The sequence below is a fragment of the Emys orbicularis genome, chromosome 13 (genome assembly GCF_028017835.1).
Source record: "Emys orbicularis isolate rEmyOrb1 chromosome 13, rEmyOrb1.hap1, whole genome shotgun sequence".
NCBI lineage: Eukaryota > Metazoa > Chordata > Testudines > Emydidae > Emys > Emys orbicularis.
In genome coordinates this window covers 7748257-7819407 of record NC_088695.1, presented here as the reverse complement: position 1 = coordinate 7819407, position 71151 = coordinate 7748257, and the positions used below count along the sequence as shown (strand labels likewise).

General features: G+C 51.0%; 1 protein-coding gene across 1 annotated transcript; it reads right to left on the bottom strand.

Moving 5' to 3' along the window:
* Positions 1-11293: 11293 nt before the first annotated feature.
* On the bottom strand, positions 11294-53095 carry LOC135887362 (zinc finger protein 436-like). Its single transcript, XM_065415134.1, has 13 exons — positions 53062-53095; positions 52459-52572; positions 52114-52124; positions 43302-43428; positions 39615-39728; positions 39270-39280; positions 37288-38576; positions 29750-29837; positions 29154-29280; positions 27057-27170; positions 26643-26722; positions 11741-11867; positions 11294-11352 (listed from the first exon to the last, which is right to left on the bottom strand). The coding sequence occupies exons 1-13, from the start codon at positions 53093-53095 to the stop codon at positions 11294-11296; spliced, it is 2295 nt and encodes a 764-aa protein (XP_065271206.1).
* Positions 53096-71151: the final 18056 nt, after the last annotated feature.

Below are 71151 nucleotides of genomic sequence, written 5' to 3'. Positions count from 1 at the left end.
CATGGAAACCCTAACATCACCTGCCAGGAGATTCCACTGCTGTAGTCTGGAGCCCAACAGCTCTGCCTTACTCTTGGGTAGTTCCAAATCCCTGACAAGGTCATTCAGTTCACCTTGTGTTATGAGGTGTGGTTCAGAGGAGGAGGATGGGAGAAAATGTGGGTCCTGTGACATTGATGGTTCAGGACCAGAAGTTTCATCCTCTTCCTCTTCCTCGTCTGACTCAAGTGAGAATGATTCTGGTGCATCAGGAACCGGCAGTCCTTCTCCTTGGGGTACTGGGCGTATAGCTGATGGAATGTTTGGATAATGCACAGTCCACTTTTTCTTCTTTGACACATCTTTCCCAACTGGAGGCACCATGCAGAAGTAACAACTGCTGGTATGATCTGTTGGCTCTCTCCAAATCATTGGCACTGCAAAAGGCATAGATTTCCTTTTCTTGTTCAACCACTGGCGAAGATTTGTTGCACAAGTGTTGCAGCATATGTGTGGGGCCCACCTCTTGTCCTGATCTCCAATTTTGCATCCAAAATAAAGGTGATAGGCTTTCTTAACCATAGTGGTTATACTGCGCTTTTGTGATGCAAAAGTCACTTCACCACAAACATAGCAGAAGTTATCTGCACTGTTCACACAAGTACGAGGCATCTCTGCTCACTTTGGCTAAACAGAAATGTGTCCCTTTGCAAAATCAAACACTGACAAATAAGAGAGCACAACACTGTATGATTTCTAGAGCTGATATAGGGCAATTTGTTCAGCAGAGTGATGTAAGCTTTGTTATGATTGCATCATCCATGACTTCTAGGAATAACATTATGCAATTCATATCATGTATGACGCAACACCAGCTTCAGATTGCGTCATTCATTGTTTTGCCTAAAAAGCAAGTACTGTCCAAACCCAGTCATAGATTTATTCAAAGATCCAGTCAAAGATGTATTTTAGTCATTTCTGGTTTAAATTGAGATCCCTTCCCTTTATAACTCACTTATCCTCCGCCATTCCCAAGTCAAGGGTCATATATACTGACCCAATAGCATATCTTGAAAACTAGAGCCAATCAACAATTTTAAGCATCATTTTCGTTCTCAGTGACTCCTCCACCTGTACCAGAGGCAGCTGCAGATCAATCATGAGAGGAGGCTACGGCACCACCGTGACGGCATGAAGTTGGACACTAGCTCCGACCTCTCTGAGAACATGAGACCCAGCGCCCAGGACATCTCGCTGTCACTGGGTCTTGTTGATACTGTTGAACGGCGATTCTGGGCCCATGAAACAAGCACGGAATGGTGGGACCGCATAGTGCTGCAGGTCTGGGATGAATCCCAGTGGCTGCGCAACTTTCGCATGCGGAAGGGGACTTTCCTCGAACTGTGTGAGTTGCTGTCCCCTGCCCTGAAGCGAAAGGACACCCGGATGCGGGCAGCCCTGACTGTCCAGAAGCGAGTGGCCATAGCCCTCTGGAAGCTCGCAACGCCAGACAGCTACCGGTCCGTCGCTAACCAGTTTGGCGTGGGCAAGTCTACCGTGGGGGTTGCTGTTATGCAAGTAGCCAGGGCAATCGTCAAGCTACTGCTATCTAAGGTAGTGACCCTGGGAAACGTGGAGCTCATCAGAGATGGCTTTGCCGAGATGGGATTCCCAAACTGCGGTGGGGCTATAGATGGGACTCACATCCCTATCCTGGGACCGGACCACCAGGCCAGCCAGTACATCAACCGGAAGGGCTACTTTTCCATGGTGCTGCAAGCACTGGTGGACCATCGGGGACGTTTTACCAATATCTACGTTGGATGGCCTGGCAAGGTTCATGATGCTAGGGTGTTCAGGAACTCTGGTCTGTGTAGACGGCTGCAGGAAAGTCTTTACTTCCCGGACCACAAAGTAACTGTTGGGGATGTGGAGATGCCTACAGTCATCCTCGGGGACCCTGCATACCCGCTAATGCCCTGGCTCATGAAGCCCTACACTGGCGCACTGGACTCAGGGAAAGAACTATTCAACTACCGGCTCAGCAAGTGCAGAATGGTGTTGGAGTGTGCTTTTGGCCGTCTCAAGGGGAGATGGAGAAGCCTACTCACTCGCTGTGATCTCAGCGAGACCAATATCCCCATTGTGATAGCTGCTTGCTGTGTGCTCCACAATTTGTGTGAGAGCAAGGGGGAGACCTATATGTCGGGGTGGGAGGTTGAGGCAAATAGCCTGGCTTCTGATTACGTCCAGCCAGACAGCAGGGCGATTAGAAGATCACAGCGGGACGCGCTGTGCATCAGGGAGGCTTTGAAAGCCAGGTTCCTGACTGAGCAGGGTCTCCAGTGACTTTTTACTTTGTGGACACAGATGCTGAACCTGCCCCCGTTTCTTTACCCAGTTACTGTTGACTATCCTTCCAAGTTACATACCCCCTTCCCCACCTTCCCAACAAATAAAATCTGTTCCGTTTTGTTAATGAACAAGGTTCTCTTTTTTACTGTTTTCGCGGGAATGTTTTAAACCGGGGACGCAGACTGTGGCGGGGGGCGGGCTTAGTGTTTTGATGCAAATGATGCTTCTAAAGTCCGGGAATGACAGGCTCCGCAGTGCTGGATTGGTTGTTTCAACGCAGCCTGCCAGCAGTCCTGGGCGGGACTGCATGTATGTGTCGGCCAAGTGACTTTCTGGCAGGGGGCGGAGGGTAACAGATCCCCTGCTGCGTGGCTCTGTGATCCAGGATAAGGACCGCGGCATAGGATCTCTAACTGCCCTCCCCCGCCACAAAGTCACAGATCAACCCCCTCGCACCCCAGAACATGAAAACCGCCTCCCAGACTGACCAGGGTAACTGGTGACTGTACTGTGTATGTGTCCTGATGCTGGACCTGCCCCCGCCTCTGTAGCCTGCTACAGGTGACTGTCCTGTCCAAGTAACAAACCCCTTCCCCCCCTTCAGACAGAATCCCCTCCAAAAGACACTCTCGGAAAAAGTACTTAACAGAAACAGATGTTTTATTATGAACCGCACATGAAAAGGGGGGGGAGGAAACTTGGACGTGGGCTAGTGTGAGATGGGTAGGAAAGGACTTTTCAAACTTTGGAACGAGAGCCTTCCATTGCTGCAGCAGTGTGTAGGGGCCGACTGAAAGTTTTAACGGCCCTTGCCACCCCTCCTTCTTTGTACTTTTGGTGAGGGGGGTGTGGGACTTGGTGGCGGGGGTGGGCGGTTAGAGATAGACAGCAGCAGGGCTCTGTCCTCCTGCCTCCGGTCTTGCAGAACATCCACTAGGCGCCGGAGCATCTCCGTTTGCTCCCTCATTAGTCCAAGCAGGGTTTGAGTAGCCTGCTGGTCCTCCTGGCGCCACCTCTCCTCCCGTTCCATGACTGCTCTGTGCATTTGTGACAAGTTCTCCCTCCACTGTGTCGTCTGGGCTGCCTGCTCTCGTGAGCAGTCCATAAGTTCATAAAACATGTCTTCCCGCGTCTTTCTCTTCCTTCTTCTAATCTGCGCTAGCCTCTGGGAGTGTGATGCCAGGCTGGGTTGGGAGACAGTCGCAGATGTGTCTGTGGGAATGGGAAAAAGGGAGTAAATTCCTGAGACAGATAAATGAAGTTGCTAACAAAGAACATAGTCTTTCTCTGTGAACAACACCATGCACTGGACCTTTCACATGCGCACTCAGGACAAGGTCGAATTTTCGGCCCTCGCCTTCTGTGTCTGGGGTCCTGCAGTTGCGATCAGAGACGCGTTGCAGGACACCTCTACTTCTGCTGCAGGAAAACATGGTAAGCCGTAGACTTGTGGCAGCTTAAAAATGTAATAGTAGCACTGGGCTCCTTTCGCACTGAATGCAAGGCCACTCTCTGCTGGCAGCAATCAGGGAAGCATGAGCTCTGCCCCTGTCCCACCACCTCGCGGCTGTCCCCGGGAAAGATCCCTGTATGCTGCCCCTCTGCCGCCTCCACCGCGTGGCTGTAAAGCAGTCCCAATACTAACATTCCCCTCCCTAATTTAAAGCAGGGCGTCATGTGTGACATTACACTCATGAGGATCTCGGAGACCGAGAGGGGAAGGATGCTGCGTGAGACCATGCAGAGGCCTGGGCCGTATGCCGCCATGCTGTGCCGCGCACTGATCCCGGACTACCTGATGGACTCATGGCGTGGGAACGTGTGTTACCACGGGGGACCGAACAAGATCGCCCTGCCGTGGAACCTCATGCGCATGCTGGAGCGGTACCTCCAGGAGAGCTATGCCGAGCTATCCCAGGAGGACTGTCTGTCCATTCCCGGGCACATTGACCGTCTTTTCATTTAAGTTCAGCATAACGGACTACAGAGTGGAGCGTCCTGTGGTGGCCTAATCATGAATATCCGGACATTACTTGATTTTCTATACATAGTTAGGAGTAAATAGTTCACTAAGCCAACTAAATCATGAACAACAAATTACTAATATAGTTAATATTCCTGTTTTGTTATAAATAAAAGTTTCTATGTTTAAATGAGTGACTGAAAAGCCCATTCTTAACAATATAAATATTCCAGTTATGTTTAAATGAAATGTTGAGATGTTTAAAGCACTCACTGCTTGATCCTTCCCCTGATTCGGTGTCCGGGGTAACGGCTGTGGACGGTTGGTAGGGGATCTCGGTAAGGGTGATGAAGAGCTCCTGGCTGTCGGGGAAATCAGCAGTGCAAGCGCTGTCGACTGCCTCGTCCTCCTCATCTCCTTCCTCATCTTCCCCGTCACCTAACATTTCCGAGGAGGAACCGGCCGTGGACAATATCCCATCCTCGGAGTCCACGGTCACTGGTGGGGTAGTGGTGGCGGCCGCACCTAGGATGGAATGCAGTGCCTCGTAGAAACGTGATGTGTGGGGCTGGGATCCGGAGCGTCGGTTTGCCTCTTTGGTTTTTTGGTAGCCTTGTCTCAGCTCCTTGATTTTCACGCGGCACTGCGTTGCATCCCGGCTGTATCCTCTCTCTGCCATGGCTTTAGAGATCTTCTCATAGATCTTTGCATTCCTTCTTTTGGAGCGCAGCTCTGAAAGCACGGACTCATCGCCCCACACAGCGATGAGATCCAAGACTTCCCGATCAGTCCATGCTGGGGCCCTCTTTCTATTAGATTGCACGGCCAACTCTGCTGGAGAGCTCTGCATCGTTGCCAGTGCTGCTGAGCTCTCCACGCTGTCCAAACAGAAAATGAGATTCAAACTGGCCAGACAGAAAAAGGAATTCAAATTTTCCCGGGGCTTTTCCTGTGTGGCTGGTCAGAGCATCCGAGCTCGAAGTGCTGTCCAGAGCGTCAACAGAGTGGTGCACTGTGGGATAGCTCCCGGAGCTATTACCGTCGATTTCCATCCACACCTAGCCTAATTCGATATTGCCATTTCAAATTTAGCGCTACTCCTCTCGTTTTCGAGGATTACAGAAGTCGAATTTAAAAGAGCTCTATTTCGAACTAAATAGCTTCGTGGTGTGGACGGGTGCAGGGTTAATTCGATGTAACGGCGCTAAATTCGATATAAACTCCTAGTGTAGACCAGGCCTAACAGAAGTATTGGGAGCATAAGCTTTCGTGGGTAAGAACCTCACTTCTTGCATCTGAAGAAGTGAGGTTCTTACCCACGAAAGCTTATGCTCCCAATACTTCTGTTAGTCTTAAAGGTGCCACAGGACCCTCTGTTGCTTTTTAGAGCCTGAGACTCCACTCATTCCTACTTCTCGTACAGCCAATCACTCAGAAAAACAAGTTTGGTTACAATTTGCAGGAGATAATCCTGCCCGCTTCTTGTTTACAATGTCACCTGAACGTGAGAACAGGTATTCGCGTGGCATTATTGCAGCCGGCATCGCAAGATATTTATGTGCCAGATGCGCTAAAGAGTCATATGTCCCTTCCTGCTTCAACCACCATTCCAGAGGACATGCATCCATGCTAAAGATGGGTTCTAATCGATAATGATCCAAAGCAGACCGGACTGACGTGCTCATTCTCATCAACTCAGTCAGATGCCACTAGCAGAAGGTTGATTTTCTATTTTGGTGGTTTGGGTTCTGTAGTTTCCCAATCAGAATGTTCCTCTTTTAAGACTTCTGAAAGCATGCTCCACACCTCGTCCTGCTCTTATTTTGGAAGGTACTTCAGATCCCTAAACACTGGGCAGAATGCTGTAGCTATCTTTAGAAATCTCACATTGTTACTTTCTTTGCATTTTGTCAAATCTGCAGTGAAAGTGTCCTTAAAATGAACATGTGCTAGGTCATTCTCCGTGACTTCTATATTATGAAATATTTGGCAGCATGTGTGTAAAACAGAACAGGGGACATACAATTCTCCTCCAAGGAGTTCAGTCACAAAGGTATCTAATGAATTATTTTTTTTAAATGAGCATTGTCAGCATGGAAACATGTCCACTGGAATGGTGGCCGAAGCACGAAGGGACATATGCATGTTTAGCATATCTTGCACATAAATACCTTGCATTGCCAGCTACAAACGTGCCATGGGAACACCTTCTCACACTTTCAGGTGACATCATAAATTAGAAGCAGGCAGCATTATCTCCCATAAATGTAAACAAACTTCTTTGTCTTAGCGATTGGCAGAAAAAGAAGTAGCACTGAATGGACTTCTAGACACTAGAGTTCTTAATTGCTTTATTTTTGAGTGCACTTATACAATTAAAATAATCTCTGTTTCTAAGTTTCTAACTCGAAGGAAAAGTAGGCCTCCAACCTCACATATTTTGACGATTCTTTTACTTGATTTGCATCTTCCTTCATCTTCTTTCTGTCCCACCCGGATAGTTTCTTCTTCTTAGTGCGCTTATCCATCCCTTATCAGAAACAAATAAAATAAATATGAACAATATACGGTTTATAAATAAATCACATTTTAAAAACAAACTCTCCACACAGCAGCCAGGTCAATTTCACAGCTCTATGAATTGATGCCCGTCGAATTTGGTCAGCAAAGTGTTAAATGATTTGTTGAAAAGGCGCCACATTATTCAAAACTAGAGGAGAAGCTAAAACAATCCGCACACTAAGAAGTAATCAAACAGACTGAACTATTGGAAATCATCCAAAGGGTTCAGCATTTGTTTACACCACAGGAAACAATTCTTATGAGTATGCATGTTTGTGTGGGTGCCTGGGTGAGTGAGTGTACATGTCAACCGATAAAAAAAGTGCCGACAAAAGGGCAAAGACAAAATGTTTAAAAAAAATGCGGGCCCCTTGGCTCTTGCAAGGGATTCACGTGTTACAAGACCAACTAATGCTGTAGTGGTAAGTGTTACAAGTGTACAGACGACGTTTCTACCGCATTAGATTATGTGATGGAAGCTTGTCCAGAAGAAAATGACACCGCTCAAAAATTATTTGGATGTACCCGTATCGGAATGCGCTCTTTCGTCACCGTTCTTTTGTCGGTGCTTGTCACCTTTTGCATCCTAATTTTTTCTGCATCTTCTGTAGCCTCAGGTAAGGGCTGTGCTCTTGCCCCCTGATCACTGGCTATTAACAGATTTCTCAGTTCTTCCTTTGTAGCTTTCTTTCTAAAGCTTATCCTCTTTTCTGAACACAAATTTTCCATGGCTTTTTTGCCAAGTCCCTCATATGCTCTTTGCTCAGCCATGTGTGGGGGAGGGGAGTTAGTTGGGTTTGTGCTGCATGTTAACCCTGAAACCGCAGCCCCTCCTTTTACATTGCAAACCCATTTTAAATGGCCAACCCAACGGGTGCTTGGTATGGTTAATGAGAGCAGTACTGTTTGAAACCATCCCCACTTGTTAACAAGGTTAAAAAAGCCAAAAGACTGTGTCTTACCATGGCTGCCTGCAAGCTGAAATCTGTGGCCTGGCACTGCGTGAGTGATCTCTCACACCAAACCTGCAGGCTCTCAATATAAGAGGAAAAATGCGACCTTGTAACGAAAGCACATGTGCTGTGTGATGTGAACAGCAAAATCTAACGTGAAAGAGTGTACCCATTGTTCTCTAAAATGTATCTTTTTTAACCACCTCTCCCTTCTCCTCCACCAGCTGCAAATGTTTCTCCTTCACAGAGGCTAGTGAATATTCGAAAGCGGAAGCGAAGGACGCATGATTAAATGTTTACTGAACTACAGACTGCCTCCCACGCTGACAGAGCACAGCAGAATGCGTGGAGGCAGTCAATTACTGATTTTAGAAAAGCCCAATATGAGCGAGAGGAGAGGTGGCGTGCTGAATCGCGGGCTGAAGAGCAGAGGTTGCGTGCTGAATCGCGGGCTGAAGAGGAGAAGTGGCGTCAGCTTGTAAACAGAAAGCAAGAGTCGACGCTCCGGCTGCTGGAGCATCAAACTGATATGCTCCTGTGTATGGTTGAGCTGCAGGAAAGGCAGCAGGAGCAGAGACCGCCGCTACAGCCCCTGTGTAACCAACAGCCCTCCTCCCCAAGTCCCATTGCCTCCTCACCCAGACGCCCAAGAACACGGTGGGGGGGCCTCCGGCCACCCAGTCACTCCACCCTAGATGATTTCCCGAGCAATAAGTTTTAAACTGCAGTGTGTCCTTTTCCTTCCCTCCTCCCCCACCCATCCCAGGCTACCTTTGCAATTATCCCCCTAGTTGTGTGCTGAATTAATAAAGAATGCATGAATGTGAAGTAACAATGACTTTATTGCCTCTGCAAGTGGTGCTTGAAGGGGGGAGGGTAGGGCAGGGTGGGGTGGTTGGTTTACAGGGAAGTAGAGTTAACCGGGTGGGGGGGGGGGCGGAGATTTCATCAAGGAGAAACAAACAGAAGTTTCACACCGTAGCCTGGCCAGTCACAAAACTCGTTTTCAAAGCTTCTCTGATGCGCACCGCGCCCTGCTGTGCTGCTCTAACCGACCTGGTGTCTGGCTGCGCGTAATCAGCGGCCAGGCGATTTGCCTCTACCTCCCACCCCGCCATAAATGTCTCCCCCTTACTCTCACAGATATTGTGGAGCGCACAGCAAGCAGCAATAACAATGGGGATATTCTTTTCGCTATGGTCTGAGCGAGTCAGTAAGCTGCGCCAGCGCGCTTTTAAACGCCCAAATGCACATTCCACCACCATTCGGCACTTGCTCAGCCTGTAGTTGAACAGGTCCTGACTCCTGTCCAGGCTGCCTGTGTACGGCTTCATGAGCCATGGCATTAAGGGGTAGGCTGGGTCCCCAAGGATCACGATAGGCATTTCAACATCCCCAACGGTTATTTTCTGGTCCGGGAAGAAAGTCCCTTCCTCCAGCTTTCGAAACAGAGCAGAGTGCCTGAAGACGCGAGCATCATGTACCCTTCCCGGCCAGCCCACGTTGATGTCGGTGAAACGTCCCTTGTGATCCACCAGGGCTTGCAGCAGCATTGAAAAGTACCCCTTGCGGTTTATGTACTCGGTGGCTTGGTGCGCCGGTGCCAAGATAGGGATATGGGTTCCGTCTATCGCCCCACCACAGTTTGGGAATCCCATTGCAGCAAAGCCATCCACTATGTCCTGCACGTTTCCCAGAGTCACTACCCTTGATATCACCAGGTCTCTCATTGCCCTGGCAACTTGGATCACAGCAGCCCCCACAGTAGATTTGCCCACTCCAAATTGATTCCCGACTGACCGGTAGCTGTCTGGCGTTGCAAGCTTCCACAGGGCTATCGCCACTCGCTTCTCAACTGTGAGGGCTGCTCTCATCCTGGTATTCTGGCGCTTCAGGGCAGGGGAAAGCAAGTCACAAAGTTCCATGAAAGTGCCCTTACGCATGCGAAAGTTTCGCAGCCACTGGGCATCGTCCCAGACCTGCAACACGATGCGGTCCCACCAGTCTGTGCTTGTTTCCCGGGCCCAGAATCGGCATTCCACAGCATGAACCTGCCCCAGTAACACCATGATTTCCACATTGCTGGGGCCTGTGCCTTGTGAGAGGTCTATGTCCATGTCCATTTCCTCATCACTCTCGTCGCCGCGCTGCAATCGCCTCCTCCTCGGCTGGTCCCGGTTTTGCTTTGGCATGTCCTGGCTCTGCATATACTCCAGGACAATGCGCGTGGTGTTCATAGTGCTCATAATTGCCGCGGTGATCTGAGCGGGCTCCATGATCCCAGTGCTAGCTATGGCGTCTGGTCTGAAAAAAGGCGCGAAACTAGTATCTGAAAGACCAGGGGAAGGAGGGAGGGAGGGAGGGAGGGAGGGGCGAGTGACGACATGGCGTACAGGTACAGGGAATTAAAATCAAGAAAGGTGGCTGTGCATCAGGGAGAAATACAAACAACTGTCACACAGAATGCCCCCCCCCCCAAGATTGAACTCCTAAGCCTGGGTTTAGCGGGCCGTTGATTTGACGGAGGGAGGGGGGAAGGAAATGAATACAGAACAAATCTATTTTTTTACATCTTAAGACGACAGTGCAGCATGACTGATAGCCCTCAGCATTTTCTGGGTGCTTGGCAGCAAATACTGGGCGCTTGCCAGTATGATGATGACGGATACCAATTATAATATACTATTTACTGCCAAAAGGCAAGGGGTTGCTGCTGTGTAGCAATGTAGCCCCACGTGTGCCAGCCACATGTCTGCCAGCACCCAGATCGCCCTCGGCCTCTTCTGGGTGCTTAGCAGACAATACTTGGCAGAAAATAATATACTATGACTGATAACCGTCCTCATCGGACAATCATGGCTACCAGTCGTAATAAACCATCTACTGCCAAAAGGCAAAAGGTAAGGGGCTGGTGCAATGCAGCCCTACGGCTGCCAGCCCCACAGCTACCAGCATCCCGATCGCTGATGAAGGCTACCAGTCATGCTGCACCGTCTACCGCCAAAAGGCAGTTAGCTGCTGCTGCTGTGTAGCAATGCAGTCCCACGTCTGCCGGCACCCGGATGACATATGGTGACGGTGAGCTGAGCTGAGCGGGCTCCATGCTTGCCGTGGTATGTTGTCTGCACAGGTAACCCAGGTAAAAAGGCGCAAATCTATTGTCTGCCGTTGCTGTGACGGAGGGGGAGGGGCCTGATGCAATGTACCCAGAACCCCCCGCGGCACTGTTTTGCATCATTCGGGCATTGCGATCTCAACCCATAATTCCAATGGGCGCCGGAGACTGCGGGAACTGTGGGATAGCTACCCATAGTGCAATGCGCCGGAAGTCGACGCTAGCCTCGGTACTGTGGACGCGGTCCGCCGACTTCATGCACTTAGAGCATTTTATGTGGGGACACACACAATCGGCTGCATACAACCGATTTCTATAAAACCGGCTTCTATACATTCGACCTAATTTTGTAGTGTAGACATAGCCTCAGAAAGGACATTCCTTGAGTGGAACCTGTCCCTGTGCTCTGCTGGGGAAGGTGGAATCTAAGAGGACAGGAACATAGTCACTGAGCCCACTCGGGGGAGGCAGACATCTGGCGAGGTGACGGGAATTGTGATGCACACCCAGCTCTAGTGTTAAACCCCTGCCTATTTCTAAACCTGCAGAGCCCAGAGCCCTCCATATGGCTGGAGCTGTTCCCAAGGAGGAGGGAGAAGAAGGATTCTGTGTGTGACCGAGAAACAACACAGACAGGACAATACAGTGCTTCTCTACCTTGCAAGCTAGGGGGGTCCGGTGGGGATGATTTAGTATGTGCCTTAGGTTTCGACACCCTGGTCTTGTTAGGGAATGATGAGGGAAGAACCTGACCGGTGTCAGACACGCAGACCCCCCCAGCTTCCAATAACCAAGGGGTCAGGAATCCCTTACCCAGCGAGGTCACCATCTCGTAGTTCTCCTGCATGACATCCCTGTAGAGGGCTCTCTGAGCGGGGTCCAGCAGAGCCCCCTGCCCCTGGGTGAAATACACAGCCACCTCCTCGAAGGTCACTGGCTCCTGAAACAACGAGAATCCCCAACTCAGCACCTGCTGCCCCAGCCACAATCCCACTAGTTACAGGGGAGGAGGGACAGAAAAGCAGAATCATCCCCCCCACCGTGCTCAGAGCAGCCAGGAGGCTCCGGGGGTGGGGAGAAGGTGAGAGCTCCTTGGTCCCCCCAGCAGACGGGCAGGGTCTTCTCATTTCTCAGACGCCTCCCAGCCACAGGCTGATACCGGAAGCAGAGCTCTGAGCCGGGGACAGGGAGAGGAATCCCGAAAGCTTCAGAAATGGAGGAATGTTTCCCCTCCCCCCACCACCAATGGGCCTGTTCAGAAAATCAGGCCCAGGTTGATCATATTCCAGCAGGTTTATCACACCCTGTCCCACCATGTGTGTTTAACGCCTCTACAATACCCCTCCCCCACACCAAGTGCTCCCTAAAAATCCCCTACCTGAGCTGGCTCCATCACAGGCATTTCCCTGCCCTGTCTCCTGGAAGAAGGGCCCATCTGGAGCGAAACGCGGACGCGATTCCTCAGCTTGTCAGAGGAGCAGAGATATTGGGCAGGTTTCATAAGGGCCTGGAGTCCATGTCACTCCCCGATTCTCCCCAGGCTCTCTCCCTGCAGACAGACGCTATGATTCTATGACTCTGCCATTCTGGGAAGAAACCGAGTTAGTTCATTATCACCCCGGACAGGCCCCTCCTCCCCCATCAGAACTAAACCCACCATGTCCCTTCTAAACCTCCCCAGAACAGCATCTCTGAGCCAAACGCTGGGAAAAGAGCAGAACCAAAGGAGTCACTTTAGGGCACTGCCCCACAGTGTATTGTAACCCCTCTAGCTCTCCCCCTTCTCTCTAAGTAGTGTGGTGCTCAGCAGAGTGAGCAACTGGCTTTTCCTCTCTCAGCTCCTCCCCTTGTTCCCAGGAGAGCTGACTGCCCCGGGGGTGCAGGGAATGGATCTGGGCAGGGCTGGGAGCTGGGAACCTCCCTCCCCACTTCTTGCTCCTGCTGCCCTTCAAGTCTCTCCACTCTCCCTTTTTATCTTCTTCCCTCGCCCTGGGAGAACGGGCGACTGCCCCATTGTCGTGGGCCTTTGCTCTCATTAGGCAGCTCAGCCACTGACACTGGTAACGGGGGTTGAACCCGGCTGTGTTACTGAGGGCAGCAGCTCTGGGACTCACAGACACAGGGAGCCCCTCCCCTTGTAGGCCAAACTCACCAGCTGGTCGCTGAAAGGGGCCCTTTGTGCAGAATCATTTCCCTGCCCGGCTCCAGCCCTTTCCCCAGGTCTCTCCATCACCTGGAGGCTCAGGTTCAGGGGCTGGTATGGTTAGAGTGGTTCCAGCCACTAGAGAAAGTGACCTTGGGGCTGGTCTCAGAGGGGTGTGAGGAAGCGGGAATGTTCTTAATGTTTTCTCTGAATACTCTGTGTGTGCCTCAGTTTCCCCATGTGTTACTCAAGTTTCAAGCTGGTGGGATACAGGTGTGTGATCATTGCAGAGACCTCTAGAGGGCAGGTGTGACTGCAGAGTAGCTGCCTGGGCATAAAGAATGGCCAATATTCTGTATCCTGGCAAGCGATGGCCAAAGCCGGTCCTCTGCAAGGAGCCAGCCAGCTGAAGGTGTTGGGGAACAAAGAGAGAGGGGGAAGCCAGGTGATCTGTTTTCCTGGAAAGAGAGAAAGCACAGAGGCAGCTGGGCATCACTGAGGAAGGGGGGGGCTGGAAGCGGGTCAGTCTCCTGCTTTGGGACTCAGTGAGGAGAGTCCAGGACTCGGGACTCTGGATTCCCCCCCAGATGGACTTTGCCGAATGTTCCTGATTTCTGTGCTAACAAGCTCTGTTCTATGCTGTGTTCCCAGTGACCAATAAACCTTCTGTTTTCCAAGCTGGCTGAGAGTCACAGCTGACTGTTGAGGTGGGGTGTACAGCCCCTGTGAGGAGCGTCTCAGGCTTCTCCTTAGGCTGCCCTCAGGGGTGAGGATGGGGCCATGCATCCTCCCTGGGCTCCAGGACCAGGGAGGATGGGGCAACACGCTCAGTGGGTTGCAGGTATGTTGGGGGTGCTCAGGGGTTGGGGTCCTGCCCCTACAGTGGGGGGGCTTGCCTCCCTCAGCCCTAGGTTCACCCCCTGCCCGCTGTACCCCGTTCTTATTCCTGGCTCCTAGTCTCAAGCAGGGGGGCTGAAACAATCTGTACAGTGGTGGGCACTGAGAGCCATTGAACCAAACTGTAAACTCTAGATAGGATGGAAACCCCTTCAAACCAGGGGGTGTGTCAGGGCCCCACCAGCCTAGATCCAGTGCCTGTGCTGCCCCCCAGCCCTGATTGTGCCCCTGGGCCCCTCTCCTTCCCCAGCTCCCAGATAGGGCCCCCCACCCTGCATTCAGTTTGGCCCCTGCCCACCTTCTGCCTCTCCCTATTTGCCCCCCTCAGATCTCCCTGAGCTGCAACCTCAGTCCGCACCAGCGCAGGCAGGGAAACAAAGCAGCAGATGGGGAGGAGGGATGGGTGGTAACGTGATCCTGCCCCCGCCCCGCACACACCGGGAGCTGTTGGCAGCTTTCCCGGGCCCTGGGCGGGAATCGCAGCCAGCTCCGCTGGGAGCAGCCAGGGGCCAAACCTCCCCCTGCAGCCCGGGTGTGACGGGGCGGGTCTCTCTTACCTTCCCTCCGAGCGGGGCCCCCCTGGGGCAGGGGCCGGGCCGGGAAGGGCCCTGGCCAGGCTGGGGGCTCTGCCCTGGGAGAGGCTCCTGGGGAGCAGCGGGAAGGGCCCTGCTGGAGATTCCCCTCTCCCGGCTGCAGCCAGGGCTCCGGGCTCCCAGCACCAGCCGCCGGGGCTCGGGGATCTCGCCAGGAGCCAGAGTCACCGCCGCGGCTGCGAGTCACTTCCTGCTGCCGGGACTGACTCCAGCGATCGCTCCCCCCAGAGCCGCCTCCCAGCTGCTCCTGTGTCCTAGCGATCAACCCATCGCGTAGCGGCATCTCTGTGTCCCGCTTCGGTTACACTCACAGGGTCTCAGGTCAGACGGGCCCATCATGAGCATCTAGCCCAGGGGTTCTCATGACAAAATTTTTGGTGGCCTCAAACTGCGGCCAGCAACTCTCACTGGTGTCCACTCTTACATTTTTTCCTCAAATACATAATTTACTTTAGGAGAAACCAGTAAACATGCACAGAGGTAAGCGGGGAAATGGTCCCACTATTGGGGGGAACTTTCCTGATTTAAACACCACCCGAGTGGAATCGAACAGCAGAAGGATCTGAGTCCTCGCTCCCTCTTCCTTCACCCAGAGCCTGTCTCACCTTGCGGGCTCCCCTTCCACTGTCGTGTGTGGCAAAGTCCTTATAACCCAGACAAGGCTGGGCCCAGGCTTCCGGAGGGGCTAGCCCCCCAACCTGCTGTGACCACTCAGGACATGGACTAGAGCGTCCCCACTCCGGGCACTTCCTCCGCTCTCGACGCTTCCCTGACCTCTTCCCTGGCCATTGTCTATTCCCCAGAACAAATGCAATTTACAAAACAGCAACTAATAAAAAAAATCAGGACACAATCGGAAAGACAAAAGGAAAACTCTTAGCCGCACTCTACAGGGCCGGATTAACTTTTTGTGGGCCCGGTGCCTAACCTATTTGTGGGCCCCCACGGGGCAAGGTGCAGGCGGCGGGATGGTCAGTCTCCAAAGTGAAGGGCGGGCGGGGGCAATGAGGCACAGCACAGCAGAAGCAGCCCCGCTCTGCGCAGCCCAGCACAGGGCGCTGTTTACAAACCAGCCCAGCGCTGTGCTGCCAGCGTGCCCCTTCCCCTTGCGGGCGGGCCCGCACCACACTGCTCCCCTGCCCAGTGCCCAACCCTAATTACCAGCACCCCATCGCCCAGAGACGTCCCCCACTGGCCTCCCACTACAACTGCACAGCACCCTGCACACCACACCGCTCGCCCAGTGCCCCCCGCCCATGGACCTCCCCACTGCCCACCTCCTTCCTCACACTCCCACCATCACAGCTGCACAGCACCCGTATTACTGAGGGGATTCTGCACCAAACAATTAAAAATTCTGCACACAATATTTTAAAATTCTGCACATTTTATTTGTCAATAAATAAATGTGGAGGCTCCAACATGGCAGTGGGGAGCACAGGCCACTGGTTGCATGGAGGTGGTAGATTACCCTGCAGCCTCCCCCCACCGCATCGTGGGACAGGGACTTGGCAGTGAGGCTGCACCCGACCCTGACACAGTGCAACGGCCAAGCCTGCCCCAGAAACACCCATGGGGCTCTGCCCCCCTGTGCCAGGCACACCAGGTGTGGGTGAGCAGGCTCAGCCTGGCAGCAGGATCCAAGTGCAGAGGGACTTAGTGTGGGGGGATCCAGGTGGGGGTAAGAGAGTTCTCTGTGGGGCAATCTGGGTTTGGGCGGCTCAGTGGGAGATCTGGATGCACAGAAGCTCATTGGGGGGTTCCAGGTGCAGGGGCAATGGGACTCTGCAGGGGATCCAGGTGAAGGTGTTTGGGGCTCAGCGTGGGGGCCTACATGCAGGGGAGGTGGGGTTCATTTGGATGGGGGTGCAGGTGGTTGGGGCATAATGGGGAGGGTGTCTGGGAGGCTCATCGGGGTGGTACAGATGCAGGGGAGGTGGGGCTTGTCAGGATGAGGGTTAGATGGGCCTGCTTAACAGGGGAGCCCAGCTTCTGCCAAGTGGATGCCGCATGCTGGACTCCAGCTTCCCCCTGCCCCCACTTCTCCTATCACCTTCTCTTGCCTATCCCATACCCCTTCCCCACCACTCCATTTCCTCCCCATCCCACCCCCTTCCTTACCCCCTCCTCTTTCCCTCTGCCCCTGATTCCCCCATCCCCTTCTCATACCCCTTCCCCACCTCTCCATCTCCTCCCCATCCCCCCCCTTCCTTCCCTCCTGCCCCCACTTCCCCTTTTGGTGAGAAGAGCCGTTCTCCTCCCCAGCTGCTCCTCGCTCTTCCTCTGCCCCTTGCACGTCTCCCCTGCTCTCCCCAAGTGTTTCCATCTCTCACTGCATGGCTGAGAGCCCCGCTGCTGGAGCAGGCTGACAGCTGGCAGGGATGCTACAGAAACAGTGGCTCAAACTCTGCTCTGAATATCAGCAACTCCTCAGTGTCCAACTCTGCAATCGGCTCTCCGGGTGGAGGGGAGTCGGCTGAGCGCCTGTGTACAGATCTCTCTCCAGAGCCACTCCAGCCCCAGTCTGCCAAGTCCCAAAACTCCAGTTTTGTCAAAATCAAAATATTTTGCAGCAGCATGTAAATTTTGGTGACATGTTTATCATTTCAGTTCCTGTTGCCAACATGGTACCGTGTCATATTTCATAAAAGGTGACCAGCTGTCACGGAGTGTGGGGGAGTCAGGGCTCTGCACCCCCCACTTCCTGCTATTCACCGTGATACTCAGTCAGCCAGTAAAACGGAAGGTTTATTAGACGACAGAAACACAGTCTCAAGTAAGGCTTGTAGGTAGAACCAGGACCCCTCAGCCAGGTCCCTCTGGGGGGCAAAGATCTTAGACCCCAGACTTGGGGTTCCCTGCCTCTTCCCAGCCAGCCCCAAACTGAAACCAAAAACCCCTCCAGCAGGCTCTCTCCCTTTGTCCAGCTTCCCAGGCGAAGGTGTTGACTCCCCACCCCCTTCCTGGCTCAGGTACCATCCCTCACCTAAAGTCATCCCCTGCTCTCCCATCCCCCATGCAGACAGCCCCAGTAAAACTAAACCACATTCCCAGGTCAATCCACCCCGTCCCTACTGCGTCACACCAGCAAACCAAAATGAACCTCCGGGATCAAAATGAAGCAATGGGGGGGGGGGGGGGGGGGGGAGGTCTGAACTGAAGCTTTTTCAGCCTTCTTGTTCCAAGGGACACTTTGAAATTTCAGCTTTATTGTTCTCTTTTCAATTCCCCCCCCCCCCCAATTGCCAATATTCAACCAGCTCTAGTTTGGAAGTGTTCCTATTCTAAAGTCATGGGGAGCCAGAGACACACAGGTGGGAAACTGAGACACTGACTGACGAGCAGGAAATTCATAGTGGAGGCAGGAACTGACTGCCCCTCGCCAGAGCCCCAGTCAAGTGCTTTACCCACAAGCCCACCCTTCCTGCACCTGAAATCTCCATCTGACACAGAGCCGCTTTCAGAAGTACGGGTGCTGCCTCTCCTGGACCCAGCTGGGGGGTGGTTTCTGTGTCCGAGCTGGGGGAGCCTGTCAACATAATTCCAAACACAGGAGAGAAATCCTCACCCCAGGTCTGGCTGATTTGTGGGCATCTTTGAGATCATTTGCAGCTGCACTTTTCAAAGTCCAGGCCCGGCCATTCTCAGGCTGGTTCTGGCTCATTTAATAGCTTGATTAGCTTGTGGTGTCACTAATTATTGCTACACCCTTTCAGCCTAAAATAGCAGCAGAGCCTCCTTGAAAGACTAAAAACTCCTTCCGGCTCTCCCCTCTGAATCCTAAAGCTGTGTTTAAAATAATGACCAGAGATTGATCACTGGCTGGATTTTCTTAGGGTTTCTTCTGCAGCAAAGGCAGACTTTGAAATGCACAAACTAGAAATGCTCCTGGCTGAAATGCTGGTTAAACAGCCACTGCCCAGCAACTAGTGCAACCCAAATCATGACATTAATGCTCGGATAAGCCATTGGCTGCGTTGGCTCATACGCCTCTTCCCCTGGATTCCAGTCTCACTCCACCAGTTGACTGCCTGGATACGGTGGCAGAAACCTTATTACAAAGAAAACAAACTCAAGTGCCTTTATATTTGAAAGTAATGAGCCACTGGACCAATGTACCCAGGGTTCTGGTGGATTCTCCCTTGCTGCCCATTGTTAATTCAAGATGGGATGTTTTTCTAAAAGCTCTGTGGTAGGAATTATTTGGGGGCAGGTCTCTGGGCTGGTCTAGAGAAGGACAGATGAGATTATATCTCTATGATCCCTTCTGGCCTTGGAATCTAGGCATTAGTCTGATTTCTCCGCTTGCTGGAGGGTCGGACACATGGAGTGAGTCTGATCTCCCTGGGGGAAGCAGTAATTACACTGATGCGCAGCGTGGAGGCAGAGCTGGGGCTGTGGACTAAAAGCGATTACATGGATTCACATCGCAGCTCGCTCTGCCTTCTCTGGCACCTGTGGAATGCAAGAGGCGCTGAACTCCAGGTCCCCTTTCAACACTAAGGGGAGAGGGTTTGGGGGGGGACCCCAGCCTCTCCACATACAGCTGCTGATCAGAGCGATCACAAATGTCAATCAAGTTTCACATCTATAGCGAAGGGGTGATCGCAGTGCTGCGGGAGAACACCGGAAAGGTATTTCTCTGAGTCCAGTGGATGTGAAATCAGCTGAGCACTAACGCTGGAAGGGCCCCCGCTAGTCCGTGCTGGCAGGGCTGGTGCAAGGATATTTTGCGCCCTAGGCTAAACTTCCACCTTTCGCCTCCCACCCCCACCCCTCCCCCCGGAGCATCGCTTATTATAAACTTTCAAAAATGAATACTGCATAATATGGCATTGTTCATTAGAATTAATACATATTCAGCTTGGAAATGTATTAATTTCATTATTTAGATTACATATTTAATGAAAATAAATGAATAACCTGACAGGGCGTGGGGCTGGCTTGGGGCAGGGGGGTGCGGCAGGGGTTGGCTGGCGACAGGGGTTGTGGGGCTGGCTGGCTTCGGGCAGGGCAGGGGATGTGGAGCTGGTTGGAGATGGGGTGCGGGGTTGGCTGGAGACGGGGGTGTGGGGCTGGCTGGCTTTGGGTACGGGGGTGCGGCAGGGGCTGGCTGCCTTCTGGCAGGGCACGTGATGCAGATCTGGTTGGAGATGGGGTGTGGGGTTGCCTGGAGACTGGGGGTGTGGGGCTGGCTGGCTTCGGGGATGGGGGTGCTGCAAGGGTTGGATGGAGGTGGGGGAGCGGGGCTGGCTGGAGGCAGGGGGTGCGGGGCTGGCTGCAGGCAGGGCAGGGGGTGTGGGGCTGGCTGGCTTCGGGCAGGGCAGTGGGGATGTGGAGCTGGTTAGAGATGGGGTGCAGGGTTGGCTGGAGATGGGGGTGTGGGGCTGGCTGGCTTTGGGGAGGGTGTGCTGCAGGGGTTGGATGGAGGCGGGGGTGCGGGGCTGGCTGCAGGCAGGGCAGGGGGTGCGGCAGGGGCTGAATGAGGGCATGGTGGCGGGTACCAGGGCCGTCCCTAGATATTCTTGGGCCCTACGCAGTCCCCCCCCCCCCCGCGCATGGGCGGGTGCCCCAGGCCTCCGTGGGGGAAGCGGGAGCTGGGCGGGAGGCCTCCAGGGGGTCGGGGATGTCTTGGGGGGCAGGGGGAAACTACCCCCCCAGCACTCCCCGATGGCACAGCTGGGGCCGGGTCTCTGTACTTCCTGCTGCCGGTGAGTGCAGCCCCGGCCCCGCTGCAGAGCTCAGGGGAATGGGGGCAGGGCGGGGCTGAGCAGGGGCTGGGCCCTGGGGAAGACCAGAGCAGCAGGGAGCAGCACTTCCCAGCCAGCCGGAGATGATCAAAGAGGGTTACACATTTAGCCGGCGCCGGGTGAGCATCCCAGACATTTTGGGCACCGCTTTTTGGCACCCTCAAATCTTGGTGCCCTAGGCGGCTGCCTAGTTTGCCTAGTGGATGCACCGGCTCTGCGTGCTGGTAGCCACAGGAGAGAGTGGGGGGGGAAGAAGAGCGGGCCGGTACTGCCACTCTGTGGGCACGGGGGAAGCACAAACAGCGTCTGTGGGATGCCAGGGCAGTTCACAGTCTGTCCCTCCCATGTCCCAGGCCTCCTGCCCAGGCCCTGACTGTGCTGCAGGGATTCTGTGGCTCAGACACATGCTCTCGTGGTGGCCACACACCCTCAGGCTCTAGGTGACAGGACCTTTCTTCCCAGTGTCCCTGGAAAAGTACAAATCCAGAGGGCAAATAAAAAGCCCCCCCCCTTTGTAATCTCTGTAAGACGATTGGGGGGGGCGGGGGGGCAGATTCATGATCTTTGAGCACTTCTGGCTGCTGACCTAGTTCTGTCCCTGCCCTCCCCCAGGTTTCCACGGGACGCAAGCCATGGACAGGGACACCCCCGGACGTTGGGGGGGGGAAATTCCAGTATGACGGGGATGACTTCATCAGCTTCCACGTCCAGCCTCAGGCCCCTTACCCCTGTCTACATCCCGACTCCCCCCCTCCCGGAGCCATGGTCCTGCTCCCGGCCCCACTCAAGGGGGTGGGGGGCACAGACAGGGATAAGGGGGGGGGCACCGAACCCCTACTCTAAAAAGTGTCCACTGGGCCCAGAGCAATTCCAGCCTCTCCCCCTGTGCTTTGCCAGGCTAAACCAGTCATGGTGGCAACCGGGATGCTGGGTGGGGAAGAGAGCCGGGATCCTGGGTGGGGGCCTGTGTTGTGAATTCCTTTAATGTTTAACCAATACATTAAACGGTTACTTCTTTAAAATGCTATTTACATCCCTAGTCTGGACACCTGCCTTGCAGCTTCTGAGCCCTTAGGCAGAAACCTCCACCTACACCCAAAGCTTCAGTGATATTTGAGGTAAAAGAATTCCACTCTGGTTGCTGGGTGAGGCAGCCCCTCACTCCTTCCCCATGGGGTTGGGGAGCTGCCCTTTTATCTCTCCCTCTCCCTGACCCCCACCCTCTTTCCGTCCTTCCCCCTGCCAGTGTGCTCTTGCTCTCACAGCCTCCCCCCAGCTTCCCCCCTGACATCATTCCTTTTCCACGCAGTGACCCGTCCCCCCCTCACTCTCAGTTTCCTTCTATTGCAGCTTTGTTCCCATCTGGCCCATAACTGTTCTCTATTCCCCTGCATTGCCCCATCCCCCCTTCAGCACCCTGCCCTGTCCACTGCATCCTCCTCCTGACCCTGACCCATCCCTCAACCCCCCTTTTCTACACCCCCTTCCCCTCTTCAGCCCTCTTTCAGCTCCCCATAGGTGTGAGTGTCCCTGCCCCCAGCACAGCGTGGGTTGGCTTCCCTCTGCTCTGCACACAGTGGGAGCTGGCAGGTGTGTATAGGAAACCGTTCCCTGTAGGAATTTGCTACCTGTACCAGTTGCGGATATGTAAATGGTTTATAAGAAACGGCTATTGTAAAAAAACTGCTCTCTGATGTAGCAAATGACTACAGATAGCAGTTTGTCCCCTGCACTCTTTTCTTCTCCTCTGCACTCATGGCAGGACTAAGTACTATCTAGACCATTCCTGGCAGGTGTTTGTCAGCTGCATAACACCCTGACCAGTCAATTTTTTCCCCCTGCTCAGACCCTGGCCGCCACCCTCCTCCTCCTCCTCCACTTAGGGCAGGGTGAAGGGTGGTGGCACATTCCTACACGGAGCAGTTTTCTGTACTGTACCTGCGGGAGAGTTAATTAATCCACCCCAATGGACGATAGCAGCTATGTCTGTGGGAGAAGCTAAAAAAAATGCCAATTGACTCTCCTTTGGCAGGAGGCAGGTGTGACAGGTTTGATCACAGAAACCCCCTTGGAGGCTGCCAACTCATGTGCCAAGGTTACTTCTGCCCCTGCTTTCCCTGCCAGCTTGGAACTCCAGCACCCCGTCTTGCTGAGCCAGACAGGCCAGCCTGCTCCAACACAGACCCAGGGGCTGAACCATGTGCCCCAAACTGCAGACTTAACTGAAAGCAACTTAAGAAGTGTTCCTGTCTTTAACACTCAGATGCCCAACTCCCAATGGGGTCCAAACCCCAAATAAATCCATTTTACCCTATATAAAGCTTATACAGGGTAAACTCATAAATTGTTTGCCCTCTATAACACTGATAGAAAGATATGCACAGCTGTTCCCTCCCCCCGCCAGGTATTAATATATACTCTGGGTTAATTAATAAGTAAAAGGTGATTTTATTAAATACAGAAAGTAGAATTTAAGTGGTTCCAAGTAGTAACAGACAGAACAAAGTGAATTACCAAGCAAAATCAAACAAAACACTCATGGCTAACCTAATACAGTAAGGAAGTGATTACAGATAAAATCTCACCCTCAGATGTTTCAATAAGCTTCTATCACAGCCTGGACACCTTCCTAGTCTGGGCACAATCCTTTCCCCTGGTACAGCCCGTGTTCCAGCTCAGGTGGTAGCTAGGGGATTTCTCATGATTGCAGCCCCATTTGTTCTGTTCCACCCACTTACCGGTATATATCTTTTGCATAAGGCAGGAATCCTTTGTCCCTCTGGGTTCCCAACCCCTCCTTCTCAATGGAAAAACACCAGGTTACAAATGGATTCCAGTTCAGATGACATGATCACATGTCACTGTAAGACCCCAAGCCTTCATTCCTCCCAGCCTGACTCACAGGAAGGCCTGCCTGCAAACAGAGCCATTCACAGTCAATTGTCCTGGTTGATGGGAGCCATCAAGATTCCAAACCACCATTAATGGCCCACACTTTGCATAATTACAATAGGCCCTCAGAGTTATAGTTCATAATTCTAGTTTCAGATACAAGAGTGATACATTTATACAAATAGGGTGACTACACTCAGTAGATTATAAGCTTTGTAATTATACCTTACAAGAGACCTTTTGCATGAAGCATATTTTAGTTACATTATATTCACACTCATCAGCATACTTTCATAAAATCATATAGAGTGCAACGTCACAGCAGGAAAATGGAAAATGCCAGCCACAGGGCATTTCTCTGGCAGATAAGATTCCCTGAAAAAGAGATTGCACTACAGTACTTGTATGAGGTGAATTGAAAAATACTATTTTTGTTTTGTGATCACTGTACACTTTCTATTCTTGTTGTGATAGAAATCAATATATATGAAAACGTAGAATAACATCCAAAAACATTTAACAAATTTCAATTGGTATTCTATTATTTAACAATGTGATCATTGAGATTAATTTTAATACACACCATTATGATTTTCAGTTAATTGCAATTAATCAACTACACTACTATCGTCTTCCAAGTTTTTAACAATACAAGTTCACATTTCAAAGTTCTAGTCTATATAACTTGGAATGGCCACAAATACCATTTACACATTTTTCGAACATGTCTTTAAAAGTTGAATCTGGGTCAAATAGCCTGCAAGGTTCTTAACTCTTTCTGGCCAGGCGTCACACAAGTTTAGATCGTGTGTGAATTCTCCAACGTTTAATGAGGTCTGATCACTGTCTGAAATATTTGTTACAGTCCAGTAGTTATGGAGTCTTGCTCTTGTGTGGATTCTCTGATGAAAAACAAGGACTGATCAGTTTCTGAAATGTTTCCCACAGTCTAAGCACTTATGGGGTCTCTTTCCAATGTGGATTGCTGGATGATTAACAATGTTTGACCTCCATATAAAACTCTTTCCACAGGCTAAGCAGTTACGGGGTGTCTCTCTGGGTGGATTCTCTGATGTAAAACACGGGCTGACATCGATTTGAAATGTTTTTCCATAGTCTAAGCACTATGTGTGTTTTCCCTGATGTTTAGAAGGGCTGATCTGATTCTGAAAACTTTCCCAAAGTCCAAGCACTTATGGTCTTCCCCTTGTATGGATTGCCTGATGTTTAAAAAGGGTTGATCTCCTTATGAAACTCTTCCCACAGTCCAAGCACTTGTGGGGTCTCTCTCCTGTGTGGATTACCTGATGTTTAACAAGGTCCGACCTCTGTATGAAACTTTTCCCACAGTCCAAGCACTTATGAGGTCTCTCTCCTGTGTGGATTGCCTGATGATTCAGAAGGGTTGATCTCCTTATGAAACTCTTCCCACAGTCTAAGCACTTGTGGGGTCTCTCTCCTGTGTGGATTATCTGATGTTTAACAAGGTCCGACCTGTGTATATAACTTTTCCCACAGTCCAAGCACTTATGGGGTCTCTCTCCTGTGTGGATTCTCTGATGTTTAACAAGGTCTGACCTCCGTATGAAACTTTTTCCACACTCCAAGCACTTATGGGGTCTCTCTCCTGTGTGGATTCTCTGATGTTTTACAAGGTCTGACCTGTGTATGAAACTTTTTCTACAGTCTAAGCACGTATGGGGTCTCTCTCCCGTATGGATTGCCTGATGTTTGACAAGGACTGTCCTCCGTATAAAACTTTTCCCACAGTCCAAGCACTTATGGTGTCTCTCGCCAGTGTGGACTGCCTGATGTGTTTTAAGATTTGACCTCTGTATGAAACTTTTTCCACAGTCTAAGCACGTATGGGATCTCTCTCCTGTGTGGATTGCCTGATGTTTTAAAAGGTATGACCTCTGTATGAAACTTTTTCCACAGTCTAAGCACTTGTGGGATCTCTCTCCTGTGTGAATTGCCTGATGATTAGCAAGGCCTGACTTCCATATAAAACTTTTTCCACAGTCTAAGCACTTATGGAATCTCTCTCCTGTGTGGATTGCCTGATGTTTGACAAGGGATAACCTCTGTATGAAACTTTTCCCACAGTCTAAGCACTTATGGGGTCTCTCTCCAGTGTGGATTGCCTGATGTTTGACAAGGGATGACCTCCGTATATAACTTTTCCCACATTCCAAGCACTTATGGGGTCTCTCTCCTGTGTGGATTGCCTGATGTTTAACAAGGTCTGACCTCAGTATGAAACTTTTTCCACAGTCTAAGCACTTGTGGGATCTCTCTCCTGTGTGGATTGCCTGATGATTAGCAAGGTCTGACTTCCATATAAAACTTTTCCCACAGTCTAAACACTTATGGGGTCTCTTTCCACTGTGGACTGTCTGATGTCTGACAAGGGCTGACCTCCGTATAAAACTTTTCCCACAGTCCAAGCACTTATGAGGTCTCTCTCCAGTGTGAATAACCTGATGGTAAACAAGGTATGACCTATGTACAAAACTTTTTCCACAGTATAAGCACTTATGGGGTCTCTCTCCTGTGTGGATCCACTGATGTTGTTTAAGATTTGATTTGGTTGTGAAATTTTTCCCACAGTCCAAGCACTTATGGGGACTCTCTCCTGTGTGGACTGCCTGATGATTAAGTAGGGTTGACCTCCGTATGAAACTTTTCCCACAATCTAAGCACTTATGGGGTCTCTCTCCTGTGTGGATAGCCTGATGTTTTAAAAGGTATGCCCTCTGTATGAAACTTTTTCCGCAGTCTAAGCATTTATGGGATCTCTCTCCTGTGTGAATTGCCTGATGATTAGCAAGGCCTGACTTCCATACAAAACTTTTTCCACAGTCTAAGCACTTATGGGATCTCTCTCCTGTGTGGACTGCCTGATGTTTAACAAGGTCTGACCTCTGTATGAAACTTTTTCCACAGACTAAACACTTATCGGGTCTCTCTACAGTGTGGATAGCCTGATGTTTGACAAGGGCTGACCTCCGTATAAAACTTTTCCCACAGTCTAAGCACTTATGGGGTCTCTCTCCTATGTGGCTTATCTGATGTGTAGTCAGTGCTGACTTCCAATTCAAAGAGTTCCTGCCCTTAAGGCATTGATAGGGTTTCTGTCCTGTGTGGCTTCTCCCATTGTCCAAGCATTGAAGTGATTTCTCTCCAGTATGAATTGTCTGAGGTGAAACAAACTGTGGTGTCAGAACGAATCCTTTTCCATAACCGAGGCATTCATAGCGTTTGTCTTCCTTAGGGGTTGTGTGATGGGCTGTGGGATCCCTGTGTCCTTCCCCACAGATAATAGATTCATCCATCTGCTCCCTTGAGTGGTTTCTCAGCAGCCTCTCTGAGCTCTGCCAATTTCCCCAGGCTTGTCCCTGTTCCAAGCACTGGGAAAAATTCTCTTCAGCTCTTCCCACCGAGGTCCCCTGTGATTCCCCGTGCCCAGGAACTTCCTGCTGTTGATTCCCCTCCTTTTTCTCACTCACTGTCTCCTCACCTGCTGGGAGAGAGACAATCCAGACAGGCATCATTGTGCCTGGGAGAAAGAAAGAGGAATATCACTGAGGGAAAACCCAACATACTAAAGCTGCACAGACGGAGCAATTGGATTCTGCCTCCACATCCCACCCAAAAATTCACAGAGAAGGAACGTTGGGAAGGAAAGACCTGCAGGTAACAGGACACGTGGGAAGCGATGTCAGTGATATCTGCTGACTGTAGCCCTGCCCTGGGCGGGATGAGGAAGAACCGAGGGCACTTACTGATACCATATTTTTGGGATGTTCAACTTTTTCCTTCATTCACGAGACAGTTTCTGTGTCAGTCCTCACCTGTGTGGGCACCTCTTGGGATCTCTCTTTCCTCGCAGGCCTTGAGATCGGGCACCCACGGCTCTTCTCCTCGTTCCAGCCGGCTGATCAGGTCAGGTTTGGGAAAGGGGAATCCTGTGCAGGTGGTGAAATCAGAGCAGATCAGGGTGTGTGGAGGATTGAGAGAGCATCTGTCAAAATGGAACCTCTCTCTCTGCTGTGCTGGGGGAACATAGAATCCAAGAGGATGGGAACATGGTCACTGAGCCCCCTCGGGGGAGGCAGACGTCTGGGGAGGTGGGGGGAATTGTGATGCCCTAACTAGGAGTTCCTAGGATTTGTGCTTTCTGGGGGCCTTGCTGACGCACACCCAGCTCTGGAGTTAAACCCCTGCCTATTTCTAAACCAGCAGAGCCCAGAACCCACCGCATGGCTGGAGCTGTTACCAAAGAGGGAGGTGAACAGGGATTCTGTGTGGGAATGAGAAACAACACAGACAGGACAATACATGGCTTCTCCGCCTGGAAAGCTAGTGGGGGGTCGGGTGGGAATGATTTTGTATATCCCTTAGGTTTTGACACCATTTCGAGAGTGTACAGAAATAAAAACAACCCAGGAAATTACAGACCAGTTAGTTTAACTTCTGTGCCAGGGAAGATAATGGAGCAAGTAATTAAGGAAATCATCTGCAAACACTTGGAAGGTGGTAAGGTGATAGAGAAGAGCCAGCATGGATTTGTAAAGAACAAATCATGTCAAAGCAATCTGATAACTTTCTTTGTTAGGATAACGAGTCTAGTGGATAAGTGAGAAGCGGTGCATGTGGTATACCTCGACTTTAGTAAGGCAATTCATACGGTCTTGCATAATATTCTTATCAATAAACTAGGTAAATACAATTTAGATGGGGCTACTATAAGGTGGGTACATAACTGGCTGGATAACCGTACTCAGAGAGTAGTTATTAATGGTTCCCAATCCTGCTGGAAAGGTATCACAAGTGGGGTTCTGCAGGGGTCTGTTTTGGGACGGCCTCTGTTCAATATCTTCATCAACGACTTAGATATTGGCATAGAAAGTACACTTATCAAGTTTGCAGATGATACCAAACTGGGAGGGATTGCAACTGCTTTGGAGGATAGGGTCATAATTCAAAATGATCTGGACAAATTGGAGAAATGGTCTGAGGTAAACAGGATGAAGTTCAATAAAGACAAATGCAAAGCGCTCCATTTAGGAAGGAACAATCAGTTTCACACATACAGAATGGGAAGAGACTGTCTAGGAAGGAGTACGGCAGAAAGGGATCTAGGGGTTATAGTGGACCACAAGCTAAATATGAGTCAACAGTGTGATGCTGTTGCAAAAAAAGCAAACATGATTCTGGGATGCATTAACAGGTGTGTTGTGAGCAAGACATGAGAAGTCATTCTTCCGCTCTACTCTGCGCTGGTTAGGCCTCAACTGGAGCATTGTGTCCAGTTCTGGGCACCGCATTTCAAGAAAGATGTGGAGAAACTGGAGAGGGTCCAGAGAAGAGCAACAAGAATGATTAAAGGTCCAGAGAACATGACCTTTGAAGGAAGGCTGAAAGAACTGGGTTTGTTTAGTTTGGAAAAGAGAAGACTGAGGGGACATGATAGCAGTTTTCAGGTATCTAAAAGCGTGTCATAAGAGGAGGGAGAAAACTTGCTCATCTTAGCCTCTAAGGATAGAACAAGAAGCAATGGGCTTAAACTGCAGCAAGGGAGGTTTAGGTTGGACATTAGGAAAAAGTTCCTAACTGTCAGGGTGGTTAAACACTGGAATAAATTGCCTAGGGAGGTTGTGGAATCTCCATCTCTGGAGCTATTTAAGAGTAGGTTAGATAAATGTCTATCAGGGATGGTCTAGACAGTATTTCGTCCTGCCATGAGGGCAGGGGACTGGACTCGATGACCTCTCAAGGTCCCTTCCAGTCCTAGAATCTACGAAAGTCTATGAAAGTCTCTCTCACACAGCAGCTGTGCATTACGGAGCCCATTCCTCTCCAATCTAACTGATCAGGGAAGAACCTGACCAGTGTCAGACATGCAGACCGCACAGCTTCTAATAACAGAGGGGATGGGAATCCCTTACCCAGCGAGGTCACCGTCTCGTAGTTCTCCTGCATGACGTCCCTGTAGAGGGCTCTCTGAGCGGGGTCCAGCAGAGCCCCCTGCCCTCGGGTGAAATACACAGCCACCTCCTCGAAGGTCATCAGCTCCTGAAACAACAAAGGGCCAGAGAAGCTGAATCCCCCCCCCCCGCACCCTGCTCAGAGCAGCCGGGAGGCTTCAGGGGGTGGGGAGAAGGTGGGACCTCCTTGTCCCCCACAGCAGACGGAGGTGGGCAGGGTCTTCTCATTTCCCACACGCCTGCCAGCCACAGGCTGCTACGGGAAGCAGCGCTCTGAGCCGGGGACAGGGAAAGGAACCTCGACAGCTTCCCTTTGTATTTCACAGCAGCCTCTGCCCAGTGGGATGTTTCCTGGGTCAGAAATGGGGGAAAGTTCCCCCTCTCCCCTGCCCCCCCGCCAATGGGCCTGTTCACAAAATCAGGCCCAGGTTGATCATGTTCCAGCAGGTTTATCACACCCTGTCCACTCCCTGCCTCACACTGTGTGTTTCCTGCCCCTCCCCCTCTACAACAAATCCTCCCCACCCCACCCCCACAGCTCCCTGTAAATCCCCTACCTGAGCTGGCTCCATCACAGCCATTTCCCTTCCCTGTCTCCTGGAAGACGGGACGATCTGGAGCGAAATGTGGACGTGATTCCTTAGCCTGTTGGGGCGAGAGGGGCAATGGGGGGAGGTTATGGAAGGGGTTTGAGTCCATAGCCCCCCCACCCCGGCAAACAGAAGGTCTGGGCTCTGTCACGCTGGGAAAATCCTCAGTCACTTTACACAGACTCGGCCCCTCCCCCCAGCACTGAACACCCTGTGACATCAGTAGGTCCCTGAAAGGGGCCCTTTGTGCAGAGTCATTTGCCTGCCCAGCTCCAACCCTTTCCCCAGGTCTCTCCATCACCTGCAGGCTGAGGCTCAGACTCAGGGGCTGGTATGGTTAGAGTGCTTCCAGCCATTGGAGAACGTGCCCTTGGGCTGGTCTCAGAGGGGTGTGATGAAGCGGGAATGTTCTTAATGTTTTATCTGAATACTGTGTGTGCCTCGGTTTCCCCATGTGTTACTCAAGTATTGAACTCGTGGGATACAGGTGTGTGATCATTGCGGAGACCTCTAGACCACAGGTGTCACTGCATAGTGGCTGCCTGGGCACAGAGATGGCCAAACATTCTCTATTCTCGCAAGCAATGGCTTGAGTCTGTCCTCTGCAAGGAGCCAGCCCCAGATGTTGAAGAACAAAGAGAGAGGCGGAGGCCAGGTGACCTGTTTTCCTGGGAAAGTGAGAAAGCACGGAGGAGGGGCAGCCGGACGTCATTGAGGATGGGGGGCTGAAAGCGGGTCAGTCTCTTGTTTTGGGACTCGTCGGGGAGAGCCCATGGCCGGATCCAGTTACTGGATTTTCTGGATTTTCCCCAGGATGGACTTTGCTGAATGGTCCTGTTTTCTGTGCTAACAAGGTCCTGCCTCCCCCCGCCGGCTGTACCCCGTTCTTCTCCCCGGCTCCTCGTCCCAGGCAGCGGGGCTGAAACAATCTGCACCAGATGGGGGGCGTTGAGAGCCATTGAACCAAACTGTAACCCCTGGATAGGATGGAAACCCCTTCAAGCCAGAGGGTGCAGCCGGGCCTCACCAGCGTTGATCCAGTGCCTGTGCTGCCCCCCGGCCCTGATTGTGCCCCGGGCCCGTCTCCTTCCCCGGCCCCCAGCTGGGGCCCCCCACCCTGCATTCAGTTTGTCCTCTGCCCCCCCATTTACCACCACCCCAGATCTCCCTGAGCTGCAGCCTCCGTCCGCACCAGCGCGGGCAGGGAAACAAAGCAGCAGATGGGGGGATGGGTGTTAACGTGATCCTGCCCCTGCCCCGCACACCCCGGGGGCTGCCGGCAGCTTTCCTGGGCCCAGGGCAGGGAATGGATGCGGGGGTCTCTCTTACCTTCCTCCAAGGGGCTGCGAGTCACTTCCTGCTGCCGGGCCGGACCCCAGCGATCGCTTCCCCCAGAGCCGCCTCGCAGCTGCTCCTGGGTCCTAGCGATCAACCCATCGCGCTGCAGCATCTCTGTGTCCGGCTCCTGTTCCACTCACAGGCTCTACGGTCAGAAGGGAGGGACCGTCTTCCATCTAGCGCGGGGAATGGGTGACACATTTTTTATAAAATACTCTAGGTGACAGGACCTTTCTTCCCAGTGTCCCCGGAAAGGTGCAGATGCCCATGTTGTGAACTCCCTAATGTGTAACCAGTAGTATTTTAATAGTTGAAATGGTTACTTTTTACATGCTATTTTCATCCCTAATCTGGACACCTGCCTTGCAGCTTCAGAGCCCTTAGGCGGAAGCCTCCACCGACTTCCAAAGCTTCCCTGACTATTTGCCGCAAAAGAATTCCCCTCTGACTGCTGAGAGGGAGCGGGTGGACGAAGGATAGAGGGACATGGGCAGTGTAAAGCTGGGCCTCTGACACTCTGCACACTGGGCAAGACACATGGGGCCCATTGTCATAGGGATGTAACTCTGGCTGGCTTCAGAACTTCCTCAGCCTGTGCCAAGGTCTGCACCGGCCCCTGCAGCCACTGAACAGCGGAGTCACAAATGGCAGGAGGGGACGGGGTGTATGGGGAGCACCAGGAGACTCTGAAACTTCTGTGAAAAGGATCAAACTTTGATCTGTCTGGTTTGCCATGTGTCCTGGGCTCACAGAGCTCACACGGTGGCTCCCATAGAGGAGGCTGCCCAGGAGTACAAGGTAGGAAATTCCTGTCAAGTTTAATGGGTAATAATTTTGGATTTTAATTACAGGCTAATTTCACTGAAAGTTGCCTGGCACAGGCATGATGCATCATTCAGCTCTGTAAACCCTTCATGGTATGGGAGATGCTGTGTCATAACCATACAGCTAAGGGTAGCCTAGAATTCCTCCTTACCTGAAGAGGTTAAGCAGCTCAAATAACCTGGTTGGCATCTGACCAAAAGGACCAATGGGGAAAGAAGATACTTTCAAATCTGGGGAGGGGGGGGGGAATGCTTTGTTTGTGCTCTTTGTTCCTGTTCTCTCTTGGAGCCAGAGAGGGACCAGGCAGGAAAAAAAAACCATGTCTTAAAACCCTGCCTATGGAAATAAGCATCTAGAATGACAAAAATAGTAAGTAAAGCCAGGCAAGGCATGTTAGATTATCTTTTGTTTTAGCTTGTGAATTTTCCCTTTCAGGAAGTTAACTACCCTGCCCTCAGGCAGAGAAAGAAAAACTCCAGCTGCTCTCAGCTTTGGGGGGGGGGGGGGGGGGGAGAATGGTCCTTTTTTAAAAAAAAACCTCCCTGCTTTTCAAGCAGCCAGAAGGAGAGGAAAAAAATCCTTTTAAACCGTCTGTGCTTCTGGTTCAAAATGATCCCACCGCTCTGCCACCATGTCAGGGTTCCTTCCCCACTCTGAACTCTGGGGTACAGATGTGGGGACCTGCATGAAAGCCCCAGTAAGCTTATTTCTACCAGCTTAGGTTAAAAACTTCCCCAAGGCACAAATCCTTTGTCCTTGGACGGTATGCTGCCACCACCAAGCGATTTAGACAAAGAATCAGGGAAAGGACCACTTGGAGTTCCTATTTCCCCCAAATATCCCCCCAGGCCCTACACCCTCTTTCCTGGGGAAGCTTGAGAATAATATCCTCACCAATTGGCTACAAAGTGAGCACAGATCCACCCCCCTGGGTCTTAGGACACTGAAAATCAATCAGGTTCTTAAAAGAAAATTTTTAAATAAAATCTAAAAGAATCACCTCTGTAAAATCAGGATGGAAGATAACTTTACAGGGTAACAAAAGATTCACAAACACAGAAGAACTCCCTCTAGGCTTAGTTTCAAAGTTACAAAACACAGGAATAAACCTCCCTCTAGCAAAGGGAAAATTCACAAGCTAAAACAAAAGATAATCTAACATGCCTTGCCTGGCTTTACTTACTATTTTTGTCATTCTAGGTGCTTATTTCCATGAGCAGGGTTTTAAGAGTTTTTTTTTTCCTGCCTGGTCCCTCTCTGGCTCCAAGAGAGAACACAAACAAAGCCTTCCCCTCCCGATTTGAAAGTATCTTCTTTCCCCATTGGTCCTTTTCGTCAGCTGCCAACCAGGTTATTTGAGCTTCTTAACCCCTTACAGATAAGGAGGAATTCTAGACTACCCTTAGCTGTATGGTTATGACATGCTGTAACAAAATAACTGATTTGACAGAGTGGCAACAAAGGCAAATCTTTAACGATAACTGATGTGGGAAAATGTCCTCTGAGATTCTGATGGGGATTATTGAAAATCTTCATCATATAAAGAATTCTACCAATCCCAAAGGATCAGAAACATCACTCACCAAGTTAATGAATACTTCAGTTCTTACCCAAACACAGTAACTCCTCACTTAAAGGCATCCAGGTTAAGGTTGTTTCATTGTTACGTTGCTGATCAATTAGGGAACATGCCCGTTTAAAGTTGTGCAATGCTCCCTTCTAACGTCGTTTGGCAGCTGCCTGCTTTGTGTACTGCTTGCAGGAAGAGCAGCCCGTTGCAGCGAGCTGGTGGGGGCTTGGAACCAGGGTGGACCGACAGCCCCCTATCAGCTCCCCGCTCCCCTAAGTTCCCTGTGCAGCAGCTGCCTGCAGTTCAGCTGTGTCCCTCCCCCCACTGCCATGTGCTGCTCCTGCCCTCTGCCTTGGAGCTGTTCCCCGAGATGCCTGCTTGCTGTGCCGGGGGGGGGGATGGAAGGAAGAGGGGGGCTAATGTCAGGGTATTCCCCTCACCCCCTGATCCTGCACCCCACTTAATGCTCATATCTCCCTCCATTCCTGCTGCCTTGCAGAGTGAGAGAGTTAACCCTTGAGGGCTCAGGCAATTGTTAGTTCATCATTTAGCAGTAGGGGAAATATCCCACCCTCTGACTCCTCCACCTCAACCAAGCTTCACAATCATCATCACTGTGTACCAGTATTAAATTGTTTGTTTAAAACTTATACTGTGTGTGTTTATATATATATATATATAGTCTTTTGTCTGGTGAAAAAAATTTCCCTGGAACCTAACCCCCTCATTTACATTAATTCTTATGGGGAAATTGGATTTGCTTAACATCGTTTCACTTAAAGTCGCATTTTTCAGGAATATAGCTACAATGTTAAGTGAGCAGTTACTGTACATGCTTAAAGCCAACTCTTGTTAACTAAACTAGAATTTATTAAAAGAAGAAAAGATAGCATTGGCTAAAAATCATTAGACATACAAATGCAAATAGAGTCCTTAGGTCAGTTTCACCATAGAGATGACACGTTAGAATAGAAGAGAGTCCTTTTCAGAATCATTTCATAACTTTCTAGTCCAATGTCCAAATGTTCAATATCAGGGCAGTCCCAAGGGGACTGGAGATCTCAGTCTTACAACTCAAACTCGCCCTGAATAAAGCTTAAGAAGATCGGAGATAAAAGGATCAGGTCCCAAGAGTTTATATAGACATTTTTGCAGCCTCTCGACAGCAGGCAGTCCTTGGGGGAACAAGCCCTGAGATTGTACCACATTTTCCTTCATTCCCCAGACAGTTTCTGTGTCAGTCCTCACCTGTGTCGGCGCCTCTTGGGATCTCTCTTTCCTCACAGCCCTGGAGATCAGGCACCCACGGCTCTTGCTCTCCCAGCCTCCTCCCAGCCTCCCCCCGCCGACATCCCTCCTTTCCCTCACAGTGACCCGTCCCGCCCCGCCCCACACTGTCAGTTTCCTTCTATTGCAGCTCTGTTCCCATCTGGCCCATAAGTCTTCTCTATTCCCCTGCATTGCCCCATCCCCCCTTCAGCACCCTGCCCTGTCCACTGCATCCTCCTCCTGCCCCTGCCCCATCCCTCATCCCCCCGTCATCTACACCCCCTTCCCCACTTCAGCCCTCTTTCAGCTCCCCCTAGTTGTGGGTGTCCCAGCCCCCTGCACATCGTTGGTTGGCTTCCCTCTGCTCTGCACACAGTGGGAGCTGGCAGGTGTGTATAGGAAACCGTTCCCTGTAGGAATTTGCTACCTGCACCCAGTTGCGGATATGTAAATGGTTTATAAGAAATGGCTATTGTAAAAAAACTGCTTTCTGATGTAGCAAATGACTAGAGATAGACCATTCCTGGCAGGTGTTTGTCAGCTGCATAACCCCCCAACCAGTCAATTTTTTCCCCCTGCTCAGACCCTAGCCGCCACCCTTCTCCTCCTCCTCCACTTAGGGCAGGGTGAAGGGTGGTGCCACATTCCTACATGGAGCAGTTTTCTGTACTGCACCTGCGGGAGAGTTAATTAATCCACCCCAATGGACGATTGCAGCTATGTCTGTGGGAGATGCTAAAATTGCCAATTGACTCTCCTTTGGCAGTGTTCCTGTCTTTAAAACTCAGATGCCCAACTCCCAATGGGGTCCAAACCCCAAATAAATCCATTTTACCCTATATAAAGCTTATACAGGTAAACTCATAAATTGTTTGCCCTCTATAACACTGATAGACAGATATGCACAGCTGTTCCCTCCCCCCGCCAGGTATTAATATATACTCTGGGTTAATTAATAAGTAAAAAGTGATTTTATTAAATACAGAATGTAGGATTTAAGTGGTTTATTAAATACAGAAAGTCGGAATTAAGTGGTTCCAAGTAGTAACAGACAGAACAAAGTGAATTACCAAGCAAAATCAAACAAAACACTCATGTCTAACCTAATACAGTAAGGAAGTGATTACAGATAAAATCTCACCCTCAGATGTTTCAATAAGCTTCTATCACAGACTGGACACCTTCCTAGTCTGGGCACAATCCTTTCCCCTCGTACAGCCCTTGTTCCAGCTCAGGTGGCCCCCACTTTGCATAATTACAATAGGCCCTCAGAGTTATAGTTCATATTTCTAGTTTCAGATACTAGAGTGATACATTTATACAAATAGGGTAACTACACTCAGTAGATTATAAGCTGTGTCATTATACCTTACAAGAGACCTTTTGCATGAAGCATATTTTAGTTACATTATATTCACACTCATCAGCATACTTTCATAAAATCATATAGAGTGCAACGTCACAGCAGGAAAATGGAAAATGCCAGCCACAGGGGATTTCTCTGGCAGATAAGATTTCCTGATAAAGAGATTGCACTACAGTACTTGTATGAGGTGAATTGAAAAATACTATTTTTGTTTTGTGATCACTGTACACTTTCTATTCTTGTAGTGATAGACATCAATATATATGAAAACGTAGAATAACATCCAAAAACATTTAACAAATTTCAATTGGTATTCTATTATTTAACAATGTGATCCATTGAGATTAATTTTAATACACACCATTATGATTTTCAGTTAATTGCAATTAATCAACTACACTACTATCGTCTTCCAAGTTTTTAACAATACAAGTTCACATTTCAAAGTTCTAGTCTATATAACTTGGAATGGGCCCAAATACCATTTACACATTTTTCGAACATGTCTTTAACTGTTGAATCTGGGTCAAATAGCCTGCAAGGTTCTTAACTCTTTCTGGCCAGGTGTCACACAAGTTTAGATCGTGTGTGAATTCTCCAACGTTTAATGAGGTCTGATCACTGTCTGAAATATTTGTTACAGTCCAGTAGTTATGGAGTCTTGCTCTTGTGTGGATTCTCTGATGAAAAACAAGGACTGATCAGTTTCTGAAATGTTTCCCACAGTCTAAGCACTTATGGGGTCTCTTTCCAATGTGGATTGCTGGATGTTTAACAATGTTTGACCTCCATATAAAACTCTTTCCAGAGGCTAAGCAGTTATGTGGTGTCTCCCTGGGTGGATTCTCTGATGTAAAACACGGGCTGACATCTATTTGAAATGTTTTTCCATAGTCTAAGCACTATGTGTGTTTTGCCTGATGTTTAGAAGGGCTGATCTGATTCTGAAAACTTTCCCAGAGTCCAAGCACTTATGGTCTTCCCCTTGTATGGATTGCCTGATGTTTAAAAAGGGTTGAACTCTGCATGAATCTTTTTCCACAGTCTGAGCACTGATGGGGTCTCTCTCCTGTGTGGACTACTTTATGTCTAACAAGGGCTGACTGCCGTATGAAACTTTTCCCACAGTCTAAGCACTTATGGGGTCTCTCTCCTGTGTGGATTGCCTGATGATTAAGAAGGGTTGATCTCCTTATGAAACTCTTCCCACAGTCTAAGCACTTGTGGGGTCTCTCTCCTGTGTGGATTACCTGATGTTTAACAAGGTCCGACCTCTGTATGAAACTTTTCCCACAGTCCAAGCACTTATGGGGTCTCTCTCCTGTGTGGATTCTCTGATGTGTTTTAAGATGTGATCTCTGTGTGAAACTTTTCCCACAGTCTAAGCACTTATGGGGTCTCTCTCCTGTATGGATTGCCTGATGTTTTACAAGGTCTGACCCCTGTATGAAACTTTTTCTACAGTCTAAGCACGTATGGGGTCTCTCTCCTGTATGGATTGCCTGATGTTTTACAAGGTCTGACCTGTGTATGAAACTTTTTCCACAGTCTAAGCACTTATGGGATCTCTCTCCTGTGTGGACTGCTTGATGTTTCACAAGGGCTGACTTCCATATAAAATTTTTTCCACAGTCTAAGCACTTATGGGATCTCTCACCTGTGTGGATCTTCTGATGTGTTATAAGATTTGACCTCTGTATGAAACTTTTTCCACAGTCTAAGCATGTATGGGATCTCTCTCCTGTGTGGATTGCCTGATGTTTTAAAAGGTATGACCTCTGTATGAAACTTTTTCCACAGTCTAAGCACTTATGGGATCTCTCTCCAGTGTGAATTGTCTGATGATTAGCAAGGCCTGACTTCCATACAAAACTTTTTCCACAGTCTAAGCACTTATGGGATCTCTCTCCTGTGTGGATTGCCTGATGTTTCACAAGGTTTGACCTCTGTATGAAACTTTTTCCACAATCTAAGCACTTATGGGGTCTCTCTCCAGTGTGGATTGCCTGGTGTTTGACAAGGGCTGACCTCCGTATAAAACTTTTCCCACAGTCCAAGCACTTATGGGGTCTCTCTCCTGTGTGGATTGCCTGATGTTTAACAAGGTCTGACCTCTGTATGAAACTTTTTCCACAGTCTAAGCACTTATGGGGTCTCTCTCCTGTGTGGATTGCCTGATGATTAGCAAGGCCTGACTTCCATATAAAACTTTTCCCACAGTCTAAACACTTATGGGGTCTCTCTCCAGTGTGGACTGTCTGATGTTTGACAAGGGCTGACCTCCGTATAAAACTTTTCCCACAGTCCAAGCACTTATGAGGTCTCTCTCCAGTGTGAATAGCCTGATGTTTAACAAGGTCTGACCTATGTACGAAACTTTTTCCACAGTGTAAGCACTTATGGCGTCTCTCTCCTGTGTGGATCCACTGATGTTGTTTAAGATTTGATCTGTGTGTGAAACTTTTCCCACAGTCCAAGCACTTATGGGGTCTCTCTCCTGTATGGACTGCCTGATGATTAAGTAGGGTTGACCTCTGTACGAAACTTTTTCCACAGTCTAAGCACTTATGGGGTCTCTCTCCTGTGTGGATTGCCTGATGTCTGACAACGTCTGACTTCCATATAAAACTTTTCCCACAGTCTAAGCACTTATGGGGTCTCTCTCCTATGTGGCTTATCTGATGTGTAGTCAGTGCTGAAATCCAATTCAAAGAGTTCCTGCCCTTAAGGCATTGATAGGCTTTCTGTCCTGTGTGGCTTCTCCCATGGTCCAAGCATTGAAGTGATTTCTCTCCAGTATGAATTGTCTGAGGTGAAACAAACTGTGGTGTCAGAACGAATCCTTTTCCATAACCGAGGCATTCATAGCGTTTGTCATCCTTAGGGGTTGTGTGATGGGCTGTGGGATCCCTGTATCCTTCCCCACAGATAATAGATTCAACCATCTGCTCCCTTGAGTGGTTTCTCAGCAGCCTCTCTGAGCTCTGCCAATTTCCCCAGGCTTGTCCCTGTTCCAAGCACTGGGAAAAATTCTCTTCAGCTCTTCCCTCAGAGGTCCCCTGTGATTCCCCGTGCCCAGGAACTTCCTGCTGTTGATTCCCCTCCTTTTTCTCACTCACTGTCTCCTCACCTGCTGGGAGAGAGACAATCCAGACAGGAGTCATTGTGCCTGGGAGAAAGAAAGAGGAATATCACTGAGGGAAAACCCAACATACTAAAGCTGCACAGACGGAGCAATTGGATTCTGCCTCCACTTCCCACCCAAAAATTCACAGAGAAGGAACGTTGGGAAGGAAAGACCTGCAGGTAACAGGACATGTGGGAAGCGATGTCAGTGATATCTGCTGACTGTAGCCCTGCCCTGGGCGAGATTAGGAAGAACCGAGGGCACTTACTGATACCATATTTTTGGGATTTTCAACTTTTTCCTTCATTCACCAGATGGTTTCTGTGTCAGTCCTCACCTGTGTGGGCATCTCTTGGGATCTCTCTTTCCTCGCAGGCCTGGAGATCGGGCACCCACGGCTCTTCTCCTCGTTCCAGCCGGCTGATCAGGTCAGGTTTGGGAAGGGGGAATCCTGTGCAGGTGGTGAAATCAGAGCAGATCAGGGTGTGTGGAGGATTGAGACAGCATCTGTCAAAATGGAACCTCTCTCTCTGCTGTGCTGGGGGAACAGAGAATCCAAGAGGATGGGAACATGGTCACTGAGGCCCCTCGGGGGAGACAAACGTCTGGGGAGGTGGGGGGAATTGTGATGCCCTAACTAGGAGTTCCTAGGATCTGTGCTCTCTGGGGGCCTTGCTGACGCACACCCAGCTCTGGAGTTAAACCCCTGCCTATTTCTATACCGGCAGAGCCCAGAACCCTCCGCATGGCTGGAGCTGTTACCAAAGAGGGAGGTGAACAGGGATTCTGTGTGTGAATGAGAAACAACACAGACAGGACAATACACGGCTTCTCCGCCTGGAAAGCTAGTGGGGGGTCGGGTGGGAATGATTTTGTATATCCCTTAGGTTTTGACACCATTTCGAGAGTGTACAGAAATAAAAACAACCCAGGAAACTACAGACCAGTTAGTTTAACTTCTGTGCCAGGGAAGATAATGGAGCAAGTAATTAAGGAAATCATCTGCAAACACTTGGAAGGTGGTAAGGTGATAGAGAATAGCCAGCATGGATTTGTAAAGAACAAATCATGTCAAAGCAATCTGATAGCTTTCTTTGATAGGATAACGAGTCTAGTGGATAAGTGAGAAGCGGTGCATGTGGTATACCTAGACTTTAGTAAGGCAATTCATATGGTCTTGCATAATATTCTTATCAATAAACTAGGTAAATACAACTTAGATGGGGCTACTATAAGGTGAGTACATAACTGGCTGGATAACCGTACTCAGAGTGTAGTTATTAATGGTTCCCAATCCTGCTGGAAAGGTATCACAAGTGGGGTTCTGCAGGGGTCTGTTTTGGGACGGGCTCTGTTCAATATCTTCATCAATGACTTAGATATTGGCATAGAAAGTACACTTATCAAGTTTGCAGATGATACCAAACTGGGAGGGATTGCAACTGCTTTGGAGGATAGGGTCATAATTCAAAATGATCTGGACAAATTGGAGAAATGTTCTGAGGTAAACAGGATGAAGTTTAATAAAGACAAATGCAAAGCGCTCCACTTAGGAAGGAACAATCAGTTTCACACATACAGAATGGGAAGAGTCTGTCTAGGAAGGAGTACGGCAGAAAGGGATCTAGGGGTTATAGTGGACCACAAGCTAAATATGAGTCAACAGTGTGATGCTGTTGCAAAAAAAGCAAACATGATTCTGGGATGCATTAACAGGTGTGTTGTGAGGAGGGGTGGCTCTAGGCACCAGCAAAGCAAGCACGTGCTTGGGGCAGCCCATTTGCAGGGGCGGCAGGGATCCAGCATGGGAGCTGAGAACCAACAGGGGGCCCTGGGAGCTATAGTTCCTTGGTTAGCTCCCTGCCTATAGAGACAGCCCTGGAGCAGGGAAAGAACTACATTTCCCAGCATTCCCATGGCCACTACCAACAGGAAAGAGGGGGAGGGAGTGAGGTAGCTGAGACCTCATGCTGCAGCCTGCTGTGAATGGAAAGCTGTGCTGTGAGTAGGGATACCATATTTTAACATTCAAAAAATAGGACACTCCACAGGGAGGGAGGGTAGCCCCACCCTGCCACCATCCACTCCCTCCGACTGCCCCCCACAGAAACCCCAACCCATCCAACCCCCCCTGCTCCCTGTCCCCTGATCACCCCTGCCCCTAACTGCCCCCCAGGACCCCACCCCCTATCTAAGCGCCGCTGCTCCTTGTCCCCTCATTGCCCCCTCCCGGGACCCCTGCCCCTAACTGCCCCTTGGGACCCCACCCCCATCTAAGCCTCCCTTCTCCTTGTCCCCAACTGCCCTCTCCTGAGACCCCCACCCGAACTTCCGCCCTAGGACCCCACCCCCTACCTGTCCCCTGACAAACCCCTGGGACTCCCATGCCTATCCGACCACTGCTTGTCCCCTGACTGCCCCCCCAACCCCTGACCCATCTAACCCCCCCTTCTCCCTGCCCCTGACTGCCCCCCCGAACCTCCGCCCCATCCAACCCCCCAGCCCCCTTACCGTACCACTCAGACCAGCGTGTCTGGCTCCGCGCAGCGCCAGACACACTGCTGCATACATGCTGCCGTGCTCCACCGCAGAGCCACAGCCCACTCCCCCCCCCCCCACCCCCAGCACCTGCCTTCCAGATTTGAACACCTCAAAATTCAGGAGTGCTCAAGCTCAGTTTGGGCAGCTGTTACTTCATTTCTCCCAAATCAAATATACTGATCCACTGTAACTTGCTGTAGAAAAAGTAGGATAAAATTGAGCAAGAAATGCTTCCCAGTGTTTATTAGGACTGGAATTGCTATTTTCAACAGCCATTGCCTTGTTTGTTTGTTTGTTTGTTTGTTTGTTTGTTTAAAAGGAAGACAGTGATATTGCATTGGCAAATTCCCCATAGAAAGAAAGAGTGGAACAAAAGAATAATACAGGCACCTCAACTTTTCCTCATTTATGTAGGACAGTCTTATAATATGCATCCAGATATCCTCCAATCACACAAGCTGAAAATTGTTCCACTTTACTGCAGTTCTGTAACCATATGGGAACCAATCCTGTCTGTGTTCTGTGCACATCTAAAATTCCTGCTGAATGACCTGCAGTGGGAGCGAGTTACCAGTGACCCAGGGCTGTGACGGCAGGAGGGTGCAGGTGGGGAGGTAGCCCAGGGCTGGGGTGGCAGGAGGTGTGGATGGGGGGGGGGAAGAGTCCAGGGCTGGGGCAGCAGGGGGTGCGGCGAGGAGCCCAGGGCTGGGACGGGGGGCAGCCAAAATTTTTTTTGCTTGGGGCAGCAAAAAACCTAGAGGCGGCTCTGGTTGTGAGCAAGACATGAGAAGTCATTCTTCCGCTCTACTCTGCGCTGGTTAGGCCTCAACTGGAGTATTGTGTCCAGTTCTGGGCACCGCATTTCAAGAAAGATGTGGAGAAATTGGAGAGGGTCCAGAGAAGAGCAACAAGAATGATTAAAGGTCTAGAGAACATGACCTATGAAGGAAGGCTGAAAGAACTGGGTTTGTTTAGTTTGGAAAAGAGAAGACTGAGGGGACATGATAGCAGTTTTCAGGTATCTAAAAGGGTGTCATAAGAGGAGGGAGAAAACTTGCTCATTTTAGCCTCTAAGGATAGAACAAGAAGCAATGGGCTTAAACTGCAGCAAGGGAGGTTTAGGTTGGACATTAGGAAAAAGTTCCTAACTGTCAGGGTGGTTAAACACTGGAATAAATTGCCTAGGGAGGTTGTGGAATCTCCATCTCTGGAGCTATTTAAGAGTAGGTTAGATAAATGTCTATCAGGGATGGTCTAGACAGTATTTAGTCCTGCCATGAGGGCAGGGGACTGGACTCGATGACCTCTCAAGGTCTCTTCCAGTGCTAGAATCTATGAAAGTCTATGAAAGTCTCTCTCACACGGCAGCTGTGCATTACGGAGCCCATTCCTCTTCAATCTAACTGACCAGGGAAGAACCTGACCACTGTCAGACATGCAGACCGCACAGCTTCTAATAACCGAGGGGATGGGAATCCCTTACCCAGCGAGGTCACCGTCTCGTAGTTCTCCTGCATGACGTCCCTGTAGAGGGCTCTCTGAGCGGGGTCCAGCAGAGCCCCCTGTCCCTGGGTGAAATACACAGCCACCTCCTCAAAGGTCACCAGCCCCTGAAACAACAAAGGGCCGGAGAAGCTGAATCCCCCCCACACCCTGCTCAGAGCAGCCCGGAGGCTTCAGGGGGTGCGGAGAAGCAGACGGAGGTGGGCAGGGTCTTCTCATTTCCCACACGCCTGCCAGCCACAGGCTGCTACGGGAAGCAGCGCTCTGAGCCAGGGACAGGGAAAAGAACCTTGACAGCTTCCCTTTGTATTTCACAGCAGCCTCTGCCCAGTGGGATGTTTCCTGGGTCAGAAATGGGGGAAAGTTCCCCCTCCCCCCTGCCCCCCGCCAATGGGCCTGTTCAGAAAATCAGGCCCAGGTTGATCATGTTCCAGCAGGTTTATCACACCCTGTCCACTCCCTGCCTCACACTGTGTGTTTCCTGCCCCTCCCGCTCTACAACAAATCCTCCCCACCCCACCCCCACAGTTCCCTGTAAATCCCTTACCTGAGCTGTCTCCATCACAGCCATTTCCCTTCCCTGTCTCCTGGAAGACGGGACGATCTGGAGCGAAACGTGGACGTGATTCCTTAGCCTGTTGGGGTGAGAGGGGCGATGGGGGAGGTTATGGAAGGGGCTTGAGTCCATAGCCCCCCCCCACCCCCACCGCCGCAGACAGATGCTCTGGGCTCTGTCGCGCTGGGAAAATCCTCAGTCACTTTACACAGACTCGGCCCCTCCCCCCAGCACTAAACACCCTGTGATACCAGTAGGTCCCTGAAAGGGGCCCTTTGTGCAGAGTCATTTGCCTGCCCAGCTCCAACCCTTTCCCCAGGTCTCTCCATCACCTGCAGGCTCAGGCTCAGGGGCTGGTATGGTTAGAGTGGTTCCAGCCATTGGAGAATGTGCCCTTGGGCTGGTCTCAGAGGGGTGTGATGAAGCTGGAATGTTCTTAATGTTTTCTCTGAATACTGTGTGTGTGCCTCAGTTTCCCCATGTGTTACTCAAGTATTGAACTGGTGGGCTACAGGTGTGTAATCATTGGGGAGACCTCTAGAGGGCAGGTGTCACTGCAGAGTGGCTGCCTGGGCACAGAGAATGGCCAAAAATTCTCTATTCTGGCAAGCAAAGGCTTGAGTCTGTCCTCTGCAAGGAGCCAGCCCCAGATGTTGAAGAACAAAGAGAGAGGCGGAGGCCAGGTGACCTGTTTTCCTGGGAAAGTGAGAAAGCACGGAGGAGGGGCAGCCGGACTTCACTGAGGATGGGGGTCTGGAAACTGGTCAGTCTCTTGTTTTGGGACTCGTCGGGGAGAGCCCAGGTTCTGGATTTTCTGGATTTTCCCCAGGATGGACTTTGCTGAATGGTCCTGTTTTCTGTGCTAACAAGGTCCTGCCTCCCCCCGCCGGCTGTACCCCGTTCTTCTCCCCGGCTCCTCGTCCGAGGCAGCGGGGCTGAAACAATCTGCACCAGATGGGGGGCGTTGAGAGCCATTGAACCAAACTGTAAACCCTGGATAGGATGGAAACCCCTTCAAGCCAGAGGGTGCGGCAGGGCCTCACCAGCGTTGATCCAGTGCCTGTGCTGCCCCCTGGCCCTGATTGTGCCCCAGGCACGTCTCCTTCCCCGGCCCCCAGCTGGGGCCCCCCACCCTGCATTCAGTTTGTCCTCTGCCCCCCCATTTACCACCACCCCAGATCTCCCTGAGCTGCAGCCTCCGTCCGCACCAGCGCGGGCAGGGAAACAAAGCAGCAGATGGGGGGGGTGGGGGTGGTAACGTGATCCTGCCCCCGCCCCGCACACCCCGGGGGCTGGCGGCAGCTTTCCTGGGCCCAGGGCAGGGAATGGATGCGGGGGGTCTCTCTTACCTTCCTCCAAGGGGCCGCGAGTCACTTCCTGCTGCCGGGACTGAGCCCAGCGATCGCTCCCCCCAGAGCCGCCTCCCAGCTGCTCCTGGGTCCTAGCGATCAACCCATCGCGCTGCAGCATCTCTGTGTCCCGCTCCTGTTCCACTCACAGGCTCTCAGGACAGAAGGGAGGGACCGTCTTCCATCTAGCGCGGGGAATGGGTGACACATTTCTATAAAATACTCTAGGTGACAGGACCTTTCTTCCCAGTGTCCCCGGAAAGGTGCAAATCCAGAGGACAAATTAACAGCCCCCCCCATTTGGTAATCTCTATAACTGATTGGGGGAGCAGGGGGGCAGACTCATGATCTTTGAGCACTTCTGGCTGCTGACCTAGTTCTGTCCCTGACACACCCCCCCCCCCAGGTTTCCACAAGGTGCAGGCCATGGACTGGGACACCCCCGGGGGTTGGGGGGGGGGAATTCCAGTATGATGGGGATGACTTCATCAGCTTCCATGTCCAGCCTCAGGCCCCTTACTCCTGTCTGCATCCCAACTCCCCCCCCCCCCGGAGTCATGGCCCTGCTCCCAGCCCCACCTCAATGGGATGGGGGGGCACAGACAGGGATAAGGGGGGGCACTGTACCCCTACTCTAAAAATCATTCCACTTGTCCCAGAGCAATTCCAGCTTCTCTGCCTGTGCTTTGCGGGGATAAACCAGTCATGGTGGCAGCCAGGATGCTGGGCAGATCCCCATGTTGTGAACTCCTTAATGTGTAACCAGTAGAATTTTAATAGTTGAAATGGTTACTTTTTACATGCTACTTTCATCCCTAATCTGGATACCTGCCTTGTAGCTTCAGAGCCCTTAGGCAGAACCCTCCACCGACTTCCAAAGCTTCCCTGACTATTTGCAGTAAAAGAATTCCCCTCTGGCTGCTGAGAGGGAGGGGGTGGACGAGGGACGAGGGACAGAGGGACATGGGCAGTGTAAAGTTTTGCCTCTGACACTCTGCACACTGGGCAAGACACACGGGGGCCATTGTCATAGGGATGTAACTCTGGCTGGCTTCAGAACTTCCTCAGCCTGTGCCAAGGTCTGCACCGGCCCCTACAGCCACTGAACAGCAGAGTCACAAATAGCAGGAGGGGACGGGGTGTGTGGGGACCATCAGGAGGCTCTGAAACTCCTGTGAAGAGCATCAAACTTTGATCTGTATGGTTTGCCATCTGTCCCGGGCTCACAGAGCTCACACGGTGGTTCCCATAGAGGAGGCTGCCCAGGAGTACAAGGTAGGGAATTCCTGTCAAGTTTAAAGGGTAATAACTTTGGATTTTAATTACAGACTAATTTCACTGAAAGTTACCTGGCACAGGCATGATGCATCATTCAGCTCTGTAAACCCTTCATGGTATGGGAGATGCTGTGTCATAACCATATAGCTAAGGGTAGCCTAGAATTCCTCCTTACCTGTAAGAGGTTAAGAAGCTCAAATAACCTGGCTGGCACCTGACCAAAAGGACCAATGGGGAAAGAAGATACTTTCAAATCTGGGGGGGGGGAGGGGATGCTTTGTTTGTGCTCTTTGTCCCTGTTCTCTCCCTGAGCCAGAGAGGAACCAGGCAGAAAAAAAAATCTCTTAAAACCCTGCCTATGGAAATAAGCATCTAGAACAGGGGTCAGCAACCTTTCAGAAGTGGTGTGCCGAGTCTTCATTTATTCACTCTAATTTAAGGTTTTGTGTGACGGTAATACATTTTAACGTTTTTAGAAGGTCTCTTTATAACTAAACTATTGTATGTAAAGTAAGGTTTTCAAAATGTTTAAGAAGCATCATTTAAAATTAAATTAAAATGCTGATCTTACGCCACCAGCCTGCTCAGCTCGCTGCCAGCCTCGGTTCTGTTCACCTAGGCCAGCAGCGGGCTGATCAGGGCCTGCAGCTGGGACCCCAGACCTGCGGGGGGGGGGGGGTGATTCAGGAGTCAGGGCAGAGGGCTGGGGGAGGGGGTTCAGGGCAGAAGGCTGTGGTGTGTGGGGGGGGGTTAAGAGATCAGGGCAGAGGGCTGGGGGTGCAGGGCACAAGGCTGGGTGTGTGTTGGGGTGTGGGGGGTTCATGGCAGAGGGCTGGGGGGTGTGGGGGATGCAGGGCAGAAGGCTGAGTGTGTAGGGGGGTTCAGGGCAGAGGGATGGGGCTGGGGGGTGCAGGGCAGAAGGCTGGATGTGTGTTGGGGTCGCGGGGTTCAGGGCAGAGGGCTGGGGTGTGTGGGGGTGCAGGGCAGAAGGCTGAGGGTATGGGGGTGCAGGGCAGAAGGCTAAGTGTGTGTGGGGGATTCATGGCAGAGGGATGGGGCTGTGGGGGTACAGGGCAGAAGGCTGGGTGTGTGTTGGGGTGGAGGGGGTTCAGGGCAGAGGGGTGGGGGGTGCAGGGCAGAAGGCTGGGGTGCTCCCAGCCCCCTGCCCTGAGCAGCTCATGGCAGGGGGCTGGAAGGGATATGCCCTGTTCCACCCCCTTCCCCCAGGCTCCGTCATACGTCTCTCTGCCTCCTCTATGGAGCTGTATGCATGCTGCCGCTCTTCCCCCTCCCCCTTGCTAGGGCCATCAGCTGATTGACGCAGGGACCAAGAGGAGGCGGGGCAGGAAAGCACCACGATGGGGGAAGAAGTGGGGGAGGGTGGAGCTTGGCTGCCGCAGAACCAAGCTTCTGCCTCCTGCCCCCGCAGGGGAGAGCAGTGGGCGGGGGGGCTGAGCGGGGTTGGGGGCCGGGACCACGGCAGGGAGCTGCGTGCCACCTAAAATCGGCTTGCGTGCCGTGTTTGGCACGCATGCCATAGGTTGCCGACCTCTGATCTAGAATGACAAAAATAGTAAGTAAAGCCAGGCAAGACATGTTAGATTATATTTTGTTTTAGCCTGTGAATTTTCCCCTTCAGGAAAAAAGAACAGGAGTACTTGTGGCACCTTAGAGACGAACAAATTTTTTGTTCGTCTCTAATAAATTTGTTAGTCTCTACGGTGCCACAAGTACTCCTGTTCTTTTTGCGGATACAGACTAACACGGCTGCTACTCTGGAACCCTTTCAGGAAGTTAACTACCCTGCCCTCAGGCAGAAAAAGAAAAACTCCAGATGCTCTCAGCTTTAAAAAAGAAATGTCCTTTTTGAAAAAAAAACCACCCTGCTTTTCAAGCAGCCAGAAGGAGAGGAAAAAGAATCCTTTTAAACCCTCTGTGCTTCTGGTTCAAAATGATCCCACCGCTCTGCCACCATGTCAGGGTTCCCTCCCCACTCTGAACTCTGGGGTACAGATGTGGGGACCCGCATGAAAGCCCCCGTAAGCTTATTTCTACCAGCTTAGGTTAAAAACTTCCCCAAGGCACAAATCCTTTGTCCTTGGACGGTATGCTGCCACCACCAAGCGATTTAGACAAAGAATCAGGGAAAGGACCACTTGGAGTTCCTATTTCCCCAAAATATCCCCCCAGGCCCTACACCCCCTTTCCTGGGGAAGCTTGAGAATAATATCCTCACCAATTGGTTACAAAGTGAGCAGAGATCGACCCCCCCTGGGTCTTAGGACACTGAAAATCAATCAGGTTCTTCAAAGAAGAATTTTATTTAAATAAAATCTAAAAGAATCACCTCTGTAAAATTGGGATGGAAGATAACTTTATAGGGTAACAAAAGATTCACAAACACAGAGGAACTCCCTCTAGGCTTAGTTTCAAAGATACAAAACACAGGAATAAACCTCCCTCTAGCAAAGGAAAATTCACAAGCTAAAACAAAAGATAATCTAACACGCCTTGCCTGGCTTTACTTACTATTTTTGTCATTCTAGATCGGGGTCGGCAACCTTTCAGAAGCGGTGTGCCGAGTCTTCATTTATTTACTCAAATTTAAGGTTTTGCGTGCCAGTAATACATTTTAATGTTTTTAGAAGGTCTCTTTCTCTAAGTCTATAATATATAACTAAACTATTGTTGTATGTAAAGTAAATAAGGTTTTTAAAATATTTAAGAAGCTTCATTTAAAATTAAATTAAAATGCAGAGCCCCCCGGCCCGGTGGCCAGGACCGAGGCAGCGTAAGTGCCACTGAAAATCAGCTCACGTGCCGCCTTTGGCATGCGTGCCATAGGTTGCCTACCCCTGTTCTAGATGCTTATTTCCATAGGCAGGGTTTTAAGAGAGGGTTTTTTTCCTGCCTGGTCCATCTCTGGCTCGAAGAGAGAACACGAACAAAGAGCACAAACAAAGCCTTCCGCCCCCCACCCCCGATTTGAAAGTATCTTCTTTCCCCATTGGTCCTTTTGGTCAGGTGCCAACCGGGTTATTTGAGCTTCTTAACCCCTTACAGGTAAGGAGGAATTCTAGACTACCCTTAGCTGTATGGTTATGACATGCTGAAACAAAATAACTGATTTGACAGAGTGGCAACAGAGGCAAGTCTTTAACGATACCTGATGTGGGAAAATGTCCTCTGAGATTCTGATGGGGATTCCTGAAAATCTTCATCATATAAAGAATTCTACCAATCCCAAAGGATCAGACACATCACCCACCAAGTTAATGATACTTCAGTTCTTACCCAAATACAGTAACTCCTCACTTAAAGGCATCCAGGTTAAGGTTGTTTCATTGTTACGTTGCTGATCAATTAGGGAACATGCTCGTTTAAAGTTGTGCAATGCTCCCTTCTAACGTCGTTTGGCAGCTGCCTGCTTTGTCTACTGCTTGCAGGAAGAGCAGCCCGTTGGAGTGAGCTGGTGGGGGCTTGGAACCAGGGTGGACTGGCAGCCCCCTATCAGCTCTCCGCTCCCCTAAGATCCCTGTGCAGCAGCTGCCTGCAGTTCGGCTGTGTCCATCCCCCCACTGCCATGTGCTGCTCCTGCCCTCTGCCTTGGAGCTGTTCCCCGAGATGCCTGCTTGCTGTGCCGGGGGGGAGGGAAGGAAGAGGGGGGCTAATGTCAGGGTGTCCCCCTACCCCCTGCTCCTGCACCCCACTTACCCCATCTTCCATAGATCAGGGGGGACACCCCAGGGCTGCAGTCTCAGCAAGCTGATCTAATTAACAAGGAGGTGTACTTAAGGCAAATGCTCATATCTCTCTCCATTCCTGCTGCCTTGCAGAGTGAGAGAGTTAACCCTTGAGGGCTCAGGCAATTGCTAGTTCATCATTTAGCAGTAAGGGAAATATCCCACCCTCTGACTCCTCCACCTCAACCAAGCTTCACAATCATCATCACTGTGTACCAGTATTAAATTGTTTGTTTAAAACTTATATTGTGTGTGTGTATGTATATATATATATATATATATATATATATATATATATATATATATATATATATATATAGTCTTTTGTCTGGTGAAAAAAATTTCCCTGGAACCTAACCCCCTCATTTACATTAATTCTTATGGGGAAATTGGATTTGCTTAACATCATTTTGCTTAAAGTCGCATTTTTCAGGAACATAACTACAACGTTAAGTGAGGAGTTACTGTACATGCTTAAAGCCAATTCTCGTTAACTAAACTATGATTTATTAAAAGAAGAAAAGATAGCATTGGCTAAAAGATCATTAGACATACAAACGCGAATAGAGTCCTTAGGTCAGTTTCACCATAGAGATGGCACGTTAGAATTGAAGAGAGTCCTTTTCAGAATCATTTCATCACGTTCTAGTCCAATGTCCAAATGTTCAATATCAGGGCAGTCCAGAGGGGACTGGAGATCTCAGTCTTACGACTCAAACTTGCCCTGAATAAAGCTTAAGGAGATCGTTGATAAAAGGATCAGGTCCCAAGAGTTTATATAGACATTTTTGCAGCCTCTCGACAGCAGGCAGTCCTTCGGTGAACAATAGGTTTTGGAAGTAACCTCCTATTTCCCAAACATCACAGGTAATAAAACTACATTGGATTAACATAAGGTAATTAATTATCCATAAAACCATTCATAGACAGTTTACCACAAACTTTAAAGATATATATATATACAATGATATTATTACACCCAAGTTTCATCTAAATGTTAATATTTCCTTTTGACTTCTGAATTAACAAAATACAGTCCTAGACAGGAACCCTTTGGTTACACTGTTTATCTATAGCTTCTTACAGATTAACATAGACTATTACAATTACTATCTTCTAGGGCTGTCAAACAATTAAAAAAATTAAAAAAAAATTTATCATGATTATTCACACTGTTAAACAATAATAGAATACCATTTATTTAAATATTTTGGATTATAGCCCACAAAAGCTTATGCCCAAATAAATTTGTTAGTCTCTAAGCTGCCACAAGGACTCCTTGTTGTTTTTGCAGAATACAAAGTGTACAGTGTGCACTTTATATTTTTATTACAAATACTGGCACTGTAAAAAGCAAAAGAAATAGTGTTTTTTTCAATTCACCTAATGCAAGTACTGTAGTTCAATCTCTTTATCACAAAAGTGGAACTTACTAATGTACAATTATGTACAAAAAATAACTGCACTGAAAAATAAAACAATGTAAAACTTTAGAGCCTATAACTCCACCCAGTCCTACTTCTTGTACAGCCAATCACTCTCTCCTGTGTGGATTGCCTGATGTGCCATAAGATTTGATCTTTGTGTGAAACTTTTCCCACAGTCCAAACATCTATGGGATTTCTCTCCTGTGTGGTTTATCTGATGTTTAACAAGGCCTGACCTCCGTATGAAACTTTTTCCACAGTCTAAGCACTGATGAGGTCTCTTCCCAGTGTGGACTGCCTGATGATTAAGTAGGGTTGACCTCTGTATGAAACTTTTTCCACAGTCTAAGCACTTATGGGTTCTTCCCACAGAGGTCCCCTGTGATTCCCCGTGCCCAGAAACGTCCTGCTGTTGATTCCCCTCCTCGTTCTCACTCACTCTCTCATCACCTGCTGGGAGAGAGAGAATCCAGACAGAAGTCATTGTGCTGGGGAGAAATTAAGAGGAATAGCAGCAGGGAAAAAACTAACATACTAAAGCTGCACAGACAGAGCAATTGGATTCTGCCTCCACTTCCCACCCAAACTTTCACAGAGAAAGAAAGTTGGGAAGGAAAGACCTGCAGTTAACAGGACACGTGGAAAGTGATGTCAGTGATATCTGCTGACTGCAGCCCTGCCCTGGGTGAGGTGAGGAAGAACTGAGGGCACTTATTGATACCACATTTTTGGGATTCTCTACTTTTTCCTTCACGCTCCAGATGGTTTGAGTGTCAGTCCGCACCTGTGTGGGTGCCTCTCGGGATCTCTCTTTCCTCACAGGCCTGGAGATCGGGCACCCACGGCTCTTCCTCTTGTTCCATCCAGGTGATCAGGTCAGGTTTGGGAAGGGGGAATCCTGTGCAGGGAGTGAAATCAGACCAAATCAGGATGCGTGGAGGATTGAGAGAGCGTCTGTCAGAAAGGACATTCCGTGAGTGGAACCTGTCCCTGTGCTGTGCTGGGGAATGTGGAATCTAAGAGGATGGGAATGTGGTGACTGAGCCCCCTCAGTGAGGTGAGAGAAATTGTGATGCACACCCAGCTCTAGTGTTAAACCCCTGCCTATTTCTAAACCTGTGGAGCGCAGAGGCCTCCACATGGCTGCAGCTGTTCCCAAGGAGGAGGGAGAAGAGGGATTCTGTGAGCGACTGAGAAACAACACAGACAGGACAATACACGGCTTCTCCACCTTGCAAGCTAGGGGTGTTGGGTGGGGATGATTTAGTATGTGCCTTAGGTTTTGACACCCTGGTCTCGTTAGGGAGCGATGAGGGAAGAACCTGACCGGTGTCAGACACGCAGACCCCCCCAGCTTCCAATAAGCAAGGGGCCAGGAATCCCTTACCCAGCGAGGTCACCGTCTCGTAGTTCTCCCACATGACGTCCCTGTAGAGGGCTCTCTGAGTGGGTCCAGCAGAGCCCCCTGCCCCTGGGTGAAATACACAGCCACCTCCTCGAAGGTCACCAGCATCTGAAACAACAAGAGTCCCCCACTCAGCACCTGCTGCCCCAGCCACAATCCTGCTAGTCAAGGGGGAGGAAGGACAGAGAAGGAGAATCCTTCCCGCACCCTGCTCAGAGCAGCTAGGAGGCTACAGGGGGTGGGAGAAGGTGAGAGCTCCTTGTCCCCCCCAGCACACGGAGGTGGTCAGGGTCTTCTCATTTCCCACATGCCTGCCAGCCACAGGCTGATACGGGAAGCAGAGCTCTGAGCTGGGGACAGGGACAGAAATCCCAACAGCTTCCCTTAGTATTTCACAGCAGCCTCCGGCCAGGGGGTTCAGGCTCCAGCACTGGGAGTCTGGTCAGTTTTCCCAGCCCTGCCCAGGGGGGTGCTTCCAGGTTCAGAAATGGGGGAATGTTTCCCCTCCCCCACACCCGCCAATGGGCCTGTTCAGAAAATTAGGCCCAGGTTGATCATGTTCCAGCAGGTTTATCAGACCCCGTCCCACCATGTGTGTTTAACCCCTCTGCAATACTCCTCCCGCTCCACCAAAAGCTCCCTAAAAATCCCCTACATGAGCTGGCTCCATCCCTTCCCTGTCCCCTGGAAGATGGGCCGATCTGGAGTGAAACATGGACGCGATTCCACAGCCTGTCAGGGCAAGAGGGGCAATGGGGGAGGTTACAGAAGGTACTGGAATCCATGTCACTCCCCTATTCCCCCCAGGATCTCTCCCTGCAGACAGACGCTCTGATTCTATGACTCTGCGGGAATGTTCTGAATGTTTTCTCTGAATACTGTGTGTGCTTCAGTTTCCCCATGTGTTACAAGGAATAGCTTAGTGGTTTCTGCATTGGCCTGCTAAACCCAGGGTTGTGAGTTCAATCCTTGAGGGGTCCATTTAGGGAACTGGGGTAAAAATCTGTCTGGGGATTGGTCCTGCTTTGAGCAGGGGGTTGGACTAGATGACCTCCTGCGGTCCCTTCCAACCCTGATATTCTATGATTCTATGAAAAGTATCAAGCTGGTGAGATACAGGTGTGTGATCATTACAGAGCCCTCTAGAGGGCAGGTGTCACTGCAGAGTGGCTGCCTGGGCACAGAGAATGGCCAAAATTCTGTATCCTGGCAAGTGGTGGGTGGAGCCCTTCCTCTGCAAGGAGCCAGCGGAAGGTGCTGGAGAACTGCAAGAGAGGGGGTGTGTCTTCCTGGGAAAGAGAAAGCACGGAGGAGGGCCAGCTGGGCGTCACTGAGGATGGGGGCTGGAAGCAGGTCAGTCTCGTGGTTCGGGACTCAGCGGAGAGAGCTCAGGATTCCCCCTTAGATGGACTTTAGTGAATGCTCCTGACTTCTGTGCTAACAAACTCTGTTCTATGCTGTGTTCCCAGTGACCAATAAACCCATCTGTTTTCCAAGCTGGCTGAGAGTCACAGCTGACTGCGGAGGTGGGGTGCACACTGTGAGGAGCATGCCAGGCTTCTCCTTAGGCTGCCCCCGGGATTCTGTCTGGGGACGGGGAGGCTGGGGCCACACGCTCAGCAGGTGGAGGGGATGTTGGGGGTGCTCAGGGGCTGGGGTCCTGCCCCTACAGTGTGGGGGAACTTGCCTCCCCCAGCCATATGTTCACCGACCGCCAGCTGTACCCCGTTCTTATTCCTGGCTCTGAGTCCCAGGCAGGGGGGCTGAAACAATATGGGGGACACTGAACCCAACTGTAAACCCTGGATAGGATGGAAACCCCTTCAAGCCAGGGGGTGCGGCAGGGCCCCACCATCCTAGATCCAACACCTGTGCTGACCCCGGCCCTGATTGTGCCTCTGGGCCCCGCTCCTTCCCTGGCCCCCAGCTGGAGCCCCCCCACCCTGCATTCAGTTTGGCCCCTGCCCACCTGCTGCCCCTTCCTATTTGCCCCTCTCAGATCTCCCTGAGCTGCAGGCTCCGTGTGAATGGTCAGGGGCAGGGAAACAAAGCAGCAGATGGGGGGGATGGGGGGTAACATGATCTTGCCCCCGTCCCGCACACACCGGGGGCTGGCGGCAGCTTTCCCGGGCCCAGGGCAGGAATCGCAGCCAGCTCCGCTGGGAGCAGCCTGGGGCCAAACCCTCCCCCTGCAGCCCGGGTGTGACGGGGCGGGAGGGTCTCTCTTACCTTCCCTCCGAGCGGGGCCCCGCTGGGGCAGGGGCCAGGCCGGGAAGCGGCCTAGCCAGGCTGGGGGCTCTGCCCTGGGAGAGGCTCCTGGGGAGCAGCGGGAAGGGCCCTGCTGGAGATTCCCCTCTCCCGGCTGCAGCCAGGGCTCCGGGCTCCCAGCACCAGCCGCCGGGGCTCGGGGATCTCGCCAGGAGCCAGAATCACCGCAGCGGCTGCGTGTAACTTCCTGCTGCCGGGACTGACCCCAGGGATCACTTCCCCCGCCCCCCCAGCCTTTAAAAAAAATAAATAAATACATTAAATTAATGGAAATATCCCATCTTGTAGAACTGGAAGGGACGAAGATCATCAAGTCCAGTCCCCTGCCTTCACTAGCAGGACCAAGTACTGATTTTGCCCAGATCTCTAAGTGGCCCCCTCAAGGATTGAGCTCACAGCCCTTGGTTTAGCAGGCCAATGCTCAAACCACGGAGCTATCCCTCCACCCCCTAGCTGCTCCTAGCTGCTCCTGGGTCCTAGCCATAAACCCATCGCATTGCAGCATCTCTGTGTCCGGCTTCTGTTACACTCACAGGACATAAGTTCAGAAGGGCCCATCATGAGCATCTAGCCCAGGGGTTCTCACAACCAGATTTTTGCTGGCCTTAGTGTGGGGCCAGCAACTCTCGCTGGTGGCCGCTCTCACACTTTCCCCTAAAATACTTAATGAACTTAAGGAGACACCAGTAAACATGCACAGAGGTAGACGGGGAAATGGTCCCGCTATTGTGGGGAACTTTCCTGACTTAAACACCCCCCGGGTGGAATCGAATAGCGGAAGGATCTGAGTCCTCGCTCCATCTTCCTTCACCCAGAGCCTGCCTCACCTTGAGGGCTCCCCTTCCAATCTCCTGTGTGGAAAAGTCCTTATAACCCCGACAAGGCTGGGCCCAGGCTTCCTGAGGGGCTGTCCCCCAACCTGGTTGTGACCACTCAGGACATGGGCTAGAGCAGGGGTCTCAAACTCAAATGACCACGAGGGCCACATGAGAACTAGTGCATTGGCCTGAGGGCTGAATCACTGACACACCCCCCCTCGCTGCCCCTGGCCATGCCCCCACTCCACCCCTTCCATGAGGCCCCGCCCCTGCCCTGTCTCTTCTCCACCTCCTCCTCCAAGGGGTTTTAATAATATATATCCACTCAGTAAAGGCCCCCCCACACTGCACTGGGCTGCACCACCACTCCACCCCTGCTCTGCCTCTTCCAGGGGTGGCAGGTTTGTAGAAATTTTGGTGGTGACCAAAACCTGCCCCCCCAAACTCCGCCCCCACCTGCCCTCCCCCTCCCCCACGAGCCATGGATACCCCACCCTCTTTCCCTCCCTCCCCCTGCCAGGCTGCTCTTGCTCTCACAGCCTCCCCTCCCCATGTCCCCCCTTTCCTCCACAGTGACCCCCCCACTCAGAGTTTCCCTCTATTGCAGCCTTGTTCCCATCTGGCCCCTAAGTCTTCCCTGATTCCCCTGCATCGCCCCATCCCCCCTTCAGCCATTTCCTGCCTCCTGCATCTGCCCCGGACCCATCTCTCATCCTCCTCACTCCCACCTTATCTACACCGCCTTGCCCTCTTCAGCCCTCTTTCAGCTCCCCTCCTCTTCCTCTGTCCCACCCAGGTGTGGCTGTCCCAGCCCCCAGCGCACCATGGGTTGGCTTCCCCCTACTCTGCACACAGTGGGTGCTGGCAGGTGTCATATAGGAAACATCTCTGTAGCAATGTGCTACCTGTACCAGTTGCTGAGGAATCTTTAGCACATCTGGCATGTAAATATCTTGAGTACTTGTGGCACCTTAGAGACTAACAAATTTGTTAGTCTCTAAGGTGCCACAAGTACTCCTGTTATTTTTGCGGATACAGACTAACACGGCTGCTACTCTGAAACATGTAAATATCTTGCGACTCCGGCTGCAACAGTGTCATAAGATTGCCTCTACTCACTTGCAGCATTATCTCCTGCAAATGGAAACAAACTTGTTTGTCTAAGCCAGGGGTGGGCAAACTTTCTGGCCCGAGGGCCACATCGGGGTTGTGAAACTGGATGGAGGGCCAGGTAGGGAAGGCTTTGCCTCCCCAAACAGCCTGGCCCCCACCCCCTATCTACCCCCTCTCACTTCCCAACCCCGACTGCCCCCCTCAGAACATCCTACCCATCCAACCCCCCCGCTCCTTGTCCCCTGACCCCTATCCACACCCCTGCCCCCTGACAGGCCCCCCGGGACTCCCACACCTTTCCAACTGCTCCCTGTCCCCTGACTGCCCTGACCCATATCCACACCCCCGCTCCTAACGGCCCCCCCAGACCCCACCCCCTATCCACCCGCCTTGCTTCACCTCTGCTGACTGCCCAATCCAACTGCCTCCTGCTCCCTGTCCCCTGACTGCCCCCTGGGACCTCCTGCCCCTTATCCAACTCCTCCCTGGCTCCCCACCCCCTTACCATGGCGCTCAGAGCGGCAGGAGCTCACAGCCCTGCCGGAGCCAGCCACATCGCTCAATGCTGCCTGGCAGGAGCAGTGGTCCAGTGTGTTGGCGGCACGGCGTGCTGAGGCTGCAGGGGAGGGGGAACAGCGGGGGAGAGGCTGGGGGCTAGCCTCCCCAACCAGGAGCTGAGGGGCTGGGCAGGACGGTTCCACAGGCCAGATGTGGCCCAGGGGCTGTAGTTTGCCCACCTCTGTTCTAAGAAATTGGCTGAACAAGAAGTAGCACTGAGTGGATTTCTAAGCTCTAAAATTGTACATTGTTTTATTTTGAATGCAGGTATTTTTTACATAATTCTACGTTTGTAAGTTACACTTTCCAGATAAGGAGATTGCACTACAGTACTTGTATGAGGTGAATTGAAAAATACTATTTCTTTTTTTTTTGGGGGGGGGGGGGGGGGTTACAGTGCAAATACTTGTAATAAAAAATAAAGTGAGCATTATACACTAAGTATTCTGTGTTGTAATTGAAATCAATATATTTGAAAATGTAGACAACATCCAAAAATATTTAGAGAAATGCTATTCTATCATTGTTTAACAGTGCAATTAATCACATGATTAATCAGGATTAATTTTTTTAAATCACTTGAAATCCCTAATTCCAATTGATTTCTTTGATAAAATTATATGGTAAAAAAGAGAAAGGCAGCAATTTTTCATTAATAGTAGCTGCGACACTTTTGTATTTTTCTGTCGGATTTTGGAAGCACGTCATTTTTAAGTGAGTCAAGTAGGCAAGACAGATCAGACTCCTGAAAGGGGTGAAGTGGTGGGGAAAGGCTGAGAGCCACTGGCATATTGGACCAATAGAAAGAGCACACCGGAGAATGGACAATCGGGGGGAACTTCAGTGGTTTTCTGGACTATAACTGGGGGACAAGAACAGCACCTGTGACACTTCAGGCAGTGGCGTAGCCAGGTGGAGGGAACGGGGGGGGGGGGGGAAAGGCACCATCCGCTGTGACGCTTTTACTCACCCGGCGGCACTCCGGGTCTTCGGCGGCGGGCCCTTCACTCGCTCCGGGTGTCTTCGGTGGCACTGAAGGTCCCGCTGCCAAAGTGCCACCGACGACTCGGAGCGCCGCTGGGTGAGTAAAATAAAAGCGCCGCAGTGGGTGGTGCCTTTTTTTCCCCCACTCCCCCGGGTGAGTACAAAGGTGCCAAGAAATTGACAAGGCACCACTTGTGCTCAGTGGGGGAGCAGCCACTCCCCCGCTCCCATCCTAGCTACGCTACTGGTCGGGACACAGATGGGGTAAGGGGCCCAAAGCTGGACGTGGAAGCTGATGAAGTCATACTGGAATTCCCCCCCAACCCCCGGGGGTGTCCCAGTCCATGGTCTGCACCCCGTGGAACCCTGGGGGAGGGCAGGGACAGAACTAGGTCAGCAGCCAGAAGTGCTCAAAGATCACGAGTCTGCCACCCCCTGTCCCCCCCAATCAGTTTACAGAGATTACCAAATTTGAGTGCTTTTATTTGTCCTCTGGATTTGCACCTTTCCGGGGACACTGGGAAGAAAGGTCCTGTCACCTAGAGCCTGAGGGCGTGTGGCCACCGCCAGAGCATGTGTCTGAGCCACAGCATCCCTGCAGCACAGCCAAGGCCTGGGCAGGAGGCCTGGAACATGGGAAGGACAGACTGTGAACTGCCCTGGCATCCCACAGACGCTGTTTGTGCTTCCCCCATGCCCACAGAGTGGGGCTAAGTGTTTTCCTTTGGCCTTTCCCATTGTTTCCTGATTGTTTTTAATTACTTGCTGTTTAGTAAATTGCATTTGTTCTGTTGTATAGACAATGGCCAGGGAAGAGGTCAGGGAAGTGTCCAGAGCGGAGAAAGTACCCGGAGTGGGGACGCTCTAGCCCGTGTCCTCAGTGGTCACAACCAGGTTGGGGGACAGCCCCTCAGGAAGCCTGGGCCCAGCCTTGTCGGGATTATAAGGATTTTTCCACACAGGAGAGTGGAAGGGGAGCCCTCAAGGTGAGGCAGGCTCTGGGTGAAGGAAGAGAGAGCGAGGACTCAGATCCTTCCGCTATTCGATTCCACCCCGGGGGGTGTTTAAGTCAGGAAAAAGCAACACAGAGTCCTGTGGCACCTTTAAGACTAACAGATGTATTGGAGCATACGCTTTCGTGGGTGAATGCCCACTTCGTCGGATGCATGTAATGGAAATTTCCAGGGGCAGGTATAAATATGCTGGCAAGAATCAGTCTGGAGATAACGAGGTTAGTTCAATCAGGGAGGGTGAGGTCCTCTGCTAGCAGTTGAGGTGTGAACACCAAGGGAGGAGAAACTGCTTCTGTAGTTGGCTACCCATTCACAGTCTTTGTTTAATCCTGATCTGATGGTGTCAAATTTGCAGCCAACTACAGAAGCAGCAGGGCTAGATGCTCATGATGGGCCCTTCTGAATTTATATCCTGTGAGTGTAACAGAAGCCTGACACAGAGATGCTGCAATGCGATGGGTTTATCTCTAGGACCCAGAAGCAGCTGGGAGGCGGCTCTGGGGGGAGCGATCCCTGGGGTGTGACTCGCAGCCGCTGCGGTGACTCTGGCTCCCAGGCTCCTGGCGAGATCCCCGAGCCCCGGCGGCTGGTGCTGGGAGCCCGGAGCCCTGGCTGCAGCCGGGAGAGGGGAATCTCCAGCAGGGCCCTTCCCGCTGCTCCCCAGGACCCTCTCCCAGGGCAGAGCTCCCGGCCTGGCCAGGCCCCTTCCCGGCCCGGCCCCTGCCCCTGCGGGCCCCGCTCGGAGGGAAGGTAAGAGAGACCCCCCCCCCCCGTCACCCCCGGGCTGCAGGGGGAGGTTTGGCCCCAGGCTGCTCCCAGCGGAGCTGGCTGCGATTCCCGCCCTGGGCCCGGGAAAGCTGCCGCCAGCCCCCGGTGTGTGCGGGGCGGGGGCAGGATCACGTTACCACCCATCCGCCATTCTCCCCATCTGCTGCTTTGTTTCCCCTCCCGCGCTGGTGCGGACGGAGGCTGCAGCTCAGGGAGATCTGAGGGGGGCAGAAGGTGGGGCGGAGCCAAACTGAATGCAGCGTGGGGGTCCCCAACTCGGGGCTTGCGAAGGAGCGGGTCTCAGGGGCACAATCAGGGGCGGGGGCAGCACAGGCGCTGGATCTAGGCTGGTGGGGCCCTGCCGCACCCCCTGGCTTGAAGGGGTTTCCATCCTATCCAGGGTTTACTGTTTGGTTCAATGGCTCTCAGCGCCCCCCACTGTATGGATTGTTTCAGCCCCCCTGCCTGGGACTAGGAGCTGGTGATAAGAACCGGGTACAGCCAGTGGGGGGTGAATCTAGCACTCGGGGAGGCAAGTTCCCACTCCCCCTGTAGGTATAGGACCCCAGCCCCTGAGCACCCCCAAAATCCCCCCACCTATGGAGCGTGTGGCCCCAGCCTCCCCGTCCCCAGCCTGAGCCCCGGGGCAGCCTAAGGAGAAGCCTGACCCACTCCTCACAGGGGCCGTGCACCCCACCTCCGCAGTCAGCTGTGACTCTCAGCGGCTTGGACGGGTTTATTGGTCACTGGGAACACAGCATTGAACAGAGCTTGTTAGCACAGAAATCATGAGCTTTGAGCAAAGTCCATCTGGGGGGGAATCCATAGTCCCGAGTCCTGGGCTCTCCCCGCTGAGTCCCAAACCAGGAGACTGACCCGCTTCCAGCCCCCCATCCTCAGTGACGCCCAGCTGCCCCTGCTCTGTGCTTTCTCTCTTTCCAAGGAAAAGAGGTCACCTGGCCTCCCCCTCTCTCTTTGTTCTCCAGCACCTTCGGCTGGCTCCTTGCAGAGGATGGGCTCCGGCCATCACTTTGACCATTCTCTATGCCAGGGGTGGGCAAACTTTTTGGCCTGAGGGCCACATCGGGGATCAAAATTGTATGGAGGGCCGGGTAGGGAAAGTTGTGCTCCCCCAAACAGTCTGGCCCTGCCACCTATCCAACCCCTTCCCGCCCCACCCTCAGAATTCCCGACCCATCCAAACCCCCTGCTCCTTGTCCGCTGATTGCCCCCCTCAGAATCCCTAACCCATCCAACCCCCCGCTCCTTGTCCCCTGACTACCCTCTACAGAGACCCCCCTGCCCCTAACGACCCCGCAAAACCCCACTCCCTATCTAAGCCCCCCTACTCCTTGTCCCCTGACCGCCCTCTCCAGGGACCCCCACCCCTAACCACCCCCCCAAGACCACACCCCCTATGTAAGCCCCCCTGCTACTTGTCCCCGACTGCCCTCTCCAGAGACCCCCCCCGCCCCAACCACCTCCCCGAAGACCCCACCTATCCAACCCCCCCCCCGCTCCCTGTCCCCTGACTTCCCCGACCCTTATCCACACCCCCGCTCCCTGACAGAGCCCCAGGATTCCCACACCCCATCAAACCCCCCTATTCCCCATCCCCTGATCACCAACCCAGAACCTCCACCCCATCCAATCACCCCCTGATTCCTGTCCCCTGACTGCCCCCTGGGACTCCCTGCCCCTTACCCAACCCCCTGGCTCTGGCCCCGGCCCCCTTACTACGCTGCTCAGAGCAGCTTCCGGGGCCAGACTCACTGCCGCGCAGCCCCTCCCCCCAGAGCGCTGCTGGTGTGGCTACAGAGGGAAAGCAGGGGAGGGGCTGGGGGAAGCCTCCCCTGCGAGCTCAGGGGTCGGACAGGACGGGCCCACGGGCCGTAGTTTGCCCACCCCACCTCTATACCCAGGCAGCCACTCTGCAGTCACAACTGCCCTCTAGAGGTCTCCGCAATGATCACACACCGGTATCCCACCAGCTTGATACTTGAGTAACACATGGGGAAACTGAGGCACACACAGTATTCAGAGAAAATATTAAGAACATTCCTGCTTCATCACACCCCTCTGAGACCAGGCCCAGGGGCACTTTCTTCAGTTGCTGGAACCACTCTAACCATACCAGCCCCTGAGCCTGAGCCTCCAGGTGATGGAGAGACCTGGGGAAAGGGCTGGAGCCGGGCAGGGAAACTCTACCCAAAGGGCCCCTTTCAGGGACCAGCTGGTGAGTTTGGCCTACAAGGGGAGGGGCTCCCTGTGTCTGTGAGTCCCAGAGCTGCTGCCCTCAGTGACACAGCCGGGTTCAACCCCCGTTACCAGTGTCAGTGGCTGAGCTGCCTAATGAGAGCAAAGGCCCATGACAATGGGGCAGTCGCCCATTCTCCCCAAGGCGAGGGAAGAAGATAAAAAGGGAGAGTGGAGAGATTTGAAGGGCAGCAAGAGCAAGAAGGGGGGAGGGAGGTTCCCAGCCCTGCCCAGATCCATTCCCTGCACCCTCGGGGCAGTCAGCTCTCCTGGGAACAAGGGGAGGAGCTGAGAGAGGAAAAGCCAGTTGCTCACTCTGCTGAGCACGGCACGACTGAGGGAGACGGGGGAGAGCTAGAGGGGGTTACAGTACACTGTGGGGCAGTACCCTAAAGTGACTCCTTTGATTCTGCTCTTTTTCCAGCGTTTGGCTCAGAGATGTTGTCCTGGGGAGGTTTAGCAGGGACTTGGTGGGGTTAGTTCTAATGGGGGAGGAGGGGCCTGGCCCAGTACCGTAGCTAGGGGAGGAGCAGGGGGAACGGCTGCTCCCACTGAGCACATTCTCCCAAAGTGGCACCATAGGCGTCGATTCCGTGGGTGCTTCGGGTCTGGAGCACCCACGGGGAAAAATTGGTGGGTGCTGAGCACCCACCGGCAGCTCCCCGGTCCCCGCCCCGGCCCACCTCACCTCCGCCTCCGCTCCACCTCCTTCCCTGAGCGCGCTGCTGTGTTCTGCTTCTCCCCCTGGCTCCCCAACGCTTGCGCCACAAAATAGCTGATCTGTGCGGCAAGCCTGGGAGGGAGGAGGGGGAACGCGGCACGCTGGGAAAGAGGTGGGGCCAGGGCGGGTATTTGGGGAGGGGTCCGATAGGGGCAGGGAGGGGGAAGAGTCGGGAAGGGCAGGGGGCGGGGATTTGGTGAGGGGTCCAATACGGGCGGGAAGGGGCGGGGCTGGGTGGGGGCGCAAGCTCCCACCGGCGCCAAGGAAAGTTGGCACGTGTGGCCGAGCGACAAAATAATGCAGGGGGGAAAAAGCACTGACAAAAGAACGCCGACGAAAGAGCGCATTCCGATACAGGTACCTCCAAATAATTTTTGAGCAGTCTCATTTTCTTCTGGACAAGCTTCCATCACATAATCAAATGTGGTAGAAACGTCGTCTGTACACTTGTAACGCTTACCACTACAGCATTAGTTGGTCTTGTAACATGTGAATCCCTTGCAAGAGCCAAGGGGCCCACATTTTTTTAAACATTTTGTCTTCGCTCTTTTGTCGGCGCTTTTTTTATCGGTTGACATGTACAGTCACTCACCCAGGCACCCACACAAGCATGCGTACTCATAAGAATTTTTTCCTGCGGTGTAAACAAATGCTGAACCCTTTGGATGATTTCAAATAGTTCAATCTGTTTGATTACTTCTTAGTGTGCGAATTGTTTTAGCTTCTCCTCTAGTTTTGAATAATGTGGCGCCTTTTCAACAAATCATTTAACACTTTGCTGACCAAATTCGACGGGCATCAAATTCATAGAGCTGTGAAATTGACCTGGCTGCTGTGTGGAGAGTTTGTTTTTAAAATGTGATTTATTTAAAAACCGTATATTGTTCATATTTATTTTATTTGTTTCTGATAAGGGATGGATAAGCGCACTAAGAAGAAGAAACTATCCGGGTGGGACAGAAAGAAGATGAAGAAAGATGCAAATCGAGTAAAAGAATCATCAAAATATGTGAGGTTGGAGGCCTACTTTTCCTTCGACACGCCCACGACGTCTTTTGCACCAGAGGTGGAACATTCTGAAGACTTGCTACCTACCTTCAGCCAAGGAGCTGGAGACGGGGCCCCGGCCGATGTGACTTCACCAGAGGTGAAACTGTCTGAAGACTTGCTAGTACCTACCTTCAACCTAGGAGCTGATTACAGCATCCAGGCTGCTGCGGCTGTACAGGTAGTGAAAGTGGAGTCCTCAGAAGACCTAATTACTTCAGCAGACTATCCTGCAGAGGACAAGAATGACACAGTAAGACTCCATGCTATCATTGACACACATAGGGAATACCCAACAGATCCACACTTGTTTTGTGACACACCTGTAACACCTGATCTAGTACGTGCTCTGCTTGAGTTAGGCCCTTGTCAGCCAGGACTTAAAGATAATTTTGACAATTTTCCAAAAGATGAAGCTGGACGTCATTTCAGTGCAACTTGGTACAAACAAAAACAAGTGAAAAGTGTTCATACAATCGAGCGGCACTGGCTGGTTTACTCACCAAGAGCAAACACTATGATTTGTTTTGCTTGTTGGCTTTTTGCAAATCGGTCGAATGCTTGGAGTGATCCAAAAACTGGTTGCAAGAATTTTGCTCAAGGTACGCACAAAATTGAAAAACATGAAAAAAGTGAAAGTCACAAAAAAGCAGAGAAAGAACTTTTCCTTACCAAATTCCGTTTGTTCAACGATAGAACAGTCTTGGCTGGTCTAACGGCGGAAAGGAAAGAGATAGAAAAAAATAGGATGATTTTAGGACGTATTATAGATGCAGTTCTCTTTTTGGGAATTCAGGGATTGGCATTCCGCAGTGATCATGAGTTTCAAGGTTTAGGTTCCCCAAGTACAAATGAAGGCAATTTTTTGGAACTTATTAAGCTGTTGGCTAAAAATGATACATTACTGAAACAACATTTATTACTGAGTGATCGAAATGCAACATATCTCAGTCCTGACATACAAAATGATCTGATACAGTCCTTATCAGCCGAGCTTCTATCAAAGATAGTAGCTGAAATCAAAGTAGCTAAGTACTTTGCCGTAATTGTTGACTCTACTATTGATATCAGCAGAACTGATCAATTTTCTTTATCCTTACGATATGTAACAGTAAACGGTGATGCAGTGGAACGATTTATACAATTCAGCGAATTACCTGGAGCAAGTGCTGAAGATGTTTTCAACATTCTTCTTTCAGCAATCAACAACTTGGGGCTGTCAATTACTATGTGTTACGGTCAGTCTTACGATGGAGCAAGCACCATGTCAGGTGAAATAGCAAGTCTCCAAACTAGGATACGGGAAATTGCTCCAAATGCACTCTTTATGCACTGCTGTGCACATAATTTTAATTTAATTCTGATTGATGCATTAAGCTCCAATATTCAAACTCGGTTGTTTTTTGGAACTCTAGAAAGTCTGTGTAATTTTTTTTCTGGCAGTTTACCTCGTCTTTCAATACTAAAGGAAGAACAATGCAATCTTATTGAATCTTTCGCATTAACTCTAAAGAAACGTTGTGATACCAGATGGGCGTCTAGAAAGTCAGCAGTAGAGGCAGTCTTGCAAAATTTACCAGCACTAGTAATTGCCCTGCAAAGAATTGTGGATGGTGAGATAAAAAACTGTACTCCTAAACAGCTCGCTGAGGCAAAGGGTATTCTGACAACACTCGATACTTACGAATTCTTAGTTCTTCTTATATTCTGGAGTAAAGTGCTAAAGAAGGCTTTCCATTTATCCACATATTTACAGAAAAGTAGTCTAGATCTGGTAACAGCTTCTCATTTGATTCAGATTTTTGAAAATGATATGAAAAACATTCGAAGTGAATTTGAATCTGAATTCAAACAGATTGAGAAGGAAGCAACCGAGTTGGCTCGAAAATGTGATATTACTACGGAATATAAGCAGCACAGAATACGTAAGAGAAAAAGATTGCATGAGGAAATTGCAGAGGATGATGAAGGAATATTTGATGCCCGGGAGAAATTCATAGTTGAATCCTACTTAGTGTCCTTAGATTCTGTTATAAATAGCACGAGTAAAAGATTTGAGCATTTTAAAAATGTGGCTGCCAATTTTAGTGGTTTAGATCCAAAGTGTTTTGACAACGCGGATAATGTGAAGAAATTAGAATTTTTGGCAGGCATGTACTCAGATGTGATCGACAGTCAAACCAAAATTGTGGAAGAGTTTCTTTCATTTAAAGACATGTACAAAGAGATAATGAGCACTAGCGGTAGGGTAAAGTCAAGTGTCGACGAGAAACTCACCATCAACAGTGTACTGAAATTCATGATCACCAATGATATGTGTTGCATTTATCCTAACCTTTCAAGATTGTACCACATTTTTCTGACCTTGCCAATAAGTAGCGCAGTTGCGGAACAATCCTTTAGCCGACTCAAACTTATAAAGTCCTACCTGCGCTCTACAGTGGGTGAAGATAGATTGTCTGGGTTAGCTTTGCTCTCTATTGAAAGACAATTAGCTACTGAAGTAGATTATAATAAAGTAATAGATAACTTTGCTAGAATGAAGCTCAGACAAAAGAGGCTGTTGTAGTTGCTTCATAGATTATCATATTGTTTTGATCTTATCTTTGAAATATAAAATAAGTAAATAACACGTGTTTTTGTTTTGATTTTATATACAATATAAATAGATGTCCTACTGTAAAACTGTTTTTATATTTTAAATGCAAAATAACACGTATTTGTAAAACAATATAATTCTTGTGTTTTTATTTTAAGTACAAAATTAATATGTATAACGAATTTAAAAGTATGGTAATTAGTAATTTGATATGTCGGGTGGCGCCTTTTTTATCTGTTCGCTCCCCCTGATGTTAGAACCTGGCTACGCCACTGGTCCCGACTCCTCCCCTCCCAGAGCGATGGTCCTGCTCCCGGCCCCACCTCAAGGGGGTGGGGGGCATAGATGGAGATAACGGGGGGCACCACACCCCTACTCTAAAAGTGTTCCACTGGGCCCAGAGCACTCCCGGCCTCTCCCCCTTTGCTTTGCTGGGCTAAACCAGTTATGGCGGCAGCCGGGATGCTGGGCAGATGCCCATGTTGTGAATTCCTGAACATGTTACCAGGACAATTTTAATAGTTGAAACGGTTACTTTTTACATGCTATTTTCATCCCTAGTCTGGATACCTGCCTTGTAGCTTCTTAGCCCTTAGGCAGAACCCTCCACCAACCCCCAGAGCTTCCCTGACTATTTGCAGTAAAAGAATTCCCCTCTGGCTGCTGGGTCGGACAGCCCCTCCTCCTCTCTTGCCCCATGGGGTGGGGGAGCTGCCCTTGTATCTTTCCCTCTCCTTCTCCCTGACCCCCACCCTCTTTCCCTCCCTCCCCCAGCCAGTCTGTTCTTGCTCTCACAGCCTCCCCTCCCCACATCCCCTCTTTCCTTTGCAGTGACCCCCCCCCACTCACAGTTTCCCTCTAGTGCAGCCCTGTTCCCATCTGGCCCCTAAGTCTTCCCTGATTCCCCTGCATCGCCCCATCCCCCCTTCAGCCACCGACTACCCCCTGCATCTGCCCCTGACCCATCCCTCATCCCCCCTCAATCCCTACTTACCTACACCCTCTTCCACTCTTCAGCCCTGTTTCAGCTTCCCCTCTCTTCCCCCTCCCCCAGCTGTGGTTGTCCCAGCCCCCAGCGCCGCATGGTTTGGCTTCACCCCTGCTCTGCACACAGTGGGAGCTGATGGGTGTCGTATAGGAAACGTCCCTGTAGGAATGTGCTACCTGCACCAGTTGCTGATCTGTAACTGGTTTATAAGAAACGGCTATTGGAAAAAAACTGCTCCCTGATGTAGCAAATGATGACAGATAGTAGTTTGTCCCCTGCACTCCTTTTTGTCCCCTGCACTGATGGCAGGACTAAGTATTATATAGACCAGGGGTCGGCAACCTGCAGCACACGAGCCAAAGGTGGCACGCGAGCCGATTTTGCCTGGCACACGGCTGCCAGCCGGGGTCCCGGCGGCCGGACCCACTCAGCCCGCTGCCGGCTGAGTGAACGGAACCCCAGGCTGGCAGGAGGCTGAGCGGGGCCGGCGGCCGGGACCCCAGACCAGCAGCAGGCGTGCCCCCCTGCTGTCCCCCTGCACCACGCCGGCTCCTCCATGGCTGGGGCTCGCTGCTGCCACAAGTGGGATGCTCTGGCTCTGCAGTGCCTCTGGAAGCGGCGCCTCCCTACCGAGCTGCTGCAGCGGCCCAAACGGCAAAGCCAATGAGTGGACTCGGGGCGGGGGCCACCGGGGTGGGGTGGGCTCGTAGGGAGGGCTGTGCACCCTCCAGGAGAGTCCAGGGGGCGGGGAGGGGGGGAATCTGGTCTGGGGAGCAGCCCCTGGGCACGGCTGGCCCGTGGGGTCTATAAAGGCTCGTTGGGATTTGCCCCTCAATGAACCGATGTGCGGGGGGTGGCGCAAGGTGAAAGTTTTGCCTAGAGCACAAAATATCCTTGCACCGGCCCTGCCCCTGGGGGTGCTTGCACCCCAGGTTAAGAACCATTGCACTAAACTAATAAGATCTGCATTTTAATTTAATTTTAAATGAAGCTTCTTAAACATTTTTTAAAATTTGTTTACTTTACATACAACAATAGTTTATAGACTTATAGGGAGAGACCTTCTAAAAACGTTAAAATGTATTACCGGCATGTGAAACCTTAAATTAGAGTGAATAAATGAAGACTCGGCACACCACTTCTGAAAGGTTGCTGACCCCTGATCTAGATGCTTATTTCCATAGGCAGGGTTTTAAGAGAGTTTTTTTTTCTGCCTGGTCCCTCTCTGGCTCAGGGAGAGAACAGGAACAAAGAGCACAAACAAAGCATCCCCCTTCCCCCCCCCAGATTTGAACGTATCTTCTTTCCCCATTGGTCCTTTTGGTCAGGTGCCAGCCAGGTTATTTGAGCTTCTTAACCTCTTACAGGTAAGGAGGAATTCTAGACTATTCCTGGCAGGTGTTTGTCAGGTGCATGATCCCCCCGACCAGTCAATTTTTGCCCCCTGCTCAGAACCTGGCTACCCCCCTCCTCCGATTTGCCCCCTTTGCCCCTTTTCAACCCCTATAAAAAGCACTCAGCACAATCTTATGCTTAGTAAGGGCAGGATGAAGGGCAGTGGCTTCAGCAGATGTTACTGAGCATGCTCACTTCACCATAAGTAGTATATTCCTACAGGGAGCAGTTTTCTGTACTGCCCCAGCGGGTGAGTTAATTAATCCACCCCAATGGGCGTTAGCAGCTATGTCGGTGGGAGAAGCTCAAAAAATAAATAAATGCCAATTGACTCTCCTTTGGCAGGAGGCAGGCAAATGGGAAATGCCAGCCTGAGGGGATTTTCCTGGCAGATAAGATTTCCAACTCTCTCGGAGCAGATGCCATTGCCACAAATGGTGTTCGCTCCAGGAGAGTTGGCAACCCTAGTGTCAGATGAAAAATTTTCTCCACAGACCCTAGAAGAATCTGAAAAGCTGAAGAATAATCAGCTCTCGTCTGATCATGGGCAGCAGGTATAGCAGGCCGGGGGAAGGGAGGTTAAGCAATGGTGGTTGAAGCATGAAGGGACATAGGAATCGTTAGCGCATCTGGCATGTAAATATCTTGCGACTCCGGCTGCAACAGTGTCATAAGATTGCCTCTTCTCACTTGCAGCATTATCACCTGCAAATGGAAACAAACTGGTTTGGCTAAGCAATTGGCTGAACAAGAAGTAGAACTGAGTGGAGTTATGGACTCTGAAATTTTACATTGTTTTGTTTTTGAATGCAGGTATTTTTTACATAATTCTACATTTGTAAGTTCAACTTTCATGATAAAGGGATTGCGCTACAGTACTTGTAATAGGTGAATTGAAAAATACTATTTCTTTTGGGGGTGTTTTACAGTGCAAATACTTGTAATACAAAATAAAGGGATCACTGTACACTTTGTATTCTGTGTTGTAATTGAAATCAATATACAGTAACTCCTCACGTAAAGTCATCCCCGTTAACATTGTTTGTTTGTTACGTTGCTGATCAATTAGGGAACATGCTCAATTAAAGTTGTGCAATGCTCCCTTCTAACATCGTTTGGCAGCTGCCTGCTTTGTCTACTGCTTGCAGGAAGAGCAGCCCGTTGCAGCTAGCTGGTGGGGGCTTGGAACCAGGGTGGACCGGCAGCCCCCTATCAGCTCCCTGCTCCCCTAAGTTCCCTGTGCAGCAGCTGCCTGCAGTTCAGCTGTGTCCTTGCCCCCACTGCCATGTGCTGCTCCCCGAGACTCCTGCTTGCTGTGCTGGGGGGGAGGGAAGGAAGAGGGGGGATAATGTCAGGGTGTCCCCCTCTCCCCTGCTTCTGCACCCCGCTTACCCCATCTTCCATACAGCAGGGGGGAACACCCCAGGGCTGCAGTCTCAGCAAGCTGATCTAATTAACAAGGCAGTGTACATAAGGGAAATGCACATATCTCCCTCCATTCCTGCTGCCTTGCAGAGTGAGAGAGTTAACCCTTGAGGGCTCAG

What these genes read in the sequence shown, in the direction of transcription:
- LOC135887362 (XM_065415134.1), bottom strand. Translation starts at nt 53,095, where the DNA reads ATGTGGGAGAACTACGAGACGGTGACCTCGCTGG. An exon ending in CGAGACGGTGACCTCGCTGG is followed by an intron (nt 27,171 to 29,153) that starts GTAAGGGATTCC and finishes CCACCTGCACAG; the next exon opens with GATTCCCCTTTCCCAAACCT. An exon ending in CCCAAGAGGTGCCCACACAG is followed by an intron (nt 26,723 to 27,056) that starts GTGAGGACTGAC and finishes CTCTCCCAGCAG; the next exon opens with GTGAGGAGACAGTGAGTGAG.